Source organism: Poecile atricapillus, chromosome 2 (assembly GCF_030490865.1).
Source record: "Poecile atricapillus isolate bPoeAtr1 chromosome 2, bPoeAtr1.hap1, whole genome shotgun sequence".
NCBI classification, from domain to species: domain Eukaryota; kingdom Metazoa; phylum Chordata; class Aves; order Passeriformes; family Paridae; genus Poecile; species Poecile atricapillus.
The window spans coordinates 108190948-108262630 of NC_081250.1; the positions used below are offsets into that span (position 1 = coordinate 108190948).

General features: G+C 38.4%; 1 protein-coding gene across 3 annotated transcripts; it reads right to left on the reverse strand.

The window, feature by feature from the left end:
- Window positions 1-9711: 9711 nt before the first annotated feature.
- Window positions 9712-52678, reverse strand: SS18 (SS18 subunit of BAF chromatin remodeling complex). 3 transcript variants are annotated; one of them, XM_058832615.1, is made up of 11 exons: window positions 52482-52678; window positions 48962-49038; window positions 47597-47681; window positions 36036-36189; window positions 29476-29697; window positions 20301-20468; window positions 19479-19583; window positions 17208-17300; window positions 16350-16472; window positions 13588-13721; window positions 9712-11455 (listed from the first exon to the last, which is right to left on the reverse strand). In XM_058832615.1, the coding sequence occupies exons 1-11, from the start codon at window positions 52548-52550 to the stop codon at window positions 11429-11431; spliced, it is 1257 nt and encodes a 418-aa protein (XP_058688598.1). In that variant the 5' UTR covers window positions 52551-52678; the 3' UTR covers window positions 9712-11428. The 3 variants fall into 3 exon arrangements, with proteins under 3 accessions (XP_058688598.1, XP_058688599.1, XP_058688601.1); XM_058832616.1 differs by lacking the exon at window positions 17208-17300 and having other exon boundaries at window positions 52482-52673; XM_058832618.1 differs by lacking the exons at window positions 17208-17300; window positions 19479-19583 and having other exon boundaries at window positions 52482-52674.
- Between the last annotated feature and the right edge of the window lie 19005 nt (window positions 52679-71683).

Below are 71683 nucleotides of genomic sequence, written 5' to 3' on the forward strand. Positions count from 1 at the left end.
CAATTTTCCCTTTTTTATCTACAAATGTTAGTGTTGTCATCTTAGCCCAAAAGTCAGCATTGCAGTCCTGCCCCATTGATCCTCAGCTATCTGCTGAAAGACACAACACAAAGCACACAACTGCAGAAAGGAACTTCATTCTAAGGCAAAGACTCAGATTTCATTGATCTACAACTTGACATTCAGTTCCTGCAACTGAATAGAAAAAAGGCATTTATAACCTATTAGAAACCCAATGATGATTTTAGTCTTGTTTTTTTTGGTTTTTTTTCCTTGTTGGAGAAATCAAGAAGTCTTTCAGAATAGCCTGGGAGTTGCAAATAAAAAAGAACTTTGCTATGTTTATTTAGAGAACCTAACCCCTTGGAGCCAGCATTTTCACTAATGCATTTTACATTAGCGGGCTGCATCAGGAAATCCTGACTTTTGGTGCCAGGGGGGTAATTAATATCAGATCATGTTTGCAAAATGGTTGTGTTTATGTGGGAATGATGGCTGAACTCTAACTGGCAGGGTTTGAAGTACTCAACTTTTGCTACGAAGCTTCCATAACTGGCTAGGATGGGGTGTTGAAATTAAAGGACTAGGTCTTGGTGACTTGGTAGAGCTATGGCTGCTGAGGAGAGCTGCAGCCTTTAGGATCCTGTTCAGAAACCTTTGAGGGGAGTCTGAAGACTCATGTGAGGAGGTAACATACAAGTATTTGTTTTGCTCCTGTGATCTCAGATGTCCCAGGAAGTGCCAAAATATGCATATTAAGATTGTCGTTTCCCAGTGTATCCCACCTCCATTGCTCCCAAATCCCTGTGCTCACTAGATAAGGAGTATCTGTAGCTGGTACAAATGCATTTTATCAGCACACCTCAGAAGTGGTTCTTGCTTTGGTGCACACATCAGCCAGCATGGTCCAAAACAGGTGTGGGTCAATCAAGTAACTTTGAAGCCCAGTTTCTCCTGAGCTCTGTGTCTCGCAGGGCATCTGTGGTGCCACTCCAATGCTCCCCACTCTAGGAAGTGCATTTCCTCCTGCACTTGGCTCCCAGCTGTTCTGCGCACTTGCTTCTTCCTGATGAGAAGGAGAAAGCATGCAAGATCTTTACCTCCTCTTCCTCCCAACTCAAAGCCAGGGTTGGGAATGGGAATGGGAATTCTACTCATGATGGTGATTCAGCTTCCTTCCCTAGCACAGGCACTTTCTGCAGCTCCAGCTGGGACATCTCCAGCTCAGCAGAAGAGGATGATGGAAGGATATCCTGAGCAGCATTACGTTCTTAGTGTGAAAAAAAGAAAACACTTCAGCAGATGGTTTGTGCAACCTGATCTAGTGGAAGGTGTGCCTGCCCGTGGCAGGGGGGTGGAACTATATGACCTTTAAGATTCCTTCCAACCCAAGCTATTATTTGATTCTAAGATGGTGCCTAAAAACAGCTTATTTAGTAAAGACCTTGGGTTCTTGCCTCCCCAAAATTCACAGTTTTTTAGCACCAGTTAGGAAACTTGGAATAAAGTTTAGTAAGGTTGAAAATCACTCAGGAGTACAGGGCCCACTGAATCATAACATTACGAATTGGCATAGGCAACATTTAAAATTAAAGGATGTTTTCTGAAGTTGTAAAGAGGAAGAGTGCAACTGAATAACAGCCGCAACCGATGTTCAAAATGGGTTTTATCTGCTGGTTTCCCAGCACCCATTTCCATGGGATGTGGCAGCTGGCAGGTTCTCTGCAAGACCATTTATTTACTCTCTCCCTGTCAGATCCTTTGCTGGAAGTTCATGACTCCCTCAGGGCTGGTGGGGATTAAAAGTAAAGGTGTAATCTATGTTAGAGCTAATATATGTTTTGTACTATAATGAGCCAATATACTATTACGGATCTTGTGGTCAGCTCACTGTGTTTGATAAATATGATCAATAGATGTTATTCCCCTCTGAGATGCCCCCACCATCATCTTTCCATACTCACCTCTTGCCAGTAGTCATTTGGGGATAATTATCCCCACCAAGATCCTACCTCTAATGTGCCCACTGTCTTTCCTTCTGTCATAAATTGGTCTGATAACAAATCTGAACTCTATTGCTATTATTGCTGTTATTTTACTAGTTCCTTGATCTTAGAATAGGGCTAGCAATCTTCATGGCAACAATAGTAAAATTCTATGCCCCTAATGAATTTCTCCTCATCTGGTATTTGTGTAACTGATTATTCCTACCTAAGTCTAAACAATGTCCTAAACTTGAATACTCTTCAGCAACACTGTCTACAGCTTTTGTTCTCTGAGAAGTAATGGACCACCTTTTTTTTTACCAGTATCTCTCAATAATTATAGTTCATTTTGTTGCTTGCCTTGATTTTATTTCAATGTGTTCTACTGTTATTTTAAGCCTATTCCTAACAATGAGAGTCTTCGGTGCACTTTCTCCTTTTTCTGAAGGCACTGATGAGCTCTTCATCCTCCATATTGGGATAGTTTGTACACCTACCATAATGTAATTTTCTTCAAGGATGAATTCCTTTTTTTAGACTTTTTTTTCTCCCTATTAAAGTTTCGTATGGTAAAATCTCACCACAATCACTGCATTTGGTCTCTTCCAACTTGATGTTGTCATGCATTCTCAATTGGTCAATCTTCCGTGCCTCAGAGAAAATGTACTGCCTTATTCACTGACAAAGTGCCTTAGTCACTGACAAAACATCTCCTCCCTTCTATTTGAAAAAAAGGTGTGTGTATGCTAATGTTCAAAACCAGTAAATAAATAGATAGAACCGTGTTTCTGTTATGCTTGTGCAGCTATAGCTTCAGTCATACACTTATGGATATTCCTATATATTCCTGCACTTACTGCATTTATACACAACATCTGGAGTTTAAGCTTATCAATTCAATATCCTCATTCTTGTTCATTCTCTGATTTTATAATAAAAAACACCTCATTCTACAAAATCTTTGGTTCCTGACACTTTGTTTCTGGGCACTGACATCTTTGAGTGCTGGGGACTGACTGTGCATGAGGACCTATGGTGCTGAGTCCAGGCTTGTCCCACCCTCAGCAAAGGAATTGATGAAGTGGAGTAAATTCAGTGGAGGACCCCCAGGCTGGAGCACCTGCCGTTTGAGAGGAGGTACTGGGCCGGATCTGAACCAGCCTTTGAGCAGGAGGTTGAACTAGAGACCTCCTTAGGTCCCTTCCAACATGTATTAGCTTATTACCTGACTTATTGGCTTCTGAGAATGCTACCAGCCATCAAAGTTGTTGTAAACTATCAATTCTCCCCTTTTTCCATCTGTATTGGCACTGGTGCTACAGACCCTCCCTCGTCCTTGCAAGTCTCCTGGGTTATATTAAGAAAGCCTTTATGCTTATTGATGTTTCTAAGTTTCACCATGTATTCCTCCTCCTAAGCTTTCTATACCCTCCTTTTACTCCTTTTAATATGGTATTTTTTGCTTTAAGAGGCCACATAGCTCTCAGATTCATCAGTGTGCAGTATTGTGGATAAATGGAATCTTTTCATGACCCTATGCCACAACTGTGGCACAACTTCCCAGAGTGCACTTGGGGAGCCACTCTCCTTGGATATTTATTTATCTGGAGAAAACAGGAGCACTGGTCCCTCCCGCTGTCAAGATCTACTTGTGCAGAAGATGGTGGAAAGGAGGGTGTCCCAGTTTGGGCCAGTGAGGTCAGTCAGTACGTCTGTGAAAATCTAGGAATCATCATATAAAAGGAGTAGCAAACTCTTCTTGTTGATGGAGTCATGGTTGCTCACAGCACTAGAAATTGAGGTCTCAGTGCTGGGCTACGTTACCCACAACCTTACAGATTCTGCCAGGAAAAAATTGCCAAGGAAGATTTTATTTGTCCATCTTCCTTGCAGTAGACTTTCCCATTCCTAAGTCATCAGTCAGTGAGCAACAGAATCAAACCTCTTGGGCACCCAGTCCCTCACATGCACTGGTGCTTGGAAGATGCTGTGATCTTTTAGAAACTCAGGGAGCAGTTCTCCATAGAGATCTTCACCCAAAGGCCCTGCTTCCAAACATAAGTTCACTAGTTCATAGCTATCTCTTGGGCTCAGAGCCTACTCACAACAACGGAGAAAGGTCTCAAGACACACACCACACCACAGATATCTCCCAGTATCTCCAGCAGCAATTCTGCCTTTGCATTTTTGTCAGGTGTCCAGGAGAGTCTTGCCTGTTACCCTTCTAGAAGATGAGCATGGACAAAAGGTAAGCTACAGCTTACAACATGCCATGGCTTACAACAACAAACAGATGGCTAACGTGGTCCCACTATGAGAAGCAGCCACAAAGGAGAGAGCTTCTTAATATTCATCTATATATACAAACTGCACTACTGATGCCACAACACGGGGTAGCCTACAAGCTACTGGTGATCAACCTTTTGCAAAGACACAACCACACACTCACCAGCACCACAGCACCCTGCAGCATCCTCTTGCAACAACTCTCAATGAAAAGCAGGCAGCCCAAAAGGGGCTTTGACCCACAAGCTCACTCTTCCCAAAGAGCTGATACAAGCAGGATGTGCAGCCAAGTGCCAAGTGACCAGCTGCTGTCAGTGGTCACTTATGCAATAAAAATGGGGCATAGTATCAAGAAATCCTGGACAGCCAGTCACCTCTATCGTGCCTGGCCTGCAGATCTCAGGTCTGCCTCATTTTAAACTCCAGATTTCTAAACAGTCAAAAGAGCTACTGAAGCAGTCAAATCAATTAGTCTCAAGCTCCTTGTCAGCAGAGTGAGTCTCACATAAGACTCCTGCTTTTCTGCCTTCCTTTTCTTGCAGCCAGAGAGCCAGAAAACATGAAGCAATGTGAAACTGATGGGCAAATAACATGGGCAACTTCGAACTAAGATGAGGCAAGAGTGTGTCAGTGCTGTCTTTAGAGCAGGACCACAGCAACAGCTGAACACCAATGAACACAGGCTCCATTAGACATGTTAGCACGCACACAAGGTGCTTGCAGCCGTGACAGATATCCTTGTAATCACCACGCATCTATTGTGGTCCTAAAATCAACCTCTTGCCATCGACCAAAAATTCTGGGGGATACAACAGAAACCTTCATGCTGCTTCAGGTTTGCCACATGCATACCTTTCCCGAGCCTACATGGACACTGAAGCAGGCAATAAATCCTAAACCAGTCTCACTCTAGCAAATATTTTGTCATACTCAGATGGGCAGGATCTCTGTGCTTATGAAATCAGAAACTCTGGTCTTTATAGACAGAAGCCTTTTAATGCACCAGTAAGCTTCTAAAGAAGGCATTCCATGATAGAAGACAAACATTTTTGCCAAGCTGGAAACAGTTTTGTGAGCAGATAGATACACTTATTTAGGTGCTCTAAGAAGAGCTAGCTGGCTCTTAAATAATCTGCATCCTTGCTGGGTTTAAAAAAGAGAGAGAGAGAGAGAGAGAGAGAGAGAGAGAGAGAGACTGAGTGAGAGAGATTCTGATCATTAACCTTTGAGACTGACACTGCATCAACTTGCCCAAAAACTATCTTAACAAGTAAGGCCATAATTAGCATTTAGAAAGAAACTCTAAGAACTGTGGAGCTTGTTTACATTGTAGCCCTGTGGAAAGAAAGTCTAAAGGCTCTGGGCTGAGAAAAGCCACATGTGGAAAAATGTCAATGTGGCAGCTTAATACAGGAGCTCAAAAATGGTTGACTTGAAATTTGCTAAAAGCATCAAGAAGTACAATTGATAGAACTTAATTTTATAAAAACAAAATGTGTGTTTCTATCAAGCCTGCCCTCACAAATGGCATTTTTCTGTAAAAGTATTTGTAATGAACCTGTGTCAAGATGCCAGCGCACTTCTGGCAACACCAACTGCAGTAGGTGATTAGAATTTATGCTGTGTAAAATTAACTTTGAGATTAAATGAAAATTATAAACTAAAATGCAAAAGCATTTATATGGCAATTCACCCACACCATTTGTTTAAAAAGTGCCAAGGCAAGTGAAAATAACGCAGTGCTCTGAAGAGTTCGCAGACTATTCCAGCAGCTTTCTTTCCAGCCCCACAGCAATTCCCACCAAAAACCTGAGGTGTACCTATCATATGTAAAGCCACTGGCATACTGAACTACCTTCATTTCCTAAGACCAACAGGTGAATAGTTAAGAGAAAATTAGAGAACTTTATCTATAGAAAACAGAAAAATCTCTTGTAAAATTGTTAGATCTCAAGCAGGGGAAAACGGACATTATGCTGGATTAGTCAGAATTGTTCCTGAAAAATTATGTCATGGGAAGCTTAAGAGAGTTGAGTGAAAGTACCCAGCCAGCATCTTGCAAGACTGAAGTGTAAGTATTTTGCTATTCACATTATTTTCGAGATGTATTTCACCATGGCAAAAAAATAGCCTTCTGAATAGAACGTTGCTACCCAGTTCAGCCTCAGTTTGATTCTGGAATATACACCAACAGTCTTCTGCTAGTGATGCCCACTTCCAGGTTCTGCAGAGTGACATTCTAAATGTGACAATTATAAAAAAAAATCAAAATATACTCCCAACATTTATTGTCAAGGCACCAACAGAAAAAATATATTCTACACTCTAGAATGCTGCTAATTGCATAAAGCTGTAAAGCATGAGGTTTTAACATTCTTTCAAATTCAGCTTTTCATCTGCCCTAATTTAATTGTTCACGTGAAATGAGGTTGCAGCGAAGTGAGGGTCAGGCTTTACTCCCAAATCACAGGAGACAGGACAAATTGCACATGGGGAGGTTTACATCTGATATTTGGAAAAAGTTTCTTTTCCAAAAGGGTTATCAAACATTGGAACAGGCTGCCCAGTGAAGTGGTGGAGTTGGCATCCCTGGATGTATTTAATAGACATGGCACCTGGGGACATGGGCTACTGGTAGACTTGGCTGTGCTTGCCTAATGTTTGCACTTGCTGGTCTTAAAGATCTTTTCCAACCTAACCAATTTTACATTATTGTACATCTATCCAATTCATTTTTTAATCCTACTAAACCCATGGGATTGAGTCTGCAGTTCTGCGTGCCATAAGAAGCATTTTATCAATTTCAAAAGTGTTGTTTTTAATTTTGGTCATGTTGTCTGTACTCTTACAAAAATTAAACTGCTATTTACTGCTGGTTTACATACTGACATTTGAAATAATCCCAAACATACTGTATTTGTCCTCGGCCATTTGTTACTCACCTTTTACATGAGCTATCTTTTTGATGTGGGACAAGGTTGAACACAGTAATTCTGAACTGAAAAAATGGTATTTTGTTAAGCATTCCATAGCACAGCTTTTTGAGTATTTTGGTAGCACTGTGAGTCCTGACACCCATTGAACAGAACTTTTCCTGTGCTAGCTGCTGGAATACTCCTGACAGCTGAATAGCTGGGCATGGGTAAAAAGGAATTATCTCACCCAGTACTGTATTTGTAAACATCAGTAATTTCTAAAGTTCTGCTATGTATGTTACATTTCCAGTTTTAAGTCCTGCATAATCTCACCACTTCCACCTCATGTTGTTATCAAAATACCCTTTTCTCCAATTTAAGTGTTAATCAGTGATCAACAGAGCGCCAGCAAAACTTACTACCAATCTCCTTCACTTACGATATTTAGCATTTATTCTATTCTCCTTTGCTGCCTTATCCCATTCCTAGTGCTTCACAGTCAACCTTACTCCATGCTTTATTTTTATGATAGCAGCTTCTCAGAGAACTTCATGCTTTGTGAACTTAAAGATCAATTCCATCAGACTGTGCTATGGGTTATTACTATAACAGACTGAGGGTCAGCTTTATCTTTTTTCTTTTTTAATGAGTATGTAATTTAGCTTAGGATGTCGTTTGTTTCCTTTAACTTACTACTTTATCCAGGTATCTATTCATGTCAGAAGGTTTGTTTGGCTTAATTTCACCCTTATGCTTCTGTTTTATGATACACCAATTGTTCATGTAGGGAAAGCCTGCTACTTTCTTTCTGAACTTCTTCAGGGCTTCTGGCAGAACTCTACTTAGACTTGCTGAAGTAACAGCTTCTCTTAATTTTGTAAATTTAAGTTGGTTTTTTTTTATTCTATAATCTGCTATTTTTTTATCACATTGTAGTCTTTCAGCATCCTCTGTGGTGAAAACGGTAGAAATACAACAATATTTTTGCACTGAAGTCCTTGCCCCTCTTTAATCAGGTACATTTTCTAAAAAAATAAAATCTATTACTTTACACATTTTAGAGTAATTTAGGTATGAAAATGGAAGCATGTCTTTTGCAAAATGATACATTTACCCTGCCTATAAAGCAGCACATTTGCTTCCTTATGGCCAACATTGTGAAGTTAATTTCAATTGAAACAGGGAGCCAGCTTCTCCCTTCTGCGAGTTATTCACAGAGCAGAAAAGGAAATAAAACAGCCTTAAGAGAGAAAAATACAACGACAAAAATCATAACCCTATGATAACTAAAAGTCACTGAATGCATTAACCCCTTCTCTTTACTCTTAACATTTTTATCATTTCTGCTCATATATTTGACTTGCTGTGTCAGTCCCCCTATTATTTTCTATATTCTGAATGTAAAATGCCACTTGCAACACCTTTTTTACTAGTTTCCTGTTGGCTGGATTTTATTTAATAAGGAAGACAGTAAAATGCACCTTGTATCTTGCCATTTCCTCCTGGTCCTGTCATGCACTCCTGCTTCTTTAGTTTAGGGAACACAAGTTCCTTTTTAATATATAGTTTTAGTAGAAATATTTCTGCATGGAGCTATCTCCTTTCAAGTTGTTCTTTTGGCATAGTATCAGAGGAATAAGGTAATTTTTGTCACCACCAATTAAAAAGTTTTACGAAACAGGACTGTTATAAAACAATTAAACCTTGCAAATGCAGTAGTCTCTAGGAGGGAAACCCTGGAGGAAATTCTGCTTATTAAAACTGCAATTTTAGTTTCCATTAAAAAGGAGAATAAGACAACAGAAGATGGGTTGGCAAGACAAATTATTTCTTAATGTCAGTTGAGCCTATTTCAAATGAGATAACGTATCTACACCAGGTTGGGTTCAACACATTTTTGCCTCGTCAACTCATTTATCTAATTCAGTCATCTTGATTATAGCCTCATGGACCTTCATTTTCAGAGGAAGAATTTCTTAACAAACAACCTACACAACACGCTGATTACTGAACAGTTAATTCTAATTAACTTGGCTATGGCAAGAGAATTTTGATAAAGTCCTAGACTGCAAATAAGGTTTGGTTATTCTGGCCAAACGTCTTTAAAATCAAAACCCACAGCAGAGTCTCCAGATGAGACATCAGAGTGATAGGGATCTAATTTAAAGAAACAAATGAGAAAATTAAAATCACAAATAATTTATTCTTCCGTTAGAATTGATGGAGTACAGTTTTAAATAGCAATGAAGTACACAGTGGTGGAAAATTGGCACAGAACCTACAAGCTTTTAATTCATAATAATGTTCCTCATGCCGTATCTGTTCAAACCTTGATGTGTATTTTCTATCGACTTCAAGAAAACTGTTTTCCCTTTAAAAAGGATGCACAAATTGAAAATCTTGTTTTCCAGATATAATGTCACACTAGGAACACCAGGTTTTTGGTTTTTTTCCCCCTGAACATTGATTGCAAACTGAAAAAAACAAAATATTATTTTACTCCTGGGTTAATCTTAAGTTTTATAAATTATAAAGAGTTGCCAGGGATTCTTGAATGCATATATTTCTGCAGAACAGAATATCCATTTATTTATCTGATACATAGTTGAAGGGCAATTTCAAAACCAATTTTTTTGTGTACTATTGTTATTGATCAAGGTGCTGCCTCTCTCTCACATGCAACACTGTAAGTATTAATGCAGTTCAAAACAAAATTTGGCATTTGCCTCAAGGTTTTATACTTGATGTTATAAAACATCCCCTTGGTCTCATGTTAACCAATATGAAAAATGGGCAAACAAAAATGCCCCTTTTTCTAAAGTTATTAACTCCCAGTTAGGAAAGCTGTCCTGGTTCCGGCCAGGACGGGGTTAACTTTTGCAGCAGCCAGGAGGGGACACCTCGTTTTCTGGGGACCCTTCCAGGCTGGCTAGTGTGGGGTGGAACGGGCTCTGGTGGTGAGCACTCAACCGCTGTGAAGCCTTCACCTCCTTCTTGCCCCCTCCTGGCACTGGTATTGTTGCCGTTACTTTTGTTTCCTTATTTCTTTGCTGTTTCCAGTAAATTGTTCTCCCAAGCCGTGATCTTTACCTTTTGTGCCTCCAAATCTCCTCTCCAGCCTGCCACAAGGGAGGGGACGGAGAGCGGGCAGCAAGCGAGCGGCGGTGCGTGGTTTGGAGCGTGTCAGTGGGAACACTAAAACTGGGGAATACTGTTCCTAAACCACAACAAAAGTTTAGATAGGTTTTACAAAGTCCTCTAGGCTATATTGATACATACAAATTATTCAACTAAAGGTTAAAATACACTTATACAATACAGTCCTGTTCTCCATATTCTTTTTCAAGTTCTTTGCATATTCAAGCCAAGTAAAATTAACACTTGTCATTTTCTTTGTTATTGCAATTATTAAGAAGGATTACAGCTTGCTTATGCAAAGCTCTGACAAAACCCTTGAGAAATAAAACCCAAACGTTTATCTTGTTACCCAAAAAATGTTGCAGAAAATTGTCAAACTATGTTAAAAACAATTTTTACAAAACCGTTTCACTCAGAAAAATTGAAAAGCTTAAAAAATTCATCTTTGCACAAGACTATATTACACTGTCCTTAATAATGTTCCCATTTAGATAACTGGGATTCTCAATCTTTGTACGTGAACCCATCAGTGACATAGAATGCTCTCCATCTTTTCACTGTTATCTTTATTGTACACAATTTCAAGACTAATACAATCAAGCATTTACCATGCCCCTACCCATTTTTAACAGTAGGTTTGTTATCCTGCCCAGCCAGTAGTGTACTGTCTTGCATATTCGACACATGAAAAACATAATATACAAAATATTGCTGCTGTAAAAAGTGTGCATTTCCCCTTTCCCCCTACAAAAAAAATCTGTGGAAAAAATATTAAATTCCCATAACCTTCATAAACATACAAAGCTGTTCGCACCTCTCAGTCTGTAACAGTATATTTGACATACAGCTCTCAACTCACTGAAAATTGTTATATCACAGATTTTCTGTCCAATATTGCCATCTAGAGTAGAGTTGTGAAACTAGTTTCTGAGAATCTACAGTCTTTAACAATTAACCCATAACGACTGTGTACCATAAAACAGCCACAAGATTTTTCCAAAATCTAGATGGAATGGGAAGTTCTCATCTTGGGAAGATGTCCACAGTGCTGAGGAGACAATATGGCTGCTAATAGATTTTGCCTACCGGAATGCGAGTACTTTTTCACTGTTGATAATTTCCATATTGACCCTAAATAAAAAGCAAAATACATAATTAGACCACAAGGTGTATTTTTCTGAATTTAAAGCTGTAATTGGAAGACCATCCAAATAAACTGTGATAATAAAAAGAAACAAAAGTAAACAATGAGTAACTAGTGTAGTTTCATCTCACTACAGTTACTTTGTGCTTTAATGTAGAAGTAAAGACATAAATTTAAGGCCAGGAACCTGATTTGATTAAAAGACTATACCTTTACATTCAATAGGCTGCTGTGAAATTAGCAGAACATTATCAAAAAACCAAAGATGGGGATTAATTTTGGAAATTATTTCAAAAAAGTCATTTAAACTTTGGAAATTATTTCAAAAAGTCAAGGTCACCTAAATTCAAAGTAATTTAGGAACTAACCATGACACAGAGGTACCTGAAATCATTGATATATCAAGCATTAGAGAAAAATGGTACATTTATTTCAAAACCAAGGCACATCCTGGGGAACATGAAGAACTGGTCCACATATCCTGCGGGAGACAATTAATCCATAGATCTAATACACAGAATTACCACCCTTATTGATATTCTCTATTTCTTTTGACAGAATGTCATGTACTGCAGAGGTGGACAGAGGTGAAAGCATCAGCACTATAAGCTTACCATGATCCTTCACCCCAGGGTTCAAGGATTGCAGAAAGAAGTACTGTGTTAGGAAGTGAACACACTCCAAACTGATCCTGCCACAATTCCATGTAAAGTACTACCACAACAAGGCAGTATTTTACATTTTAGTTTCATGTTGCAATGTCAGTTATGTTCCATTATAATATAACAATCAGTCATGAAGAAGTGTTTCACAACAGCTGCCAGATGAGAATTTAAGCAGCACAACTCCTATGGGAATGGCCAGTATGAAAGAGAGGTCTTCTATAATTGAGTTTCCCAGTGGAACTTAAGATTGCACAAACTGGAGGAGCACAGCCTATCAGCAGAAAGGGTTATCCACTTCTACTACAAGGAAAGCTGGAAAAAACTCAGTAAATTGTGATTAAGTTTCCTTGATCCTATACTGGCCACAAGCAAAGTATTCTCCTGTAGCTTATTGTTTTCAGAGGAAGCTACTGGTTCAGTGCATAAACATTTTATCTGTTAAATAATTAAAACTAACTGCATCTCTAAACTACCACACTGAGACTTTGTTCCTTCTTCCTTGTCTTTTCTAATTTCTGTAGAAGGAAAGACAACTGTCCTTTAAAATCATGGGCAATTTTCACTTCCTCAGAGAAGTTTTTCTTGAAAGTTCAACTGATCTTCTACTGACATAGTAGGATTTTATTTTAAAGAACCTCAACTTTATCATTTAGTTAATCTTAACATTATTTATACCAAGGAAAGTAACAGTGTACATTTTAATGACATTTCTGAATTATACACAGCAAAAAGTTTGGATTTTTACAAGTTAGTACCTTTTACAGGAACAAAACCTGCTTCATCCTTGAATTCTAAGACAGCTTTTTTATGTGAGCCCTTCACTACAAGTCCAGCCTAAAGTTTTGGTAGTAATTGTTTGTTTTAATCTTGTCTTAGCAGTGATAGGAGTAAAGCAGTTGATTTTCAGGTCTCTTCTTTCCCATGTTCACTGCTCCCTTATACTGCTCAGAGAAAATCTGTGCAAAACCAGGTTTCATGTCTCCCCATAAGCTCTGCAGCTGAAGAACCTCAGCTGCATGCCTGAGGTGCTTTTGCAACTGAAGAGGAAGATTATGATTATGATTTGTGTTTGTGGAAAATAAATTCAACCATTTCTATTGCAAAGAAGTAATGAAAAATGGTCCACCATGAGATTTAGAAACCTCATTTTTCATATAAGTCATTCACCATAAGACTATGAAACACATCACCTTAATTTTTAACATCCAAAAATACTGCTGGGAAGGCCTCAATTAGCCAAATTGCATTAAAACTTAGCAAACACAAGAGAGAATGACTAATCACAATTCCATACAAATGATTCTTGGTAACTTGCCAAGAAATAAACTCCATGAGAATTGTACACACATACTTGGAAGACCATGTCCTAAAATTCATTAGTTTAAATGTCCAAAATCTGAGATTATCAAATGAGAGTGTAAGTATCACAACTTTCTCATCAAACAAAAGAATACCTGGTCATATCCATAAGGCCTCTGCTGTGGTGGTTGTGGTGGCCCAGGCTGTGTGGGTCTGTATCCCCCATACTGCTGTCCTTGTCCTTGTGGATAATTGGGATATTGAGGCCCTGGACCACTCTGGGAAGGGCCTGGGGATCATTAAATGAAGCAGAAAAAAAAAAAAAGAAGAAATAAAAAAAGAGTGCTTAAGATGTTGGAAAGAAGAGAATAGGAAAAACTGAATTTTACAAGTAACCAGGACTAAGAAATGTCACCACTGTGCAATTAAGTCTTTTCAGTGGCCCACCCCCCTCCCCCTGGAAAGTACCTTTGCTGCCAGGGCCTGTGCTCCAACCACAGAAACATTTACTTTTATTTATATATTCATTATTTAATATCAATGCATGTAGTTCTACATACAAGGTCACAGGACAGAGAAAAACAAAGCAAGAAATGATAAACATGAGCTCTTTCCAGGATTTAGGAAGACAGTCTCCTGATACACGCTGCTTTAATTCCAGAATTTTCTAATGCCAAGAGCAGCCAGATAACCAGCAATGTTTAACATTTGGACCTTTTTTTGAGGAGACCCGCAGTACTGTGCTGCTACAAAGTGGAGTCTCACACCACAGCAGGCAATCATGGATGGGGTGTCAGGCAAACAAGTTATATATGTATAAAATGTGAGATGTGACTAGCAGTAAAAGCTATTGTGAAATGGAAAAAAGCACCCTCTACTCCATACTCCTTTGGTAATATTAACTTTCCAGAAAAAGGCTAGGAAAACAACCCAAAACTTGGACTCCATTCTTTTTTTGTCTGTAACAGAAGTAGTTCTTTTGCAATAGTATTAGCAGTTCTTTTGAACAGTAACTTTGTTACTATTCATAGGGATTTGGCCTGTCCACCACTGGAAGCTGCATGTTACCACCATCAGGAAGCCATGTTCCAAACAAAATTATCCCCATCTCCTCCAGCACTGGAAGAGATGGCATACTCTGTATTCCAGTGTCACTCTCTACGAATCCTTTGCAGTGGATCTACTAGCTTTTTCAATACCACCCCTTGAAAATTGGGTCTCTGTTTTTCAGAGCTGAAGATTTGTAGCTCTTCAGAAATGCTTTCTTTTAAACAAACCAAGGCTTTTTTTCCCCTCCCCTCAGAAGGAACAGATGCATTTTAGCAACTGTGATTCAGTGCTAGAGAGGGGTAGTTTTAGCTACAGACATTGGACATTAAGATGACATCAGCTGGTAACTCCTTCAGTAATTCTGGATCTGTAAGAGTGGAAAGACAACCTGGAGAAGAAAAGCTCCACAGGCTATTACCATTCTCCTCAGGCCTCAAATCCCCTTGAACTATGCAGTTTCAGCTTTCCACCGAACCTTAAAGATTGATATTGACTGAGATATTGATTTCTTTTTGAAAATTAGAAAGCAATTAAATATTAAATTGAGCAAGAATACGACATCCTAGAAGTGCTGTGTTCATCTGACAAATGAACGTGGGTTTATTTATTCATGGTAATTCTTTACAGCTGAATTCTAAATATTCATTGAGACATTTCACAGAAAAAAAAAAGGAACTTCAGTAACAATTTCTACTAAAAACCAGAAACTGAAAAATGTTATTCTGTTTTATGAATTATGTTGGGTAAGTAGCTCCAAAAGATTTCCTAATCCCTTTTCTTCTAGTATTTCCTAACCTAAACTTTCAGAATAAATCAATTTTATTTCTTTACTTACAAAGTTCAAAGCAGTGATCTACATAGATCGCCACACTGATCTTCAGTCTGTTCCTATATTATATTTAGTAGAATGTAGGTACAAGTATTACTTTAGAACTATCAATTTATCCATAACCTCCAGAAGTAGAACACTTGGTAAATCTCAGTGGATCCTCTTAAAACTTAACTTTGTCTCAACATAACTGGATTTCATGTGAATCTGGAATTTATCTACATGGCAAACAAACTACTCGTGCATTTCCTCACATACACACAATGCTGAAAGGTTTAAGCCTGCAAAAGAGCTGAAAGCTAAAATACATGGAATTTATGGAATTTCAGAGATTCATTCTTCTGTGATAAATATATATGACTTTACAGTATGCAAGCAAGTAAAACTTGCTCTCCTGACACAAAGATTTTTAGAATTAATGCACCAAAATTACATTCTACTGCTTTAAGTTTCCTTTTTGGGAGGTTTTCCTTGAATCCAGGGACTTGTGGCAGAGGATTTCTCATTCCTGCCATGTATCACGAGGTTTGGACTACTAGTGCGAATTTATAAGGCACAGTGTCTTTAAAGTTACACTGTCAATGCTTACAGTCCTTTCTCTACTGATCAGTCCAAGAATTTGAAAAGAATGATTCATGTATGTTGAATGAAGTTTTAAACCAGTTTTTAAAAGACTGTTTTAACTGGCAAATCCACAGATGAAAGGGATTCTTTGTCATCTTTCTGAGTGCATTCACCCACTGAGGACAGAAAAGAGAAATCTTTCTGGGTCCTTCTAAATTACAGACACCCATTACAATGCTGTTTAGTCACCTTCAGTTTTCTGTGCTACCACATTCTCCTAGACTGTCAATAGATCTAATTCCCAAAAGACGCTGCCTTCTACGTTTTCTTGTCTCAGCCCAGTGAAACTGGAGGCACAGAGCTGTTCTGTGCTAGCCTGGCCTCACAACCTGGTCAAACAGGGATGCAGCAACACAAAACAAGAGTCTCTCTTAGTCCTTTCTGTGACAGCTGTCTGTACCCTCAGGTTCTTACCATAACCCTGCTGTTGTCCTGGGTAGCCTTGTTGGCCGGGATATTGCTGCTGTTGTGGTGGATAACCCTGCTGCTGGGGTGGTCCTTGATATGCATCTTGCTGCTGACCGTATTGCGAGTTTCCTGTAAGATCATTGCAAGAAAGCAAAAACTCATAAAGATACCTATTTTACTATTTTTTTCCTTCTAAGATGCACAGCCAACAACACAAGAACAAAATGAAAATGCAATATTGATTTCAAAAACTGAACAAAACAAAGAAAACTCAAACCAAACAGAAGGAACTCGGCCAAACAAACTGCAGTTAAAGCCAATTTTGCAAAGTTGAACTGCAGCATTTTCAGCATCTCTGCCAAACGAGCATTACATTTACTGGAACATCACAGTCATAAGATCATGACTATGCTAAATAAAATAAAAAAAAAAAAAAAAAAAAAAAAAGACAAAATTAAGGACAGCTACAAGAGCACAGACTAGCTACACAAGATCAGCAAGCTGTTTCCTAATGGCACTATAATTATACAAAATATATACACACACAAAAAGATATACAACTGAACCAACAAATTTATGTTAAAATAAAAATTTCCATTGAGGTAAAAAAAAAAAAAATCTCTAGAGTGTTTTAGTCATTTTACTGTTGTTAGAATGGCAAATTGTGGTTATATATTTTAGGTGTTTGCAAGAAATTATTCTGAAGGCTTCAAGTTCCCTGCCATTTCCAAGACAGCCAGCAACTAGTATTCTACAAGAGCTTTGCATGGGTATAAGTTGTGTTGTGCAAGAATTTCTGTTCCCGTTGAGGGTGGGGGAGGAAAGGGAATGTATGTGTGTATGTGTGTGAAGGTATATAGATACCTCCTTCGTAGTAATGTTGTGAGGAATCCTCATAAGGCCTATCGTAGCCTTGTTCAGGATACGACGGTTGCTGATAACCGTAATCATTATGACCTACATCAATTCGACAAGAGACAGGAAGAAACGTTAATGGCCTCTGAGTGAAAACCCTAAAAATATTTCATTTCTCAGAAAAATGAAAAAAAAAAATTTCAACTGGATATACATGAAAAAGAATTTTAAATTGTATTAGCCAAAGACTTATTAATATGATTTCCTTTCATATTGAATTAACATGTGACAGGGGAAAAAAAAGGCTTAATGCAGTAGTTCTAGAAACATCACAGCAAGGGATGGTCTTAACCTTCCGATAATCCTTGTTGGGGGAGTGGGGGGGGGAAGTACTTCATCTTTCACTCAAAAAAAAAATGAAAGCATTTAGGCCTTTCACATGTAAATAACCTGAATTAAATTAGAATGAACAAAGAAAGCAATTATCATACTTTGTCTAACACCTGTTCTGCTGATCTCCAATTCAAAAGCATATGCTAAAAGCAGTGTGAAATATAACAAATAAAGCTCAATGAAGTTATGAACCATTATCTACATTAAATTCTGTTTTTAAATGACAGATATGTAACACTCTCAAGGTTTTCCCTACAAACAGAATTCCTTCTTAAGGTCTTAAGAAAACTTTTCCTCTTACATTCCAGTCCTGAGCAGATTCATTACAAACAAACCTTTCTATTCAGAGACTACAGGCATCTCTGATTAAAAACCCTATACATGCCGTAAGCATCCCACCTGTTGTTTGTTTTAGTACACATATATTTTATCTTACAGACGACAAAAATATATCTTATTTCTAACTTGGTCAAGAATATATGCCAAAATTTTGTTTACATTTGAAATTAAATAATAGAAATTTGGAATAAAAATTTTACATACAAGTAAGGAAAGGAGAAAACAGTTCTAATACTCAGTGGTTTTGTTATGAGGTCTGCAACTGTACAATACATCACTGACTGAATTTTACATGCATACATAATTGTTAGAACAAGTCTTAAAATAAGCTCCTTGTATTCTATGAAAGAGTAATAATGAGGTAATAATAAAGATGACTCTTTAGGAGGAACAGATCTTAGAAATAATCTATGCTGGTACAGAGCTGTTGATGGTAACATCTAACTGCCCTTACTAAATTGCCTGTAACAATTTAGTGTTCATGCGTGAACATAAATGCTCCAAAATGAAACCTGAATAATTAGTAGTTAATGCAAATTGTAAAATAACTCTGCACATACATCTCCAGAAATTAACACATATAAGCTTATACAGATATGGCTTGATGTATCTTAAAATCAATCTGATGGAAATTAAATTCAAACAACTGTCTTGCATCCCTTTATTTGTTATGAATAGTTGCTTTGGCAATTACACAACTTTGCTTCTGATACATTTTTTAAACATTAAGATCTACCACATTTCTTGAACTTCATAAGATACCATTAAGTTGCACACATGGTTATCACAGTAGTCAGGAGTCAGCATCTTTGTTATCCCAGCCTCTGCTCAGCCTGAAAACAAGTTAATTTCAGCTTTTCTAACTTATAACACAATCCAATAGTCTTCAGCACTCCATATTCCAAGAGGTAGGAGGACAGATTTATGAAATTCAAGGTTTTAGTCTTGTCTTGAAAGCACTGAGGGGACACCTAAAGAGGATTCACATTTCCAATATCCTCAGGGCAAGGACCATTTTATTCCTATATAAATGTTAAACTGAAGGCCCATACCATGTCAGCAATAACACATTTGTGCGACTTATATGACAACTAAACACTAAGTTTAAAAAAGTATTTACAGAAAAAACTCACATCTTTTTAGCAAGTTTTTTCAGTTCAGTAAAATTTTTAATAAAAGGATATCGCCCCCTCTCTTATTGATAATAAAGTTATGACTGTTTAAATTCATCTCAATTATATTAGATATGCTAAGGAACTCTCCATTCTTTGAGAAAAACCAATTATTTCCATTCTTTTGAAATACTAAAACTGTTGTTAAGAGTTTCAAATTACATGCTTTAAGTTGCAAATTTAACTAGTCATAGTAACTTAAACTAGTAACAATTGTAAAAAATTGTAGTAACAATTCTGAATTTCAAAGGTTTTGTAAATGTGAGGTATGATATCCAATTACTATTCTTGCCTCATCCCCTAATTTTGGGCATATGACTACATTAGTATTGGGCAGGTATAGAAAATGGGAAAGTTAACATTTATGAGAGATTACCATCAGGGTAATATTGCTGGTTCATGCCTTCTGGAGGACCTTGTCCACCATGACTGTATTGGTCCCCATAATAGTCTTCCTGGCCTGAGTACTGCTGTGGTGGGCCTGAAAAACCACAACCAGTCAATACGTAAATAACTTGTTTTCTCTGTTATAAAGCCTGCTAATTTCTGATTTTAGTATGAGAAATATTTCTCAAATGTATTCCCCACCCATATTGTTGCATTACAGATAACATATGTAATCTGGTTTAGTTAAAAAAATAAGTAAATGTATCTATGTACATATACAAACACACAGTTGTTTGGCTGCACTAGACTGAGACTATATATATCAAACTTCAGTTTTGAGCTCATTTTAGGAATATGTGTATAACAAACTAAGGTGTTAAAAATAAAATTATTCTTTATTGAAAAGGACTAAAAAGAAAAAAGAAAACCAAGATCATGGAACATTGTTCCTTTTTTTGTAATTGAATGAATTCAGAACCAAGTAGGTATTCTGTTCCTTTTTTGTACCTATCATTTACATTTCAAAACAGAATTCTGCATCAGCATATCTGAGACGCATAATTTCAGGATGCATAATCTCAGAAAGAACCAAAAGAAAAAGCAAACAAACTTGTCTTCACATTTCATGGTGATAGCAGTAATCTCTTGCTGCAAGAACCACCCTTAAAAAGGGTGACAAAAAGAGTGTGCAAACAAAGTCTGTCACAAGAAATGACTTGACAGAAATTTGGTGTAAGCAAGAAAGTGATATAAAATGGTTTTAAACATGGTTATTTAAAATCAGTGTAAAAACACTGAGGTGAATTCCTACCTTGCTGTGGTGGCCTGTATGGAGGAATCTGTCTCTGCCCCATCATGTGATTTCCTTGGTTAACCTGGCCCATCATTCCCATTGGTGGCTGCTGCCCCTGGTAATGCTGGCCACCTGCCTGTGGCATGTTGTATTGCTGGGAGGGAGGCTGCTGGTGCATCATTGGACCTGCAAAAGGAGAAGCAGCAAAAATGTCAAATATGCAAAAAATTATTTATATTAAACTTTTCCAAAAGAACATGGAAACCTCAACCTTTAAAAATGGACCAAAAAAGGCTTTGCATATCCAGTGTTCTGATAAGGGTTTGTTGTTTCTGGACCTATGAAAATGTAGGTGAACAATTCAGTAATCAACTATGAAACTGAAGTCAGCCTGAATAAGGTTGCTTTTTAGATTATTTTTCTTCAAAACCACAGATTATTTTATACACACACAAATATAACTGAAACACTTTTACGACTTTTTGTTTTAAAAACTATCTTCAAAAAAAGTGTAGGTGAAAACCTGATGGTGAAACCTCGGCAAGTCATAGAAAAATTATTTAACATTTGTGATCTCCTAAGAGCATAGTTTCAATACACACATAGCTGCTGTTATATTCCATCAACAAACCACTAAGCTGTTATCACAAAATCAACAATTTTATTTAGCCTGTAAAGACAAACCACGGGAACCTGACAGGCAATAAGCTGGCATAAGCAGAAAGCCCACAGAACACAGGCTCTGCCTGACTCTGAACAGTCCCAAACAGTCTGTAACAAAAAAATCTTTCATACCAAATTGCACCAAGTTTCTACAAACCACAGGAAGAGACCAGGAAAGGTCAAGTATTGTCCATATTTTATCAACTGACAAAATCTGATTAAGGCTGTACTTGGAGAAATGCAAATTTCAGTAATGAAAACAGACAGTTAAAGAGCACCCTACTGACACCGCACAGCAATGAAAACGATGATTACACCATTTCATTATATGAGACTGCAGGTTAGACTGATATTTAACAAAGAACAGCCTCTGTGCCTCCTCTGTAGTACCACTTCAAAAAAGAGCTATTCCAGTATCAAAAACATGAGGAGGAAAAAGTTGTGACAGGGAGCTGAACTTTTTTAAGTACCAGATTTTTGTAACATATTAATTCAAACCACTTCACACATACTGCCTAGTCCATAATGGTGAAACCCTAAACTTTTTTTGCCTTTTTAAAAAATAACTTATTTTATAAACTACAAAGACAACAAGACACTGGCAGCCTCACTAAAAATTAAAACAAACTATGACATCAAACTAGCAGAGCCACTCCTAAGTGCCATCCAAGGAGAAAAAGGAAGATATCACCTTCTTTCTGTATGCTTAGATTTTTCCATTCCATTTAGTATTTTTAAATAACTAGGTGCTGAAGCACAAGCAGAAAGTCCTGAATGAAACTACAGTACTGGAAAAATACCTAGATACAGTAAAGTGACAATGGATTTATACAGGAAAGGGAATATGTAGTCACATAGATCTGTCTATGCAGAGTTATGAGGGAAAGTTAAGACAAATTAATTAATGGTATGAATTCAAATTTAGCTGAATGAATGAATGAATTTAGCTCTAATGCTAAATCCCATAAAACCCCTGTGTGATATCTCTCACTGAGAAGTAAAGTGACCTAAGCTTCATTTTCCTCGAAAGATAAATATTGGCCACTCTTAAGAAGATCCAGTTATGCTTCTGTCTTTCAGTATGGGAAGTTTCTGTGTCCTGACTTCAAAGTTTAAAAAAAAAAAAAAGGGTTAAATTCAGATGTACTTATTTTAGCTATTGGCAAAATACATTTCCCTTTCTGATCTTCTAAACAAGTAGATAATTTAGATTATTCTATTTCACTACTCCTCTCTTTGGAGGTACTGAGAAACATTAAGCAGTCTCGAAAAAAAATAGAAACTTGTTGCCATAATATTCCTAGATCTCAAGAAAGCTTGTTAATTAACAATATTAATATTAGTCACAATACAATGTGATAAAATGTGTTGGATCCCTATGGTGCAATGTAGAGATTTTCTGTTTGCTTTTTAAATTAGAACTTCATTAACGCTTTGTAGAGCCACAATGAGAATTCACTACCCTGTATCAGGCTGTGTGTTGTGCTCATAACAGACGGCCTGGCTTCCTTCCAATTTGGTTCTTATTAAGAACACACCTATAAGAACCACCACGGTCTCTACTGCCTCATGGAACATAACCATTTTATGCAGCAGTTCTGATGGATGAGGGAGCTTTGAATTTGTTCTTCCATTTGAAAAATCTAGCCTAGGAGAAAGCTACATTTATTCATCATGTAATACTTAATATGACATAAAATCCCAAAACTTAATAAAAACCTTAAGACTATTAATTCAGTATCTATTTGGATATGGAGAAACTTGAGAAGTGGGTCTGAGAAAACGTCATGAAGTTCAAGAAGTCCAAATGAAAAGTGCACCACCCGGGTTGGGGCAAACCCAGACATGAGTACGGAGTGGAGAACTCACTGAGAGCAGCCCTGAGAAGAACTTGAGGGTTTGCATTGATAAAAAGCTGGGTCTGAACTAGCAATGTGGGCCTACAACCCTGTATCCTGGGCTGCATGAAAACACATGGCCAAGAGGTCAAGTGAGGTAATTCTGCCCTTCTACTCTGCTCTAGTGTCATCTCACCCAGAGTGCTATATCCAGCTCTAGGGTGTCCAGCACAGGAAAGACACAGACCTGTTGGAGCAAGTCTAGAGGAAGGCCACAAGGATTATCAGAGGGATAGAGCACCTCTCCTGTAAGGAAATGCTGAGAGAGCAAGGAGAAGAGAAAGCTCCAGGGAGACCTCATTGTGGCCTTCCAGTATTTTAAGGGGGCTTTATAAAAGGGAGGGAGATGGATTTTTTATACAGACAGATAGTGACAGGGCAAGGGGCAATGGTTTTAAATTGAAAGTAGGTATAGATTGGATAATTGGAGGAAATTCTTCACTGTGAGGGTGGTGAGGCACTGGAACAGGTTGCCGAAAGAAGTTGTGAATGCCCCATCCCTGGATGTGTTCAAGACCAGGATGGATGGGGCTCTGAGAAACTTGGGCTAGTTGTAGCACAGGCAGGGAGCTTTCAGGTCCCTTCTAATCCAAACCATTCAATGATTCTATAATGTTTTATAATATTTGTGGCACATATTTTTATAATCAACCTAAAATACAGCTCTTGAATTTGCAACAGCCAACTACATTTGGTGAAAATCATGATCTCTTCCTGACCTGGAGATAAGACTTCCTTATACAAAGTTCACATAACTGAGCTGTAAGAGAATGAACAGTGCTTTCAAAAACTCTCCATAGAAACCCTTTTCTTTGTGAATTTCTAGAACTATTTAATCCAGAGAGGACAAAGTATCTTATCTGTACACTGTTCAAAATGCATTCAAAGAAATATTGTGTTAAGATTATCTCCATAAAATATGCAGGTACAGAATTTAACTGGTCTATATTATCAATACACATTTTTGTTTAGTAGGTGTAGGTAATTTTGAGCAGTTGAGAGAAAAAAATAACTTCTGCTCCAGCTAGTATCTCATAGGAGGCCTCATGTACAGGGAAGAACAAATTAGAGCAAAATCGGAATACTACCTAATCTTCTTGTAAATAGTGACACAATGGCAGTCTCCTGACAAGGACTTTTGAAAACTGACAACCTAGTCTTCACACAGATATGACAAACAAAGAAACAGAAATACAAACTGAAAGTGGGTCCCAGACTAAGTTAACAAATCTGAGACCGGAAGTGCAGAGGATGAAAGAGCTGCAGAAAAGTTTAGTGGTTTAAAGATGTCTCCTTAGCATTGTCCTTTATGCTGAAACTCAGATACTGGTGATAAAACGCTGTAAGAGGACAAGAATAACCACTGACATGGTTGAACCTTTTGAAGCAGAGAAGTTAGGAACACACTCACAAATGAACTGGTCACTGCTGTTCTGACTAAAAAGCTATGGGAATAGGTGGGTATGACTAAAAAGCAGCAGTACAAGGTACTGGTTCTTCAGCCTTCAAAATTACACTGGTTGTGTTGATCAGGGGTCTATTCTTTAGGCATTTCACAGTGTACACCTACATAGATGTACATTGCAACAGGTTATCCATATCTAGAGGATCAGCAAAGCCCATCATGCCAGACTTACTACAGTCAATCTCATCACTGTGTCTACTGTTACAAAAATAACAAAATATATATCACTGCAGCAGCCCTCAGCAAAACTTTTTCGCTGTTTTTCCACATGTCTAAAAAAAATGCTTGTTTTTAAGACTATGGTTTTAAGCTTTGTGAGAGCTATCTTAGAAACTATAATGTAGGGTCAATTTAACTTGACAAACACTATAGTTCAGATGTGCTTAGTCAAATGAACCACCATCCTAAAGATGTTTTAACACCAGAAGCATTTTAAGCATTATCTCAAAAGACTTTGAGGATACAAAACTTTTTTCTACTGCTAATGTATGATTCAGGCTACAAATTAAAGACAGACGACAATTCTCCACACTTGCACACTCCACAAACTTCTCATCTCAAACTGAAACATAATTTCAGGTATCATTTGGAAAAAAAATAGTATATAAAATGTCATAGAAAAAAAAATTCCTTAGATACCAACACTGCCTTTCATGTTTTACCCTAGGGAAAGAAGATGAAAGCGCAAGTTCTGTGGCAGCTGTTTATATCTTTTGTTTTTTCATGACTAAACTACAGTGTCTTCTGCAGCTAGACATCCTACACAATGCAGCTATAGCATGATGTAGTTTCAGAATGTGGAGGTAATTTTATTTCCCTTTAAAAGGATAGATTTTAAAAAAAATTTAGACTGCCCTGCTTTTTCCATAACATCTTGACTACTGTAAGTAATCAAGGTACTGAAACATAACAGTCTCAGCTTACATGGAAGTGAACAGATGGCAAGACATTCACAAAAGGTAGTCAAACATAGAAATCATTTTATCCTGATCTGCCATACCCTGAATATGTTTATATTTTAGCTAACATTGGATGCTCCTATCTGTATGTTTCTTTCTTTATGTGCACAACAAAAGAACCTGAATCTGCGCCTGCTTCATCTCTACTTTTCTCCTATCATCATGTTTGCTGGTAAGTGAAAGAGCTCTGAAATTTTAATGGAGTTTTTCCAAGGTTATATAAATGAAACTATCATTAAGGTTATATAAAAGAAACTATCATTAAAAATTTCAACACCAGATTTGACAACTGGTTTGCAAATGACTGAGGCAACATGATACTGTCCTGTAAAAGTCACCTGTAAACTAGTTCCCCTTTCCCTTACCACAGGCAACATAAAATGCTCATTCTTTAGAGACTGGGAGTTTGGCAACTTTGTGTCAAGTTCTTCTAGCAAGGAATGGAATCCCAGCAAAAGGATCTGAGAAAAGAGAAACAGTCTATTGGACCGCCATGCATAGCAAACAGAGTTTCTGAGATGCCCAGTCAACAATTTCTTGGTTCTTACTTGTAGAATGTATTAATTCTACTACTAAATATGATTCCCTGAGTGTGAAAGATTTGGTCAACATGAAAAATGAGGAATTTCCATGGAAATTTCAGGTTTCAGAAGTATTATGCCTACATCTCCCCTCTCAAAAGTCAAAAACTGGCAACACTTGAAATTTTTTTTCAACCTAAGTAGTTTACCATATTTAAGAAGAAAGGCACCCATATGAACATAGTTCCTTCCATATTAATTCAATTCCTTCTGCTTCCTATCTTTTCCAAAAAGGTAACCAATATTCCTTGCAGATGTCCCAGGCTGCTATATTAACTTTTCAATGAATAGTCATCTACAGAAACTTCCACTTAAAATATTCTGCTTTTTAAGTCCAAAATTACTAGAATTCCTCTTTTAAACTGGACTGACTATGTAAAATTCATATCATGAAAACTTTTCTTCTCATTTAAGGTATTCCTCTTGATAGCATTTTATAACTAGTGTAAATCAATGAGTACAGAGTGGATACAGGAAGTAAATCCAGCAAACTGTTCTGTTACTATGCAGATTATTTCTTAATTAGCACTTTTTCTTTTTTTCTGGCTAACACCATCTGCCTCACAAGGTGTATATACAGCAAGGTGTTTTGGTAGCAAGTGCACATAAAGAGGTTATGCTGAAGCATAATCCAAGTGTTAGAGCAAGCCTTTCTGACTGTTATGGTGGTTTTATCTATTACATAATAGAAGTATGCTTTTCCTTCCCCTAGAAGTACTGGCTTCATTCAGTACACAGTAGGTATTACTCCCTGAAGAACTTTCCATATTTTGTTTCTTCCTAATATATGTGAGATGTGATGCCTAGTCAAATACTGAAGACAGAACTATTAATTCATTCATAGGTTTTCTTATGACACCCATAAGTAATTTGTCCAAATCTTCATAATGAATACACTTTGACAACTCTATTGTAAAATCAGATGGTGCTGTAATCTTAACATCAGATTCATTCCTCTACAGATGAGGAATCCACACAGGGAAAGATTAAGGTCAAAAACATCTACTAATTTTTAACAGCCAGCTTGAGATGCTAAGACCTCATCTTGTAGAATATTTAGCATTATATTTAGCCAGTGCTGTTATTACTGACAGATGTAGTAGGATCTCTCATTTTCAGTATGGATCATTCCTGTAAGACAAAGAAAGAAAGCATACTTAGGAGTTCACAAACATCTCCTGACAAGAACACCGAGAAATTTTGGTTCACTTGTGTTTCTGAATTGTTGCACATCTGACCAGCTAGGAAATATCTGAGTCACAATCCTCTTAATCCCGATTTGTTAAACTGCACTGAGTGCATTTCATAGCAGCTCATTCTTGTTTCTTCACTTAGGTGAGAAGCCTGAAGTGGTCAAGCTTGGCTGAGACCTCTGCCCAGCCAGACTGGGGCTTGGCTACCTACCTCTAAATTTCTCATAGATTACTCTTCGTTCTCTGCCCAGCTGTCTTGGAGTCACAAGAGTGAAGTTACAAAAATACTTCCTCTAATTTGTCATCAAACTTCAATACACATCTAACAACTAAGAGTAGAAAACTGAAGTGTACTAAGCAGACCTGACTGGGAATCATCTTAGATCAAAAAAACAAACATGCCCATCTTCAGACTTAAGACTTCCTCTCTCACAGATATTTGGAACAGTATTTTTCATTTAACAGCAAATACACTTTGCTTGCATAACAGACAAGTTTCAAAGCCTTGCTCCAAAGAAAGGGGCACCTGCACTCCTACATTTATACATGACGTGCTCTGTTTACTAATCTTTTTGTGAGACATTGAAACATTTTAAATATAATTTTTAACCTGACTGCCCTCTACTTCTGTGAAACCTCTGCAAAGAACAGAACCAGCCCTGAAGCAGGCAACTTGGAATGGAAAAAGTCTCAGCCTACAGGGTCAAAACTTGGCAGAATTAAGAGTTACACAATGCAAAAGCTTGCTGTGGCTCTAATGGCTATGGAAACATTGTTCTAACCAAAGATTTTGCTCTTGTTCTTTAACCTGTAATTTGGTTATAAAAGAATATAAAATACTGTTTTATTCTTTATTCCCCGAAGTCACTTAAGTACCATTATTTGTTCAGAACAGAAACCTTTTAAGTTTATTTCTGCTTATTTTCTGATGATCAATTTTCAAGTTTGACAGACTACTGAAAACGCATGAGAAAAATATTGTGAGGAAGAGTGAAGAATGCTACTTTGAGATGGAATCATTTTAGGCCACTCACAAGAAACTGTTTTCTGTAGAGTGACTTAATAGGTGGCGCCCTCATAACTGCTCCATAATTATTGCTAACTTTGCAACCAAAAAATCTGCACTTAAATGGCACAGGGCTTTTTCAAAGCATCTTACAACATTAACCAGATTACTACGCTATGTATTGCCCAGAATACAGACATAACTTGCCAGCTCAGAGAGACAGCCAAAAATATTCCCACTTAAGATTTTCTCTGCTATGTGCCTATCTTTTGTTTCTTTCACTGCTATACTTTAAGAAAAATGCTATTAACATTGTGGATGTCAAAGACCTCAGACCTCACACTTTCCCTACTGGTAAGGAAAGTGCAGAAAGAACTTCTCTCATCATGACTTAATTTTAGCCTCTCATTTAAGTTGAGCCTTTTGTCTGTTTTACACCTTTCTGTAACCTAATAATCAAACCAAACAGTATGACCTGGTCTGTCTGTACACCTCAGGAACAGGTGGTATCTAAATATAAAAAAGTGGAGCTCTTGTTTGTCTTATGTCTTCTAGCAGGTGCTATGTACAGAACCAGTGCAGTAATAGACTTAGCAGGTAAGTTGAAAATACTGATTGCTGACTTGTAAAGCACCTCTATAACAATATGCAGTACATATACAACTTAATAGTTTGTTGTGCTGTGACTCTAATGCAGTATTTTAATTCCACAATGTCCTTGCACTTCCACAAGGACATCAGAACATCATCAGTTTATGCAATGGAAATATCTTAGATACAAAATTAGTTTTGACTTTTACTATATACACAAGGACATCTCATGAAAGCAGTAGGGAGTACCAGATTTATTCCTGGAACTGAGCTTTGCTTCTCTAAGACTAACAGACATTCCAAGCTAAAACAGCATGGAGTAAACAAAGACTAACTAGGTATAACAATCTGAGGGCTGACTTTAATTTTTCAATTTAACCAAGAGATATAAAAGCAGAGATTTCTTTTATCAATCTGAATGACAATAACACATTGCTAGAAGTGTAAAGTCTGAAAAAGACAAACAGTAGTTCCAGCTTATAACTGATGAAAGCAGATCCATTCCTAGGTTTTCACATAATACTGGAAAATAGTTCAATGTCTGCAAATAAACAAAAAAGTCAAAGATACATATGAGAAAAGAGATGTAGAATCTTCCAAACATTCACAGAGTACTCTGAGGTGATCCTTCCATAAAGATCATTGAGACCACATCTTAGGTGGCCCATAGGGTGATTGAAGTCACAACCTTCATGTTCTTAGCACATTGCCCTAATCAACTGAGCCAACCTCAGGGTACAAACACACTTAAAGAAGGAAATCTACAAGGTAAAACCTTAAAAAAATCTGCACTGAAGATGTTCTCCTTTTACAGAAGCTAACAAACACTTCACTTACCTTGGTTTGGTTGCATATTCATGTTTGGTCTGGGCCCATAGTTGCCCATCGGCTGTCCCTGGCTCATTGTCATCTGATTCTGCACTGGCATGCTCTGTGACGATGGCACTGAGTGATTATAGCCACCCATGGACCCATGGCTACTTGAAGGCATATTCATGGAACTGTTTGTCATATTGAGTTGGTTAGGTCCAGGTCCTTGCATAGGCATATGGTTGGGTCCTTCAGAAAGAAAAACAGGGAAAAAAATTGTACATTAAGCATTGTAAAAGCAGGTGAAAACAGTCATACTGAATCACAAAACTAAACAGAAGTCATTAAATACAATTACATGAAAATAAATTTAAATACAGTTTGCATGTGATGCCCTCACTTCAAAAAGAAAGCAACAGCTCATATCTACTACATTTTCTTTTGTTGAGTAGCTAAAGCTACAGAAACAAATGTGAATTATCACATAGCTCATCTACCTGTATCATACACAAAACCAGTCTTTTTAGTACTTGCCTAACACAGCCTGAATTTTTTTCTGAATGGCACAAGACCGGTGTAACAGACATCTTGACAACTCCATCAGAGCTGTAATTGTTACAATGGCTGCAACATTTCTGTGTATTCAAACAACCCATGTTAGACAATTTTTTGAAACTAACAATTAGTATTATTTTCAAATGCAGGCAGTATTAATATTGTCATGGTGAAATTACAGAGAATCATAAAAACATTTTGGTTGGAAAAGACCACTAAGATTGCCAAGTCAAACAACAAATTTAATAGTGCCAAGTCCACCACTAAATGCTAACTTAGGCAAACTTTCATTCAAATGATTATACAGCTACCCATAGAAGAAAGAGAAGGAGACAAACACTCCATGGATCACTGATACAACAGCAAAGGCATTTATGGAAAACCTGTGAGTCAGACTAATTTTTCTACAGAGCTGTTTTAATGCCCCTGCAGATAAAAATCTAACCAAAACTTGGTCATAACAAGAAGATGACTCTTGAGTTTATCTCCTGAGATGGGAATGAGTAGAAATCTTCATGGTAAGGCATCAAGACTTTTTTTTTTTGATACTTCAATCATGACTTTTTTATAAGAATGACATGTAAATGGAAAGCATTTAGTGACCTATGTTGGTAAACACATCACCTTTGCTGTGCATATGTAAAAGAACAACATTGGAAATCAGAGAAAGGTGTGATAAAAGCAACAAAGAGAAAATGTTACAGACAATGTGCTGCATCTTTTCTATTTGTAAATAAGGTGGAAAATTTCAACACAATAGAAAATCAATGCTTTTGATTTCTAATGGACCTAGCATTGCAGTGATTCAGATAGTATGAAACCATGTAGGATTAAAATGACTGAAAAGCTACTTCACATTTCTGATCATATACTATATAGCCAATATTCTGCAACTGTATTTGCAGATTACTAGAGTGAGGGATGATGAGTGGAAGGACAGTCTCCAAATTACCAGTTCAATTTGTGAAGATGTAAAGGAAAAGAAACTTGTTCATACACCCATTAGCCAACAGCATCTTTTCACCTTCTATTTCCCTTCTTCCTGACAACAAAGGTTGAATTTGGATTATTCCCTGAATTCAATCTACTCTCAATAGGTATTTTAACAAGTACAACATTACAATAGCATCTGATCATTTTACTCATTACTTTAGGAATGGGTAAACAGCTACTAGAACTAAAATTAGTAAGAGGTGGGACTGGATATAACTGCGACAAGTGAAAAAAGATTAAATGTATGGATTCTATCCATGACAAGGACCACATGACAAGACCTCATGAAAATTTGTACAACCAGAGGACATAACAGACCAGGCCAACTGTAAACAAGGCAAATGCTGATATGTACAGATTTCACCAAGATGCTGCTGCTGTTGCTAAACATGCCACAGGTTTATTTGTTAAGCTAGAGAAGTCTAGGAAGAGGAATCTAAAAAAAACTACACTAGTAGAGCTGTAGGAAGGTACTGATTAGTTTACATATTTCCCAATGAAAATTTTTTTTAAAAAAAGAAACACACACACCCCCCCCTCTGCCTTCAGATGTAAACAGTTCCTAAGTCCTTGGCTAATGAAAAAACTGCACTAATCTAGGGTAGAATGAAGGTAGAAATAAGGACACAAAGAGATGCACACAAGGTCACAGAGACAATACTAACTGAAACAAAAAGATGCAAAAGAAAAAGATAACAATGACAAATGAACATGGCTACTAAAGCCAAAGTGAAGAAACAAAGAATAAGTTTTTGCCTCTTGCCCTTTTTAAGACACCTTGCTGAAATAAACACAAACTTATTTCATCAAGGAAAGTGTAAAAGATGAAAAAGATATCATACATGCAGTTCACTGCTCTGGCAAAGTAAGGTGAGCAGAGATTGCTGAAATGTACAAAGGCAGGTCCACCACAAATACAGAAAAAGCAATTCAGTGAAGAGGATTATGCCCACAAGAGTACTACAGATGCCTATACTGCCCCTCTTCAATTCAACACTGCCTAATTCTGCAATAATGAGAACATGGAGACAGTTTAATTATGAAAAAGTGAGCTTCACTCTAACTATGAATTCAATCATGAATGTGCTCTTAGGTAAAGCTACAGTGAAGAAAAGCTTCCCACTTTACTTCCTCCTATAGTGCCAAGCAACTATGGCGGAGCTGCTAGAAGACTACTTTCCTAATTAAAGGAAGGAATACACAGGCTTAGTGCCAGAAAGTTAGAGCCTGGGAGTGGTTTTACTTCTTTCTGATTAAAGGAAGACATTGTCAATGATAGATTTCAGAGTTAGGCAAGCACACAGGGGAACAAGTTTTTAAAAACTGGTAATGCAAGAAGCAGAATGAGGAAGGCAAGAATCATTGCAAGAGATAACTTGAAAAAATAAAACACCTTCTTTAAAGGCTAGTTTACACTTCATGTCTCAAGTAGCATTAAAACAGGATAAAGCACTCATAAGAAAAAGCTGTCAAATGAAATGCGAGGTATGTGTATTTTCTGTGGTCAAAATCTGGGGGTTTGTTAGGGTGAAGCTAGAAAATAAGGTCAAAGAAAAAGCTGAGACCACAGGATCAAAAACCTTGGAAATGAAAAATAATAGAAACACACTTTACATATAATTTTTTATTATAGTTTGTCAAAACACTTCATGGACTTCTCTTGCATCTAATGACAAAAGGATTGATTTTCTTTTTTATAGGGATAAATTAAACAACGAGAATATGGATGAACTGTGAGTGAATTAATGAGGCATGAAGTATGTATCTCCACTTTAAAGTAACTGCTTTAAATGCTACAGTTAAAATACATATACTTATAATTAGATTTGTGTTACAATGAAGTCAGCAGAGTAACTAGCTATCCTGAGTATAAACAGAAGTCCTTTTTCTACCAATTACCTATACACAGCACCTTATCTCCAAGAAGCTGTAATCCAAACTAAATACATTTGAGACTACATTTGCAGGAAGGAAAGAAGATTTTGAGAGAACTTGTTGGGAACACACAAACACCTGTGTTGTGGTTTTGAAATGCTATTCCCCAATTTACTGTTTCCACTAAAACACTCCAAACCACACACCACTTTGCTTGCTCCCCTGTATCCCCTTTCCTGTGCTGGGCTGGAGAAGAGAACTGGAGGCACAAAAAGTAAAGATTACAAGTTGAGATAAGAACAATTTACTGGAAATAGCAATGAAATAAGAAAAAGAACAGTAACAGCAACAGTATTAGTAACAGTATACAAGATGTAAAGGATTCACAGGTAATTGCTCACCACAAAGAACCCCTGATAATACCCTGCAGGTCAGAATAACCTCCAGTTCCTGGCCATGCCTCCTCCTGGCTACTGCAAAAACTAACCCTGAACCAGAAAAACCTGTTATACAGGACAGTCACCTTACCAGTGCCACGACTAAGGTCAGAAACCCCTACAGCTAGTCTTACCTTTCAACATTTTACATGTGAGAAAACAACATCAAGAAATCAGGAAGACAACTTGCCTGCAGCATATATAAGTTCATCATCTCCTTCCAAATCCAGATCATCCTTACTCTGCATCACATAAACTCAGTCAAAGTAACTCCTAAGACAGCATTTTTTTCAAAAAACTACAATCTGACACAGGTACACTCAAGATGGAGATAACACTCAAGTGTATCACCAGCTGAAAAAGGTTTGTCATGACTGTCTTCCCTGGCAAGAGGATACAGACACACATTTGTCAGGGGATGCAATTAAGAGCACCAGCAGCAGTTCAGGTTCTGTATTAACCAGGACACAGGTACAATAAAAATCATCCACTGCCCTTCAGGCAATGGGACAGGTCTACAGCAAAACTTTGAAATTACTCATGCCCTGATGATCACTAGGTGTTTCTTCTAATCCTCTCATCAACCCTTCTGCCCATACTCAGGTTTATGAAAGCCCCTGCTCAGGTAATGCCTGAAATCCATTTTCAAGAGCCTGCATTTTATTTTTTCCAGGCTGGTCAACTGAAGTCAGTCCTGGATTCTTTCTGTTTAAGATTAGTGACTTTGCTCCTTTTATACAGGTAATCTCTATAAATATTCAAGATTTTGTATCTGGTTTTTAGTACAAATGTTTATGTAAGCTCAGAATAAGTGCCCTAAAACCAGAAAGCAAATGCATACGCTGCAGAAATTATTAGAAATACATGTCTGTGAAATACAGAAAAGCTCACAAGCAGACAAACTAAGACACACTTAAAAAGATACGTGTGATTCAGACAGTTAATCCACTTAACAAGAGGATTCTGTTTCCCTTTTTCCAATGTCTACCTATGAAATGATTCTAGCATGCCTTTCCAATATTAGAGATGCCCTCATCCTAAGCTGTTTATCTTCACATCCTCAGAGAAAACCTCAAACTGAGAAGGAAAGAACAGACATTCAAGAAAGGGAGTATGTTGGAGGGAAGGCTAAATTAAAGCTTAGTTGGAAACTGTATTTAGGTATCTGTCTAGGTGAATACCAAAACAAAGCTATTTACCTTTCACGTATTTTCCTAAGCGCTCTTTTCTTATTCTATCTAATTACAAAATATGTATGTTTAAGGAGTGACTTTTCTCCCTTGTGGCTCTGCAGGGAAGTCATTATGCTCACATTGTGACTTAGTAATCCTTCTCCTTGGAAAAGATCACTATAATAACAATAATATGATTACACTTGAGGGTCAAAGAGACTGATTTTTGAGAGGCAATGCTATTCTCCATGGGAACTGATGGATCTTAGATGGATAAAGGACACCATAATCAGAATATCTCTGCCCTACTTAGGGAGCAGCATATATTGCTCTTTACACTTCCAAATGCAGACCATGACCAACATGTATGATAAAACTAACTTCTCTAGATCTTTGATTGCACTTCTTACACATGGCCTCTAGAGGTTATTCAAACTACTCTTTCAGAAAAGACACCAATATTAAGTCCGTTTTATTAAGATTTGCACAGAAATTAGAGACTACAGCAATTGTCATATTTTTTTACTTTGTATTAAGTTTTGCATAGTTATTACTGTGTTTGCTGTCAGGAAGGTTATCCTTGACACCAGTGAGAGATGAATTTTCAAAGATCCTTTGACAATAGTTTCCTTTCTCAAAAGTATCAATACCTTCAGGAGCTTTTGTATGAAAAGTTCCTCCATAACAAAAAAAAAAAAAAAAAGGGATCCTGAACAAAAGCAATCCTGGGAATGCAATTTTAAGCTGAAAGCCATTTCACATGAAATAGGCAGTATGATTTTACAAGTGGAAATTCAGGAAAATAGTCTCTATATAAAGAAGCATGCTCTTCCATTGCCTACTGCACTCTGATCTGACTGCTAAAGGGAATAGTTACCCCAAAGCCAGCATTGGTAGGTACAATGTGGAATTTTATCATCCTCTTTCTCTGATTTTTTTCTGTCCTCCCAAGTACTTTTCTTTTTATTACAAAACAGGATGGCATAGAAACTGACTTAAAATTTACACCTAGAACAATAATCTGGAGGCCATTTCTTTACAAATCCCTTACGATTCAACACATCTTCAATAATAAAGAACACAGGAGATCAGTGGAAGCTGTATAAAAGCAATCTTTTTTTTCTTTTAAACATTTACCCAAATCAGAAACAGCCTCTTTCAGATGTATCTATTTTATTATTATCTAATTATTTAGCTACAATGATTTCACATTATCTTTTTATGGAAGGATTTGTGTTCGCTCAGCCACGGGCCAATACCTTTCCCCAGTAAGCCCTCTAAAGCCAGCTGTACTGCATGGTTTCAAACAGACTAAATTTAGCCAGTTCTGTTCATCAGAGGAATGCTGTGTGTCAGCTACATCAAAGCCCAAGGGCAGCCTGATAAACACTGAATACAGGTCACGTAGCTCTGTAGCTAACAAACTCTAAGAGAGCTTGTACTCGGGGGCATTCAAAGCAGTTTTGTCATCAACAATCTAGTATCCCTTGAGCCCCCATGTCGTTTCAGTTGCCAGGCAACGCTGGTGTTAATGTCTTAGAGGAGAAAAACTTACCAGGCATCTGGCCGTTCATCTGGTTCTGCATGTGTGGTGCAGGAGGGCCCCCACCTACCATACCATCTGAAGACATGTTGTGCGAGCGCGGGGGTGGGGGAGGGCCGCTCTGACTCATCCCACCCGGACCCATAGGCATATTCTGTGTGGGTGGCTGAAAGGAGACAGTTTAGTCAAACACGAGAAGCAGTTAGTCTGACAAATATATTATATGTACATATGGTACAGCACTTGCCTATATTGTTCAACAGCGTATGAAAGAAAGCGCTGAAACGCATTTCTTTCTCTATCTGATATGTTTAACTCCTCCCAACATTAATTCTGGCTAAACATTTAACATTTTAATCAATTTTACGTGAAGTATTATATGCAGGCAACACCACAGCACCTTTGAACACCACTTTAAAATAAAAAAAAACACAAATCAATGCCTCATTAAAAAATTACATCTGAACAGTTTAAGATCGCTGGAGTCACTCCCTCACACACACACAAAAAAGCTTTCATTCAACAGAGAAATAAGTCTTCACTGTAATTCTCTCACATTAACAATTTGTTGCTGTTAACAGACCTTGCACTGGGACAAAACAGGTACAACATGAGATGAAAGCCTCTGAATGCTCATAGACCAGCAAAAAATTTGCACCTGGGTGTGGTAAAATGCTAGCGATCTCTTCCCTGCTCTCCCCCAAAGCGATGAAGGCCTAGTTCATAATTCTGTGCCAAACACCCCCTACAGACTGGAAGCACATTAGTGCTGGCCTCCAAAGGTCCAGAGACAGCTGCCTAGAAAGGATGTTTTTGGCAAATTTCCTAATGAAATTGTGAGGAAAATAACTGAATAACCTTGAGAGTTCAAAGAGGGAGAGCAAGAAAAACAATAAATACAAGGGGGAATTTACTGGTAGGTTCTACTAATGGCAATGTAAGGAGACACAAAAACTGCTAGTAGCCAGCTTTGTTTTCCTACTAAAAACACCTGTGAGACTCTACCATCCTCCTCACATACCTTAGGCAAGCACTTTCAGGGGAGTAAAAATCATCTCAGTGGGAACAAATTCTTGGCTCTCTGGCTTTTGAGGACTCTGTCTACAGGTTACAACCATTCATGAAAAACCCCCATGAGACAACCATGTGTGCATTTTTCTCCTGACAGACAGAACCAAGGGGGTGAACCCTAAGTTCCTGTCTAGCCCAGTCCCTGCTTATGCCTACACCATTCAACAGGTTCATAAAGAAAAAACATAGTACAGTAGTAAAGAGCAAGTCTTTCCCAGTGAGTGTATGTTGGAGATTGTAACATCAGGGTAACATAGACACACACATACAAATATTCACTTGCCAGGGGAGGGGAGTGAACAGTAGTAATTTATTGTCTCAACATTTCTTCAAATACCTCAAGCAGGTATTATTTTCTCTGCAGTACTTTAAGAAATTCCTCAGGAAATTAGTGAAGGCTTTTTTTTTTCAACAAGAAGAAAGAAAGGATATGAAGAAAAGTATAAGCAAGTAGGAAACTTTCTCTTTCTAAATTCCATTCATTGCTCCATGATGAAGAGAATGACATTTCATAAGCAAAGTTCCTTCCTCGGCCTGTAGCAGAAGTGGCAGGAGGTCCAGTGAAATACTAAAGAAGATTAGCTCATACCTAGTTTTTAGCTATCCCGCATATGATACTGTACAAACATGGGCATGCCCCTATCTGTGGAAAGACAGAAGAAAAAAGCTCCAAGGATTATTTAGACAAAACTATATATATTCCAACTCTATTGAGTCTGAAGATTTCAGAACAACTATCCTTCAAGAAAAACACTGCAGTTATCAAAAAGATAGCATGAGAATGTAGACATGCAAGGACAGGGAAAAAAAAGTGTTAAGGACTTCAGATACAAAAACCTGCAAGAGACTTCACAAACCACAGAGAATTAAGACAACTGAGGGAGCAACTAAAAACACTCAAAAAGATACTACCAGAAAGTAATTCATCAAGAGGAGCTTCTGTATATAGAAACAGCCCAAAGACCTGTGTGAATCCACATAAGATTCTTGAAAATAATGCAAGAAAAAAGTCCAAAATGCTAAAAAAAAATCAGTCCGCCATTAAAAGAAACTACCCTATCAGATGAATAAAAGGTAGACATACACTGTACCTCTATTTATAAAAAAAAGTAGTAGGACCAGTTATAGGAATTATGGACCTGTGAGCCTTGTTCTCTGAGCTACAGGTAAAATGATGAAAATAATTAAATATCATAAAATTCCAAGGATGATAAAGCTGAGTTAGTAAAGTGTCAATGTAGTAAAATCAAAACTTTCTAATTTACTAGAAATTTTTAAAAATATAAATTAAACCACCTAGCTGCATAATTAACAAAAACTTCTTAACACAAGGTTTTTGACAAAGCCTTTTGAAGCAACACATTGTCCAGTGGCACTGATCAGAAACTGCCGAAGGGAAGTTCATGAAGTTCAAAGAGTAAAGGAACATACACAGATCTCCTGAAAATATTTTAGTAAATGTCAACTGGTGAAGTTACTGCAACATTTCTGAAAATAGGAAGAAGGAATAAGCAGAAGGTGCCAAATGATGTGGATAAATATATGGCAATTACACTGAATGTGAACCACTTTCTTCAGAAAGAGGAAGCTCCTGTTACCATTAGTACAGAAAAAAACTAACAAACAAAAAGAATTGACCACAATCCAGACAGTTTGGTGGGGAAAAAACCCCAAATCAAAACAAAAAACCCAACAAAATGAACAAAAAACTCAAAACCCCATAAAATCTATTCATAAGACCTGTGGTCACTTTCTGATTATCTTCAGTAATAAGCAAAGTCAGGTAGAATATTAAAGAAAAGAAATGCCAATGTATTTGATACCATAGTACACATTCAATTTGGGCAAAGTAATCTTAAAAAGATACTGTAAAAATAAAAGGATTCTAAAGAGAGGCAATCAGTGATTAAAAACTTAGAATGTTTAAACCTGAAACAGCAAAAAGGACAGATTCATTTTTTTTTGCATATAAAGGAATGTAACATGAGAGGGTATGACAGAAATACAATTTAATGTATGATACATACAAAAAGTATATCATCCAATTAATGGTTTAACAAGAAAGAAAATCTCAGGAGAATAGTCAGTAAATTGAGGAATAACATTAAACATACAAGACACCCCATAAATCACATAAACCTGAGGTATTCATTAACACAGTATGCTAGAACCATGTTTAAGTAAGATTAAAAGATAATTACACATACATATATGCAATAGCAACAGTTATATAGGATATTATATAGAAATCTTAAAAGAACATTATAAGCCTTTTTGTCAGATCATAAACCAATCACTACCTGATAGTAATTAAAATGAAATGTCTCCTGCAGACATAATTATTCCCCAGTGAAATTCCTCCAGAGTATTTTTCTAGTGGATGCAGACAGAAGAAAACAAGAAAAAAATGTTTTTAAATGGCAACTTCCCGACTTCTATTGGACTTGATCCAGACTTTTACAGATAATAAACTTCTTTAAATTAACTTTAATTTAAAAACCCCACAACAACAGCAACAACAAAAAAATCCATCCAGCTACATGAACTAGATTATTTAGCCTTTCTTGTTCTTTATAGAAGTTAAGAAAATTTACTATCCCCAGGAACGTGCACTACATATAGCAAAGACTTTTTAAAATGCAAAATGATTACACAGCATTCAAAAGAAACAACCCAGCCTTTGTGGAAGAAAAGCTACCCAAAATGAACCGTAGCCACTGAGCCTAGATATGAAGGGTGAAATGACATCCAGACATAGTTAACAGAACCAAAGGAAAGGCTACCTTCCTTCTTTTGCTGGATGTGCGACAAAAAAGAATGAAAATTAAAATCATTGCTTATTTTATTCCAATTATGTAGTAGAAGGTGTTAAATATTTTACTATTGGTAAAAAGTATATTAAAGACTTGAAAATGTTAGATATAGCTTCACTTGCTGAACACTAACTTTTGGCTCATTTCCCCAAACACACAGAATACACTTATAGCCGCTATAAGCATTTAAAATTTATCAGAGCATGAAAAAAAATAATTATAAGCTATTTAGTGAAACTCTGGAAATCTGAACTGGAAAAAGACTGAAACTGACTCAACAGTTGTAATAAAAAAAGAGACAAGAAAAAAAAAATTAGATTTTAACTGACAACTTCCAGCAAATAAAATCCTACTAAATCTAAAAGTTATTTGAAAGCATGCATTAAAAACAAGTTACACTGTATTTTTTTAGAGGATTTTATTTTAAATAATAAAATAGATCAAATGCAAGATGCAACAATAAAATGTCCTAGGGTAAAATGTGCACCTGAAGGTGGTAAGATTTTTACCACCAACAGCAGGTTCAAAGATTTGTTTGTGGAACATCTATTATTATAAAAAGTAAGGTGGAATACCACCTTAGTCACCAAAAAAAAAGCAAAAACCAGGAAACACTGTTAAGCACATTAAAACATGGTATTTTTAATCAAAACAATTAGCAATAGATACTTAAACTACACTATCAAAACCACAATTTTCTAGAAATTTTCTCAGAATTACAATTAAAAGCTACAGGAAATGCAAACATAAATAGCCTTCTTTTCTTTCCAAGAGAAGCCCTCACTCAGGATTTAATCAATCATCTTTGTTTTCTATTCTCAAGTACCATTTTCTGCACAGCAAAACACCTCTTCCCAGGGGTACTCTGCCCTGCTCATATCACATTGCTAATATCACAGGACCTGTCCCAGTCTGAGAGAGCAGTACTCTGTTGATAGGTGGTGATGGCACCTGTGGAGTACTTACTGAGGTGTCAGACTGGGAAATAAGATTGTAAAGGAATATGGTTTTGAGATTTGAAAGAGCGGAGATTTAATTGGGTTACAACTTTTCTTCTACAAGGTACAAGGTACTCTTGTACTGAGTGTCTTACATGAAAAAAATGAAGACCCTGTATCAATTCTCAGCAAGTGCAATATTTGGGGGTAGGGAGGACTTCTACAGGAAAAGCATTTACAATCACGTCTGAATAGTGAATTATAAATGTAATTTTTGCTCTCACTGTTGGATTACCAGATGTGACGCTCAGAGTAAGGAATTCGAAATTTAGAACAATCAGTTTATACATCTTGATTTACATCAGTATCTTCAACAATCAGAGAGATTCTGACTTAATACTTGAACAAATGGTAAAATACTGCATAATGTAACACTTAAACATTCTGTTTAAAGAGGAAATTGGAATCTTTGTTTCAAATTACATATATCACTGCATAAAAACATTTCACTGTCCCAATATCCTTTAACAACATTTCAACAAACAAATTGTAACCCTAAATATCTGATGTCCTCTTAACAATAGTTACTCTGATACTTTAAAAATGATCCCCCAAAAATTCTTTTGGGGATTTAGTAGAACTAAAAATTATTAAAATCAGAAATTTTAAAAACTGTATGAATTCATATGGGTTTACGGTAAGTGACCATGAATAAGTTAACTGTGGATCTTAACTCAGGGATCACTGAATTATAGACACTAGACAATTTCTGAGGTGCTCTATAAATACCCCATAAAATGCAGTTTCTATCTGTCCTCAGAAGCTTTGTGTTCCACAGTTCTCGCCTCATTTTCTTTTAAGACGGTTTAATGTTTGGTCTGATATTTACAGTTTTTGCTTGCATTTAGTAGCCCAAGAGAAAAAAAATCCACCTCTGTTCTAGCTAAAAGGCTTTATGTAAACTCAGCTAAAGAAGAAAGAATCCTGCAGAACCCTCACAGCAAGGCATTTGGGAAAGAGCAAAACCACACAGACTCTGCACCTACATTACCAGACTGCCTGCCTACAGTTGAACAAGTATTTATTGTGCAGATATTGCACTACAGAGAGGCAAATCACATCTTTGAGTATGAAAGAATTACACTTCAGAGCATACTCCTCATTCAAACTGCCAGTGATTTTTACTGATTTCTAAATCAGCCACAGAAGTTCATAGGCAATAGAAGTAGTTTTTTGTGTACAGTGCTCTAGCTCCCCATGTGGACACACCTGATTAACAATACATGCAAAGTAGCTTACAGAATTTAGAGTGATCCTCTGGTTTAAAGTGGCAGCTAGTGGGCTCTGAATTCACTCCCAACATCCTAACAACTTAAATTCCTGTATTTATTTTATTCCTAGTGTAGTTGCTGGGTTAAGAAGCTCCCTCCAGTGACTCTTCATTTCCAACAGCACCCTTTCAGTTGTGCCAGCACAGCCACCTTTTTCTTTTTTATAACATCAGAAGAAATTACTATGTTTTTTTTCAAAACTATTGAACATTTAGTCAGAGCAATTATTCTTCAAAATCCAAGCTCCAGTAATGACTAATAGCTCCTTTGCCTCCTGACAGGAAACATTCGACCTTCCTTTTGCTCTGTTCTCTATTAATTCAGTTTACAAATAGCTGAACTTGAACTGGGCATGGACTTGCGTTCTGAAAGGCTAATACAGAATTATGCACCATACTGCACATACCAGAAACAGATTTTCTGCTATTCTAGCTGTCCTGATTTCTGCTGGGATAGAGTTGATTTTCTTCCCAGTAGTTGGCGCAGTGCTGGGTTTTGGATTCAGCAGAATAATGCTAATAACACACTGATGCTTAGTTGCTGGTAAGCAGGGCTTACTCTTAAGTCAAAGATTTTTCAGTTTTCCAGGCTCTGCCAGCAAGGTGTGCAGGAAGCCAGGAGGGAGCATGGCTGGGACAGTGGACCCAAACTGGCTAATCCACATCACAGAGCATCACTCAGGCTGGGCACTGGTTTGTGGTTTTACTGTCTCATTGTTAATTACAACTATGATCTTATTGCAGTATTTTATTTCAATTATCAAACTGTTCTTACCTCAACCAATAGGTTTCACTTTTTTTTTCTGGTTCTCCTGCCCAGCCCACTGCAAGGGGAAGGAAGGAGTGTGGGGTGACCAAGCAGCTGCATGGTACATAGTTGCCAGCTGGGGTTAAACCACAACACCACTATAGCTATCAAACTGTCCCAGGTATTTGGTACAGAACTGGACAAGAATCTCATTAATCTAATATTCCTCTCATCATCAGTAACAAAAGTTTTATTTCAAAATTTAATTTTAAGTGTGAAAACTGTGACATATTTTTATTCTCAGGATGCCATCTTGCTTTTTTCTCAAGAAAAGCCAAGTCAAGGTAATTCAATTAACATGTATTTTAAACCATTTTTATGTTCAAACTAAAGGCTACTAAAAAAACAGAGTGCACAGCTTAATTCATAAGACTCCAATTTTTTCCTACAACCACATCACAAGTTCATTAAAACTACAGATTGAACATTACCTCTTTGAAAAACAAAGTGTTTAGAATTATATGAGAGTTTTGTTTGAGTGAAACCATGCTTATACTGAAGATTCCTATTTAGCCTGCAGAGCTTCACAACTTAGAATCATTAAACATCATTACTAACGCTTCACAAAAGCTTGTCTTCAAGTTAATTTTTGCAAGTATTTTATTATTTTGTGTATGGGCAGTGGATGTCTTTGGTTTTGCTTTGGGAGGTTTCTTTGTATTAGTTTGGTTTGTTGTGGTTTGGGTTTTTCCCTATCTCTCGAAGAAGATGCTTTGGAAACACCCAGCATTTCAGTGCTTGTTGATATCAGGTGTTCATAAAAAGTAATCATCTTATAGAGAAGTATTTTATAACTAAAGTGGCATGGACTCCTCCTTAATCTGTGTGACAAGTTTGGGACCAGCACAAAATAAGGGATTTTGCAAGTCTTACAAAAAGCTTTATGTTTGAAAGAAATAGCTCAAGAAAAAAGGACTTTTTTTTCTAATTATAAAGTTTATTAATAACCTTTCCAATATTATGAAATTTAGAAAAACTATTTAATGCAATTTCCAGGTTCTTCTATGACTTGGACACAGTAAGTTTTCTTGAAAGTCATTACATATAGAGACTGTAACTTAGTACTGGAAGAAACTGGCACTTTCAACATAAAAGAAAGCTCTGTTACACAAGTGAGTAATAATCAGAAGCATTTATTTTCAACACCTTCTTGAAATACACACTGAAATCTCATGCTCTGCATACTTACAGAACGTAAGAAAAACTGGAAAAAAAATCACTTCCTATACTAAAAAAAAGCCAAAAAAACCCAAACCAAACCAAACCACTAAAAACCAAACAAAAACCCCCACACAAATGTCGCCAAATAATTCCTGCAGACCTCAGTATCTGCTTATTATAAAATGGGAGGTTTCCCACTAAAGGCTAAATAAAGATATGGTCATGAGTTGTTTCCTTAAAAATATTTGGCAAAATGAAGACATAAGAGAGGGAAGATGTCCAAGTAGGAAAGCTGGGCGTTTTTTATTCACTAGTATTCAATGGCTTTTTAAGGGCACTAAAACACTTCAGAAAACAACAAAAAAATACAAGTCAAAGGGGATAAGATGCTTGTTCTGCAGTTTGAAATTTCATGTGTTTAGAAACACACACAATACTTCACCACCACTTTAATTGCATCTTTGCTCTGTACAGTTCAAGAACATCAGTATCTTGCTGTAGCCTCCCTCAAAAGTAGCACTAGTGAAAAATCACAAGAAAGTAAGTGCTCCTCATGGTGCAAAAGCCCATTTTGGGAAGCTAGTTTATCTCATAAGGTGATGGTAAAGAGACTCTTGACTTCAACCCAAGAAAGAGAGTATGTGCCACAACTCAAGAAGAGACAGCAAAAAGTTGTATCAGCTTCACATGTGAACTTAGCCACTGCTTTTATCCAGCTGGGAAGACGGCACGTAACAGCCCTGCTTTTAATAATACTGCTATTCACACAGTTGAAAAAAGACTGGTTGACTCAAGAATCTCACATTTTGTCTTTTAACGTGAAAGAAGGTGTCTTACCCCATATGTAGTAATTTAATACTCTAGCACACATACAGGACCACAGGAGCTTTGTAGTGACATTGGATGTTCAAAGTTTTCCTAGCTCACTTCACCCAGACTCTGCAGTGCTTGCTTCACCTGTTTCACCTCTCCACACTTCCAGTCCCTGTTCAATAAACATTTCTCTGCACAGCACTGTTGGGTCACTACACTTTTTATTCTCTAAGGCAATACCAGAGTTTTAGAAACTACATCAGTCATTTCATTAGAACGGTGAATTCTGAAAGACAAGAGAAAAGGCTTAACAGCCAACAAGCCTTTTTCCTAACAATATAAAGAATTAAGTGTAAGGAATATTGCTAGAGTGATATGAGAACCAACGAAGTTCTCATAAGGTTAGAGTAATTTTTGCTCGTATTAAAAATTTCAATGAACCTGGTCATTTATGTCTTGTTCAGTGTGAATGATATCTGAAGAGAAGCATTCTCTTTCCAACCTGACTTTAACCCATAACTATCACTTTTATGAAATGCTTTAAAAGTTGTGAAATTTCTTGAGAGCTTATTTACCTGATTGAAACAACAGGATAAAATTTAAACAAAAAAGAAAATACAATTTACTAGGGGGGAATAGTCTTCCAGAAACAAATAGATGAGACACAACCCAACTTCAGAAGCTATCCAAACTCAAAGTCTCCTAACTTCTATGGAAAGAAACTGCAAGTTTCATATGCAGTATCACAAAATTGATGCATTTTAGTATTAAAAATAGTAGGTGTCTACACTCACATGATCTTTCTCTGTATTTAAGTGTTACCATCCACACCTAGAATTTAGTAAGACTGATCAACTGTTGATACACAACCATAGTGAAGAGAATCATACTACTTCCAAGTAAGCATGAGCCTCATCAGCTCCTACATGCCAGTGGAGGAAAAGACTCTGAAGTAGTTCATCTTGCATTGAAAAAAAAAGAAAGATAACATGATAGCTCAAGTGTTCCCAAATTCTGTTAGCTAAAATTTACTTTGAAGAGAGAAACAATTTAAAGAATATTCTCCTATAAATCCCAACAAAAATCATCTTGTCTGATTATTCTACATTTTGGGATAATCTTCAAAGATTGTAGGTCAGAGCATGTACATTTAGGTAAGACTGAAGATCTAAATTTCATTTAGTATTTTTGAAAAAAAACCCCAAGAAGCTACCTTTATTCCCTTCCTCACCTGTCCAAAAGAGACTTTCTCTACCCATCCAAACACACACTATGCTATTTTTCTCAGTATCATGGAATATTCCTGATACTGAAGATCAGAACTACACTTCTGTCCAGATCTGCAAAAGCCTTTCCCAGCCCTATCTTCATTTTCTTTTAAGAAGAGAATGCCATCACATTCAACTTTAACAATGGGGCTGTCCACCAGGGACTAGGATAAGGTCAAATTCATTTCCCGTTGTCATCAGAACCAGGACATGAATTAAGCCTCCAAAAACATATTAGTTGAGGAACACACACAGCCCTCTTAAAGGTTTCTCTCCCTCCCCCTCAGCTACAAGCATGGATTTATAAAAAGAGAAACCTCTACAGGCACAACAGGTTGGACATAATGAAGCACTGTTTCTATAGTCCTCTAGGTACCAACTTGAAAGGATGCTTCACTAGTAGCAATGATTGGAGAACACTTCTCCAGAGACCAAAGAAAAAGTAATTCAATTTCAGTTGGTGAAAACTAGTATCTAGGAATGGCTGTTTTATAGACATTCTTTTTAGCTTCATATTACAGAAATGAATCAAGACTATATTAATTCAAGAAAAGTCTTATTACCAAAAAACAAAGAACTTCCTTGTGTTACTCACAATGAACTCCCCAAGCTTTCTGATTAGCAAAAAAAGCAAGCAGATAGCAAGCTATTTTAACACTGCTGTTTCCTTTCTTACTGCTGCATAAACAATGGAAAAGGGGAAAAATTGGAGGCATCTTATACAAATTTCAGGAATACAGACTCAGAAAAAATTATTTTGCTAAAAAAAGATAGCAAGCAATATCCAAGACATGTAAAGAATTTGAGACTCACCTAGAAGGTGGAAAAGAAGAAAAAAATTTACCCAGCCTCGTTCCACTGGGGCAAGAGAATGGATGATATTCCAGCAAAAAATAAAAAGATTTTTTTATTAAAAATCCCATTCCCCCACCTTTCCCTAATCTAAGAAGAAAATGAATACTGCTGTAGGAGTTGACTAAGAACCACACCACTACAGTTCTCAGCTGAGAGGGAAAAAAAAAGGAAAAAAAACATTCTGTCTTTGAGGCAGACTAGATAGTTGAGCATTGCATATCTAATTCACAGTCAGAGTCTACAGTTAAACAAGTCAGATTTCAAGCAAGACTTAAGCAGTGAAACTACTCCAAATACAGCACAAAGAGATGGCATCATGTATTTACTGGATAGTAATAATAAGTAGTAATAATATAGTAATAATATATAATGAATAGTAAATCAGAAGCCAAGTATTTGATCATTGTCTCAAACATTTGGTTGGTTGGGCTTTGGTTTGGTTTTTTGCTTTGTTTTTTTTCTCTTCAGGAACCCAAATTAAATATATTCCCTGCTTTTACATTATTTGGTACTTACTGCTGGTAGTAGAGACTGCATGTTCTGGTTGGAGTCAGCTATAGTGGCTAAGTAAACCAAGTTTGTATGCAGCATCTGCTGGTATCTATCGAAATAAACAAAGCAAAACAAATCTTAATTCATAAATACAGTAAAGTCAGAATTTACTCTAATTCCACAAATGTAAAGAAAGCTACTTATGTAAAACAATACTCAAGAGACTTACAAGAGTGCCATTACTATGAATTTTACGCCTTTTCCCCCACATTTATCTATTATCCAATCTTTCCCAATGTCTCCATCATATCTGTGTCTATCTGTACTACTGTCTTGCTATGAAAAAATTCTAAAGCTGGGTGACACTGTTCTCACCTATTTCACTTCCTGGCTTAAACTAAATCACCATAAGACATACAGGGAGTGTGCTTGTGTCTGGTGTAATTTCTAACACAAACACTAGAGAAAGGGAGCTGTTTATTATGTTCCCATAGTCAAGATATCGTAGATTTACGAGAATTGTGACCACATTTCATTAGGATTCCGAGCTCTGGAAGTTTGCTATGGAATAATTTTTCTGCTAGAGAACCACAGTCCTGATTCTCAGTATCTAGCCCACAGTCACAAAAATAACCTTGAAAGCCAGAGCAGATTACAAGTACATAACTACAGGCTTGCTACTACTAGTATTAACTACTAAAAGTAGTCCCTTAAACCAAAAGCACCTATTATTATGATCTCCCTGCTATTCCCTGACTAACAGCTCTCTTGGCAAGGGACTAAGATGTCCTATCTGTCCATATCTGTCTGATTACATGGATGCCATCATCACCTCATGCCAGAAAAGCATAATGGGAAAATAACACTCCTTAACTAATCACTCCTTCTGTAATTCTCTCAGACCCTCTCCAAAGGTCCCACTAGACAGCAAGTCCATGATGGGTATTTTGGCAAGCCAAGCTTCTAAGACAAGCCTGTTTGTTCTTGGGCAAGTGAAAAGCAGGTAGTTTTCAAACATGCCATAAGGAAGCAGAAAGGTCCATTTTCCTGCATGACTCTGAGAATTTTTCAAACAAAACTACCTCTTTCCAACAATGTAATTACAATACAGAGGAAAAAGATCTTTGTTATACAGTCCTTATTTTTATGAGCATCATCATCATCATGACATCAACTTGCAGGAGGCAAGTTGCAACGTTTCAGTGACACAAGTGATACTCATAGAGCAAATAAAACCCATCCACCCTCCACAGAAATTTCAAGCGTAGTATCTGTAGCAGTACTTTTCTTCACAGCACAGTTCTCCAGTAAGGTAAGCTGAACAAATCAAGAATGATGATTGAGATGGAAATTCACCCAGTCCAGAGTAGATATGGTTTAAGGTCTTACTGAGAGCATTCAGAAGTCTTTCCCTTGTTCTGATAGTCCATTATGCACTGGATAAGATGGTTGTTTTCATCCAACATCTGAAACAATAAAGAAATTCAGAGTAAATTTCATGTTCTTTGTGCAAAGAAATTGAAGGTAAGTTTCAGTCTTGTGCAATGCTCTTTTTCTTAGTTTTAAAAAACAACAAAAAAAGTTTTTACCCAGAAAGTTCTACTTCACCAATTATTTACAGAACACTGTTTTTGCTCCCATTTCTCCCCTCTGATTAATTTTACAGGTTTCATAGCACTACCATCAGCAGCTACCTTTGTGAAGCATCTTGTTCAAATACCTATGCTGATTCTGCACTATGTTCTGGGAAAGTTTTAAAAGTTTTCTACATCCCTTCATTTGATTGCTAACAAGAAATTCACTTAAAAGTCTATGCCCTAAGTTTCCCTTCTCCTTCTAAAGCCTGCAGCTGCTTATACATTTAATTTTAAAAGGCACTGAAATTGTTATTGATGAAAACTGAGCTGACCAGATTTGTTCAAAGCAAATGCATTGAAAAGCTAGGTAATACTTACATGAAGACTCTCTAATTAAGCTGCGTTTCACAAATATTTGGTATAATGGCACATTATGGTTTAGGAATGGTATTGCCCAATTTAGTGTTCACACTGAAACACTCCAAACCGTGCATCCCTCTCCCCTCTGGTGGGGTGGAGGGGAGAGATGGAGGTACAAAAAGTTAAGATCACCAGTTGAGATGGCAAAAATTTACTGGAAACAGCACTAAGAAGCAAACAATAACAGCAAAAATAATAATAATGGAGGATACAAGAGGACAAATAATTCACATACAAGTGCTCACCATATAGAGCCCCCGACAATATCTGACCACACCACACTACGTGAGCCCTTTCCCCACCCCCAGAAAATGAAGCGAGGTGCTACAGAATAACCTCCGGGTCCATGCCATGACCCCTCCTGGCTACTGCAAGAATTAATCCTGTGGTGACCAGAACCAGGACAAACGGACACAATAAATCTATTATACTTCAGAAGTGTCCATGAAAATCAACACCTATTAAATTACAGTACTCAGAAAAGAGCAGTTCCAAAACTCATGGGAAAAGGCCAATGTCACAACTTTCTACAGAAAGTTCACAAAGTCAGACTGTTCCAAGCTCTGTAAACAGGACAAAAACCCACAACTTGGTCTCCTAGAGTGCATGTGCCCACACATCTTTCTAGCATATGCTCTGCACTCTGATTAGGTGAGATTCAGCAGAACCATGGCTAACCTGAGCCACCAGCCAAGTTATCCAAGTCACCTTACGGAAATGGAAAATTTACAGCCAAATGAGAAATTTTACATCAATTTACTCCTTTGCTTTCTCTCACTGGAAAGCTAGTTTAGATTCCTTTCCCCAGCTGCTGAATTTCACAAAACTAGCAGAACCTTAAAACATCCCACATATTCAGTCCTTCTTCCAAACACAGTTGAAACTAGCCATGACTAGACTCATCCTTCCACACGGAAAGATCATTCCACATCCTTTATTTCCCTAACAAATTCTACAGGGAGGGGGGAAAAAAAAAAAAAAAAAAAGTAGCAACACTTTTTTTCCTACCTAATCCATCTCTGCTATGAAAAGAGTATGGAGTCAGAAACCTTATGCTGTTCACTCAGGACTTCTATTCACATAAGAAGGAGCCAGCCAGCCAAGTTTTCTTAAACTCTAAACAGTAATTCACCAGAATGGACTAGAATGATCCCAGTGCAAGTATTTTGCCTGAAACTGCTGGATCTGGAAACACATTCATTAAGCACTAAACACAGACATAACTGCAGTATTTTCTACTGTAAGCCTCAGAAAATAGACAAAGCTACAACTGCACTCTCTGAAGAGGATCACAGACCCACTGCTACACTAGCACGCAACACATGTACTAATTTTAAGTTTTATAAGAAACACAGCGGCCATTTTCACCAGAAAAAAAAAAATAAAAGGAAAAAAGGAGATAATACCTTTGGTACCAAAGTCTAATAGAGCACTTGCAAATGAAGCTGTGAATCAAGGCTCTCCTTAGACTATCTCCTACAGCCCTGATGGAAGCAGCAGATTCTTAATGCTTAGCAGACAAGTAGATCTTGAGACTGCACATTAGGTGGTTGCATTCTTCACTACAGCCATGTAAGCGAGACCTCTTGGGGAAGAAAGGACCAGAGAGGGGCAGGAATGCTAGGGCTAAGAGGAAACGCAACAAGATAGAATAGAACTATCCTAGGTGGGGCTGCAGACAACTGTCACATATGAGTTTAACCGAGTGTTTGCTGATGGAAAATTGAAATAAACATCTACTATCAAACGAGAATTTGGTTTCCAGCTGGATGAAGAGACCTTTAGGGCTTTTGACAACTCTACAGATATTCTTAAACTTTAAGAGTAGGATTCTGCCAGCACACCACCATTGAACTAATGGTTAGACTGCATTCTGTATTCTCCATGCGTACCTCAGCATCCTGAAGTTTCTACTGACTACCTTTGTGCAACTTTCCACCCAATGGATATGTATTTTTGATCTACAAACATTGACTTCTTCTACAGTACCCTGGAGGTTCCCATTACAACTCTAGGGTCTTCTTTGAGGTCCATATCGCTGCAACACCTACTTTGCAGAGGTTCTAAGTTTTTACTAAATCGGAGGCTAGCTCCATCTATCCAAAGGACTCCTCTACATAAGGAGCTGGTAGCAATCTGAAATCTGTTTGATCCACTGCCATCTACACCAACGATGGTACGAGTCTTAAGTAAAATTTCCAAATACCACACAGCTACCAGAGAACTTGAACATGCTCCTTTGTTGCTGCTGATATAAAACACTGTGGATTATCATAAATCCTGTATGTGCTTTTCTTTGATTGCCTTAGCGAGTTAACTTTGTCCCCTCCCACAACAGTTTAGGTGGAGTCGTCCGGAGCCGCTGTCATTGGCTCCGACCGCAATAATCTTCTTCAATCACACCTAAGGTTTAGTGCGAGCCAGCCTTAACTATCAGGTCGACCAAGTTTGGGAACTGGAGGCGCCTCCTACTCCGCAGCGCCCGGACTCAGGCACAGGGTCTGGAACAAGCCGGCTGCGGTCCCACTGTCAGGGCCCCCCGCAGGAAGGACTTACTCGACTCCTCCACTTTCAGCCCAAGTCTTCTCGGATTAATTCAGGCCCGCGGGGGCGATCGGGGCAGCCCAAGTGGAGAAAGAAAAATGAGGACTGGAAAGGCCCAGGGACATCGCCCGCTTCCTCCCGCTGGCCCCGGGACCCTCCAACAAGTGTCCAAGCGCAGAGAGAGGGCAGCCCCCGCCGGGGCCGAGCCCCGGGCACAGCGAGCGCGGCCCGGCCGCCTCCCTTCCCTGCCGGGGCCTCGGCGCTCCGGGCCTGAGCCGCCGCCGCCCCCGTTCCCCGCGCGGCAGGAAGCAGCAGCTGCAGCCCCCGGGGCCGCCCGGGCTGGGCCCTCCTCCTCGCGCTCCCCTCACCTTCTGGATGGCGGCCGGCGTGATCTCGCCCTTGCCCCGCTGCCTCGGGGCCGCGAACGCCACCGACATGTCTGGCAGGTGCCGGGAGGCTCCGCGTCCGCTCCCGCTCCCGCCCGTTCGCGCGCGCGCCCCGCGGACCCAGCAGCGGCGGTGCGTGGGGGGGGCGGGGGCGCGCGCCCGGTGGGACGGCCCATCCCCATCTCGCCAGGGTTAAGGAGGACCGGCGGCTCGTCCCTGCTTTTCTCCCTGGCCAAGGGGCGCCTCGATGAGACCGTGGCCGCCCCGCACGGCCCGGCCAGAAAAACTGGACCGAGAGCCGACACTGAGCAGCTTCGAAAGTGATCCCCCCCACCAGCCTTGTTACGCGCCTTTCTTGGCTACCCCCTTTCCCTCCGCCGTGTTGGTACGTTCCTGTCCGACGCGCTTCATGGCAGGGAAGTGGTACGGCCGGCTGGGGGGGTGACAGCGCTGTGGCGCGCACGTTGCAGGGGACAGGTTCGGGCTGTGCCGGGAGGCAGTCTCTACTCCCCCTGCTGCCCAGCGCCGCAGTTGGTTGCACCCGAGCGGCCCGATCCGGCGGCAGCGCGGGGCGGGGCCGAGCGGGACGGGACTGGAGACGCTGAAGGGAGACGCTGGGAGGTGGAGGGGACTTGGTTTGGGGTCTGGAGCATCTCTCGGAAGAGACTGCTGGAACTGACCCTGTTAGTCTAGAGAAGAGACGATTCGTTAATGCATGTAAACATCTCAAAGGAGGGTGCCGATATAGTGGTGCCCAGCGACAGGACAAGGAGCAATGGCCATAAAGTAAAACACAAAAAGTTTCCACTTCGCCATGAGGAAGGACTTTTTACATGGAGGGTGGCAGAGCACTGGAACAGGCCGCCCAAGGGCTTGGGGCGGCTTTCACCGGTGAGTTCACCGGCTGCAGGTTGCTGCCGTGAAGTGAAATAGAGCAAGAAGATGTTCGTCTGCAACACCAAACAAATTACAGAAGCTGGAAGTGCTGAAAGCAGACTTGATTTGTTTCAGTGCAGCCACTGGAGGGAATCTCGGTGTCGCCGAAGAGCCTCATGAACAAGTTTGCAAAGCCTAAGCTAGTTTTTGCAAGAATGAAGAGCTGCAAGGAGCAATTGGTACAGGGACATTGAAAGCCCCCAGCCAAAGCATTTTAAACCTGATTTTTCCTGGGCACACCCGTTGCTCAGCCTGTGTGCATTCCAGTGCCACACTACAGGCTGTGCGTACAGAATTCCTTGCCTTCAGCCAGCTTGCAGCTGGCCGAGGTGTGTGTGCTTCCGTGGCTGGCAGGACACTGGCTACCCGGTGACAGGATACCACAGCCACATCACAAGATGTGAATCTTGATCCTTACTCACTTGCTCTGTTTCTCAGCTGTTGCTGGTGGAAGGCCCTGGCTCTTCCCTCCAGCCCTAGCTGGCCCTTTTGGTCACAGCCCACATTTGTCATGGCCAACCCATGGCTGTGCGGCTGCTTCCCAACTGGCATGCTGTCTCCTCAGACTGGGTCTAGGCTGGCTCCTGTCCCCAGCCCCATGACGATTACTTTTGCTGGTTCTGCTGTCCGAGGATGTGCTGCGACTGCCCATCACCCCCTGATTTTTTCCCTTGACAACCTGTTCCCGGGCTGCTGGCTCCAAGCTATTGTTGCATTCCTACAGCATCCCGCTTCCCAAGGGCTCGCCACCTGGGTCTGATGCGTTCTGTTACCAGAATAACACTTCTTCTGCCCTGTCTCTTCAGATTATACAGGACCAGGAGTTGATGTGATGCTAATCTGGCTTGCTTTTCCCTGGGAAATATCTGTGGCTCAGTGCTTGCTCTGTAGGTTATGCTAAAATGGGACAATGCCAGCGTGTCCATTACTTTGTGTTTCTAACCATTTCACTCATCACTGTGGTCCATTTTTTGGACTCTTTTGGTCCATTTTTTTCTGTCTGCTACACACTTCATTATCATCATCATCATTATCATCATAGTCACCACTATAATACTTGTAGGAAACCAAAAATAGGAAGATTTGAAGAAACTGTTTTTCTAAAGTGGATATGTTTCATGGTGATATATGGTTATTATTACATGGTCTTGGAGTGACCTCAGAGAGTAACTGTCATAGCACCTGTGTGTTCAAATTGGTACTTTTTTAGTTACTACAAACAGCAGCAAAGAGCCCTACAAATGAAGAACGCATGATGGCCATGGACAAATCAGTATGTAGTCAGAGCCAACCATCTCCTACCCAATTAATAACAGAATTAGGCAAACTTTTTTTTTAGCATACACTTGTCCCTGGGGAACTGGTGAGGTGTCTGAAAGCATCCCAAGGCTGCAGGCACAGTACACATGTTCCCATCAAATACACTGAACACTGGGAATGCCACAAAATGTTTTTCCACACATGTGATGCCCAAATGTTATGTTCTGGTTACCCAACCCATGTGTATAAAGTATTTTGCACTGGGGTGTCTTGGTGATCACATTGTTTGAGACAAAGTGGTTTAGATGCCAGCCACATAAACACTCCTAGAATCTAAATGTTCCATTTTGTTCTTCCACGCTTTCAGATTGGCTTTTGAGTTGAGAAAAAAAAAAAAAATAGGCTTGCAGAATGCCACAGGTGAGGAAGCTTAAAATGAAAGGAGTAGTTTCCCATTTTATTTCCCCAAATGGTTCAAACTAAATACGTGATTTTTTTTAGTTCCTACATTCCTATTTCCATGCAAAATACAGGAGAACAGTGTTTGAAATTTAACTCTGTCAGTTTCTAGAGGGAAGATAAAAGATCATTCATTCATAGTTGTTGAAACTATCTCCACTTCATTTTGTCTGAGGATTAAATTAAATCCATTTTTTTGCCATTTGTGATACTTTTTCATTCATCTGTTTAACGTTTTGGACTTTCACAGATCTAAAGAAATATTGAAAAAGGCGAGTCTGAAGCTTTGGGTTTTTTACCATGCAAAGGGAAATTCACATTCAAAATCAACATTTAAATAATGGCACAGATGCATACAAGCAAGGAAATAGATAGCTACAATAGAAATGTGCCACATGTCTCAGAACACATAACCACAACAGGGTGTCTCTTTTATGACTTCCTTAATGCACTGCAATATGCCTAGATATCAAAGGACATATGGTATATTTTCCCTTTAATTGCACATTTCTTTGCTCTTGTGAGTTACTCACAACCTTAACATTATTTAATTGTAATTTAGATGCATAAATCTCTGCCATCATCAACAGTTTCAAATGCAAATATGTTTCAGTGAGATCTTGCTTCCACCTCTGTTCCTACTTTGGTCAGTATAGTCTTTCTTTTCTGTTAATGAGCATTTGAGTAAGTCATATTTTTTGGAGAGGGAAGAATTCAGACAGAGGAGTATCAGTCTTTTTCTGAAAGACTTTTTCCTAAGTTTCTGACTAATTTCTTAATAACAAGTTGTTTTCTGTGACTTGTATTATCTGAATTTCCACAGAGTCATGAACATTTCCATCCACGAGAAGGAAAATACAGCATGCTGATTCATTAACATTTTCAAATGTACAATTAAAATTAAAAAGAAAAAATTTAAATGTAGTATTTATGAAGCTATCTATGAAAGAAAGGGACAGCAAAGAATTTTATGGTAGAATTTGCTTAAAAACCTTCATGACTATAGGTCTTGGTATGAGAGTTAAGAATTCTTCCTATGAGCCAAGTGTTTCTAAGGCAAAGATTTTAATATCTTTTTTGGTGAGAGCACCTAATTTTGTGTACTCACTCCAACTGACAGCAACCCACCCTCCTTCTTTGCTACATTAAGGATGATAGCTCAGGATCTAGTGCTAATAGATAGGACAACAGTGAATTTAAGCCTCTTTTTCAGGACAGACTACTTTTTCATCTTGAAATTAAAAAAAACTAAGAGGGTATTTATGCTGGTAACATCAACAATACTATCAGGTAGCAGAGGAGATCCCAAGGAAGAAGCGCCTTTCAGTAGATGAAAAAGGAAGATGGAGAAAGGAAAAAATGCCATTTTTAGTGTAGTATTTCTTACCAACTGAACTTGGTAATCTCATAACTTTTTTGGGATTTTCTAATGCCCAGTCTCTGTGTTAATTCATCTTGTGGCAAAATGAAGCTTGCACCTGAAGGTCTGCCTGTGTAAATGGTTGATGTTCAAATTCTGTTTATTTAAAATTCAACAACTTATCAAAATACACAACAATATCAGAGTGTTTTTTAGAGTAAATGGTGCTTTTTGCTTCTCAGAAGAGATAAATTTGTCTTGAATTTATTCTGCCAGCTACTTGCCTGTTTTTTGGGGTTTTTTTAGCAGAATTTTGTTATTTCTATTCTGCATTGGCTATTGTATGGAATAGTAATAAAAAGTAGCACCTAAAATGCAAACCTGTATGTTCCAGTATAAAATGAAATACTCAAAACAGCTCTGCACACTACAAGAATATTGGTGGCTCTGCCATATTCCAGAGGGGCAATGTTGTGGTTTTAAAGCAGTAACTAAAAAAATTACTAGAAAACTTACTTATTTCTTGCTGTGAGATATGGATTAGAACAAGAGCAAAACAGGCTTAAAACTTAAAAGGAATAAAGAAAGTTTATTAACAAAACTACAAGAATAAGAACACCAGACTAAACCTCCAGAAAACCCCTTTATTCCCCACTACCCACCATTCCCTTGTTCACATGACAACATAGAGACAAACAACTTTGGAACTTTGGTGTTTACAACGGTCCCAATTCCTGCTAGAGTGTTTTCATCAGTCTTTGTAGAGAAACAGAAGTCTTCTTCTGCTAATCTCTGGAGTTTCTCACGAGAAAACTATTTCTGTTATAGCTTTCTATTTCTCTGATGCCAGCTGCCCGGAAATCCTGTCATCAGTTCACTCCTCCCATTTCACATCACTCTGAGGTGTGTATGGGTCAATGAGTCTAGGGATGTCATTTTTCAAGGATGAGTTATTCAAAGGCAAAAGTTCTTCTCATCTGTCTCTGTGAGCTTCCCTGGAAAACAGAAGTTTTCTCTTTGCTTCAAGCGGCCCCAAATCTTCAACTATTACTTCTCTCCTTCTGTTCCAGCACCTCACTGTATCGTAATTACTCTACATTTTGCTCAAAATCCAAACTTTGAACACTCCATTCCTCCCAATATACTCTGTCATGAATTAAAGGAGTTTTTTCAGAACATTATTGTCCATCTTCATAGCTTTAACAGAAAAAAAAATCAGCTTAATTAAAGCATCTCTTTATTCTCTACCTCTTCTGAAGCTTAATTCTTTTCTTTACTGTCTCTGATAGTTTATAAAGTCTCTTTACACATTGATTACTCTCTTTTTCTTTCTCTGGAAAAAAGGATTAATCTGCAAGTTTCATCTGGGTAGTGAAAGGGTTAAAATCTTGCCCAGGCTTTGTAGATGGTTCTGTGATTTCTGCCAGAGCAGCAGCTGGAGTTGTCTGCGATGGAAGATTCTTCATGGCTGCTCTGGAGAGTGTGGTCACTGTCTCAGCCCACCACAGGTCAAGAGCTTTTTCCTTTCCTTACTCGACAGTCTCTGGTGAATTCAGTCACGGCAAAAACAAAACTGCAGCCGAGCCAGGGACCGGCCTGGCCCGGCCAGAGCCCGGGGCAAGCCCCGCAGGCCCCATCTCCCGGCCTGGAGCCACGGCAGGCCCAGCCCAGCCCCTGCCCAGACGGGAAGCCAGCTAAAGCTCAGTTACCTTTCACAGCCAGGAAACAAAAAGACAAAGAAATTCCCAGGCTTAGGTCTTAACGTGGTGTTCACAGGTTGATCTCACTTTTCAATGGTTAAAACTGCTGTCAATTCTTAGAAATGGCCAGTTGTTGGCTAGGAGACAAACTCCCATCAGCCTCCAGCAATTTTAACTTCCTTAGGTGTTTTTCTTTGTTTTCTTAAATGCCAATCTATCACAGGCAGTAACAAATAAAAAAAAAATCATTGGGATGCTAAATTTTTATTCTACTACCTGTCATTTTAGTCTGCAAATATAAATATTTAGAATAAAGAAGCTCACAGCAGGTTCACCAGTTTGCATTTATGGGAGGGAATAAGTGGAATATCTGTGGTGGGAAAATCTTTCCATGTCCTGATTTTATTCTTCAAAAGGGAATCTCCAGCTACTAGGAACATATGCTATAAATAAAAAATAGCAGAACATCTAATCTAAGCCTCCTTAGAGCTGAACATTCCTCAAGTATTCTTTGAGGTTAATATTTTATTTTAGGGCACAGAAGCAAAGTGCTGCAGTTCACTAACTTCTTCAGTTTTTGAATGTTGAAAGCAAAGCAGGAAAGGCAAACATGAGAAGCCCAGCCATACTGAAGAAAAGGCAGCCATGATCTTGACAATCACTGAACTTTCATATCTGGTAAAACACAACTCATTTGCAGTGGAGAGTCATACTGTTCTTCTGGGGACTCTCACTTCTGCATCATCTGTATCACCTCCAGCATCTGCCTACTGAAGACCGATGACCATGAAGGACAGAGGAGATGATTGAAAAACTAGAGGGCAGTACTTCCACCTCGTCACAATTCCAATAAACTTCCTGAGGGAAAATAGAAAGTGCAAATTATGTCATGTGTGATTTTCTTTTTGCGAGTCTGATCCCATGAGGTAAAGAAGACCCTGCTCATTCTGCTGGCAGTGCTCTTTCCAGTCCTGTCCAAATGCTTTTGCCCTTTATGCCAAGGGCACATTGCTGGCTTACAACCACCTTGTCCACCAGGACTCCCAGGTACTTTCTGCCAAGTCATCCCTCAGCACGAGCTGGTGCATGGGGTTGGTTCTCCCCAGGTACAGGACTTGGCTCTCCCCTTTGTTGAACTTCATACGGTTCAGGCCTGACTGAGGTCATCCAAGAGTGATGGTGTATCAACAACTCTAACTCTTGGAACATCTGTGAACTTGCTGAGGGTCCAATTCGCTCATTCAGGTCAGTAATGAAGAAGTTGAACAGCACTGGCTCCAGCAGTGACTCCTGAGATGTACCGCTGTTGACTGGCCCACAGCTGGACTCCATGCTGCTGATCCCAGCTCTGTGAGACTGACAGTTCAGCTAATGCTTAGTACACCTTGCTGTACACTTGTTTAGTCTATACTCCATCAGCTTGCCTATGACACTGTTGTGGGAGGTAGTGTCTAAAGACTTAACTAAAGCTGAGACTATTAGAATACCCCTCTTTGTTCAGACAATATTTCTATATTATTCCTCTACATTGCCTGTCCTTGCTTCCACCTCTGCTACACTACATTTTTATGTTTGGGTTTTGTCAGGAGCCCCTTGTTCATGTTCATCCATACAGACTCCTTGAATCCATGCATGTGTGCTTCTTTTCAAGAAGGAGCGAAAAAAAAGAAGGAAGATGCTTTATGTGAGTACAATCTGTAAGAAGAGGGTCCCAATGCAGAGAAGATCCACTGTGAAAAACAGGAGAAAACATAGAAAAAATAGTAACTATGTTGATTTTTAGCATTTATCTTATGGATGTAGCAATGCTTTTTACCACCCTCTTTTCCTTTTATTCAGCATGAAATTTTAAAGCATGCTTCTCATACAAAAAGATACTTCAAAAAAGTGTTATCCTGTAACTGCAATATATTCTTTTCCAAGCCAAATAGCAATATATCTTACTATTAAGTCAGTCTGAAAATCAAGATGAGTTTGCTCTTGGTATCAGTAAGAAAAATTCTAAGTTAAAACACTAATTAGAAGCCTTGCTGATGGGAATATGGGCCATAATAATACTTATGCTTCTTATGTTGATTCTATAAGATTAGAGTCTATAAGAATCTATAAGAATAGAATTTTTCCTAACTATAACCTTCATTATTAAATACTACTTGTCTTCGAGTAATGACAAAACGCAGTTTTGTGTAATTTTCTAAATATATTCACAGACTAGCTATTAGTGTGTATATATTTCTTGAAGGAATAAGGTACTATTGCTCAAATCAATTCATTAGGCCGTTTTCTAAATGCTCTATTCTTTCTTAGTCATTCCAAGTGGGCCTTTGATTCTGCCATCTATGATGCATCATTTTACCCTGCTGATTCAGCTAGTGAGAATAATTCAGTTTGGAATAATTATCTTTTGTGTTTTTTACTTATGTATCTACTGAAAATGCTAAGCATGGATTTCATTCTTCTTTGTCTTTTCATAATTCCTCATAGTATTTGGTCAGCATCAGCTTGGAAAGTTGATTTGATACAGTCAAGGAAAATAAATTATAACCCATGAATGAAGAATTGAAGTAACTTTTCTCTGTGGAGAAAGGAAACAAACCCTAAATTCACCTGAAATTATGATAAGGAGAGCCAAGTGGAAGAGAAAGTGGTCAAATCTGGGAAAGAGAAGCAGATTAAACCTTCTGTGTTTACTAATATTTATTGGTTCAGACCAAATTTTTGTAAGCAAAGTAATGAATTATAAGACTAGAACAGAGGACAGAATTTTAATGGATTGACAATGTAACATGAAATTTTCTATGAAAACTTTCATTTGCGTAATTTAACATGGAAGTTTTATGAGCTCTGGAACAAGTAGAATTGATACCTAGATTGTATGTACCTATTGGTTTGCACTTCTGAAAATAGCGAACATTTTATATTAGAAGTATGAAATCATAGCCTGTTATTCTTCTTAAGTGACCAAAATATCAGCATATGTCTTTTAAAAAAATAAACTGTTTTCTAGATTTATGCATGTAATATTTTACCCTGTGTGTACTTCATATAAGTAGTCACAGAAAATGTGAAGTGTGATGTTGGTTGTGATATACCAAAGCTCTGGTCTTAGGTAAGCAATAAGGAGAATATTTATCATAAGAAAGTTGGGTAAAAAAGGGATGAGTTTTGTATGTAGTGTACTAAAACTATACTTTTCTTTCTTGAGTATTGGATAAGAAGATACATTTCTGCAAGGAAAGTGTATCTGTGTTTCTATAAGCTCCCTTTAACATCAATTTGTTAGTAAAAGAGAATCTTTAAGGAAGACTTACTAAGCGCAGGAGGGGGTTGCTTACGTTGTGTTTCAATCATGCTTAACCATCATAATCATGTTCAGCTCAAAATCCTTTTTATTTATCACTGATCCTATCATTCATTTAATTTCTTCAGTCCATTGTCAGATCTTACACAGTGCTGGTCAGTTTTCTTTTTTCATTTATTTTCATCTTTGAAGAAAAAGGTTTTATGAGGGCAAGTCTGAATTTCAAACAACTGAGTAAACCACAAAGTTCTTATCTGCTCTTGAGATATTGACTAATATTCATTCCAATAGTCTCTCTCAGAAATTTTCAAAGCAATGGTTGTCTTCCTTCCTTCCTTCCTTCCTTCCTTCCTTCCTTCCTTCCTTCCTTCCTTCCTTCCTTCCTTCCTCCCTCCCTCCCTCCCTCCCTCCCTCCCTCAAAGGACCTTCTCATAAATCACTGTAGTGTATATGCCTTCAATATTCATCCCCACCAAAATAGTCATGAAACCAGTGAGTGTTAAAGTTGCAGTCTGGTATTACCTTTCAAATAAGTAAACCTCACAGCAAGCTGTTAACCAAAATTCACGTTTTTCCTTCAGTCCCCTCTACACTCGTCTTCCTACTCTGTCTCCTGCACCATCACTTTTACTTGTCTGATCATGTAGTGAGATGTTTACGGAAGCTAAATTGGCAGAAAACAAACTGCCTTTCTTTAAAAGCGCTTTTCTGCCTGATCAGTTTTAGAGACTGGGACCAGATGAGTTTCAGTATCAAAGCAAGGGAAGATGATTCACAAGGCAGAAGAGTGGAGTAGCTTTACCCTTTGTCAATAGTTAACTTTTAGAAGATCATAGCCATGACTGCTATGGACAAAAGGTAATTAGGAGTCCTAGCTCCTTCTTTTCTCATTTCTTAAGTACTGTATGTTTGTTTGTGTGTTTTTTTAATTTTCCCAAGGTGAGCATAGAGTAGCAGAGTTACTTACCAAGTGGTGGTGTTTAACTTTGCAGTCTTCTACTGTTCTATCCTCTGATGTGCTCATCACACCTTCTTGGCTTCTGCTGGGACCTGCCTGTACTTGTCTCTTATTCCCTAGTTTATGCCTCAAGAGTGTAGTTAATTGGATTACTCTTTGAGTTCTCAGCTTGATTCCCAAAAGAGAGAAAGCAGGGAAGCCCTTACCCCCATCTGTTTTTCCAGTCCTCTGAATATACTTCTTTGTTTTCACTGTAAACACTGCAGAACACCTTTCTTACCATTCTCATTTTAATTTCAAGAAATGCTCCTGGATGATCCTTGTCTTCAGGACTGGTGAATATGTGTTGGCAGTCGGAGCACCAGGGATACCATTTATTGACAGTCATGGCACAGGTGAAAATGGTCATAATCAGCTCTTCAGTTAACCCAGGTGAAGCTTCTGCCCACTTTCTGTATCTCTTCCGAATGAACAAATGCTACTGGGGTTTTTTAGTGGTATTATATTAGAATAATTTTTTTATGATTAAACTTCAAGGAGGGAAAGCTAATCATCGAACCACTACAAATATTTATTCCCTAGATAATACAAGGAAAGAAAACAACAGCACTATAAGCTAGTCTTGCACATGAGACCATGTGGACAATCTTCAATTCACTTAAGAAGTTGATAGTGATTTAGATGCCAATGAAACTGGAAAAAGTTTGGAATTCCATTTGAGAGAAACCCTGTGCATGCCTTTTTTTTTCTTCTCTGATGTAAAGTAGTATATACTAAACTTTGGCAGTTCTTTCAAACAGAGCTTCTTGGCTGTTTTTACAAAAAACCCTGACTAACTCAGCTACTAAATGCATTCCTAAATGATGAATATAGATTTACATGAGTTAGAATAGAAATAGTTAGAATAGACTATAGAAATAGTCTACATTCCAGCTTACTCAGAATGCTTCTACCATGGACAGAAATTGAGTTGCTTCAACTGTTGCTCACAGGAGTGTCTTAAAGGATTGAAGTTTTTGTGCTTTCCATAGTTGTTGATCAGAAGGGGTTTTGGCAAACAAGAGTTGCCAGAGGATAAAGAAAAAGATATGTGGCATAAAAAATAGTTGAGAACTGCTGCTTTCATGTATTTATGTTCCTAGATATCCTAAGATGAAGTACAGGAACATTAGCAGAGTAACTATGAGCTGCAAGGGGAAATGGTTGACCTGGCAGACAGGAAAGTTGTGCACTGCATGTTGCACAGTGACTGTGAGGGAGTCTCTTTGCAAAATGTATGTGAGCCTTTGTAAGATCAACTTAAGCAGGTAAGTTCACGTGTGTTGTGGTGAGATTTGCAACTTCCTTTCTGTCATCTGCAATTGGTGGCAATGCTAAAACTGGCTAAGAGTTTTTGGAAGAGAAATACCCCAAAGTTGCTCCAAGAGCTCAAAGGACACCATCAAATTAGCTAAGAAGTCATCCAGTACTAAGTGTATGCTAAAAGCTTCTAGAAAAGCCTGGGCCTCTTTCCTTCATGAAAATGTAAAATACTTGGTAAATATACTTGTTTTAATGATTTCATTGTATGCTACACTGTGAAATCTGGTGGAAAAAACATCGAACTTGCTATCATAAGGAGAAACCAGCCACCCCAGGTATGTATTAATGACTCTGTAGGAAACAATTATATAAATGGTATGCAAAATCTTCTCACAAAAATTATTCCAGGTGACACCTGTGCATTCAACTTGATGTATGAAATCTCCCCTAACATCTGGTGGTACAATGTTAGGTGACTTTTGTAGTGTCTCTGTAGATTGATAGTGCTGGGAGCTATAATGGTTGCTGCTGATTTATAATAGCATAAGACACTGTTGGGAACATTTCATGCAGGAAGCAGTGTAGGAAGGTGTATGGCAACATGCTACTTGTGTGGGTTGTATAAGACATTATCATTGTCTTTAAAAATGATGAAAATTATAGCAGTGTTTTATCCTGTAGTGATTCTTATCACAGTGTTTCTGACATGTTGTTGTCCCTTTCTAGCTTAATAGCTTCTGTTTCCATCACAAGTGGAAGATACAGGCTTTATAGTATATAAAAAACTTGCATTAAAATATTATCAGAATGCAGTATTCTCATTTTTTTTTGGTAACAGTTACTGTAACACTACCTCTATAAAGTCCTGCTAGCACACTAAAGGAAGATTAACTTTGCTCAGCACTGCTGAGGCCACACTTGGAGTGCTGTATTCCCTTCTGGGCTCCCCAGTATGAGAGAGACATGGATGTACTGGAGAGGGTCCAGCAAAGGGCCCCAAGGATGATGAAAGGAGTGGAGCATCTCACCTATGAGGAAAGGCTGAGAGTGTTTGGACTGCTGAGCCTGGAGAAGGCTCAGGGAGATAAAGTCAATGTCTATAAATACCTGATAGGAAGGTGCAAAGAGGACAGCACCAGTGGTGTTCAGTGACAAGACTGGAGGTAACAGGCTCAAACTGAAATACAGGAAGTTGTGTTGAACATCAGGATTCTTTTTCTATTATTTGTTTTTGTTTTTTTTTTACAATGAGGGTGATGGAGCATCAGAGGGTATTGCCTGTCTCTAGGTATTCAGCTTGAATAACAAATTTTAATGAGTGTACTTTGAAATTCAGTATGCATTTCCTCTCTCCCAGTATGATTGTACATTATATGGCTATGACTTGGATGTTTCGGAAACAGCACAGAAAAAATATGGGAGGGAACAATACGTAAATGCATTTTCCCAAGTGTTTAAATAGGGCAAACAATTTGCTTTGCATTAATGCTTTTGAAATTAGACTAATTTTTCCATTTTAACATTTGTTCAAAATTTAAAATACCCCTCTTTACCCCTTCAAATATGAGAACAGTGTGAAGGAAGGAAGTGGAAGGGAAAAAATTCTTAATCTTTTTCTTAATGACCAAAAGAAAAAAAAGATAAATCTTTTCCATTCTTTGCAGGCACTTTTTGATCAAGTAAACCATTTTCTTTGAATTATCCATGGAACAAAAATAAGGAAACAAGATTGCCATTCCAGGTTAAGAAATCATTAGCTTCCTATGCTTTTATGCTCTTTGTGTATTAAGGGTGAATCAAATTATGAATTCCCAGTGGAAGACCAGCAGTTCAGCTAAAAAAGATGCACCTATTTAATCTTAAGAGATATGCAAGCATAGGGAGGTGGAAATTTAATACACCAGTCCAGCAATAGTTTACTACAATGTGATACTTGCGAGGATAAAGGAAAAATAGATTACAGCATCACAATTGGAAATCCGTGGCATTAGTAATTTTGTTTTACTCAGATTTTTAATGCAAAAGACACTGAAATGCAAGTTACAGAAGCAGAGAAGGGAAAAAGATCTGTGTCACAGGACAATTATGACAGCGTAACGTTTTTGAAGCTCTTAGAAGCAGTAATTATCCACAGTGCACAGTTGCTGAATGAACTTGTTTCAATCTAAGCTGAGTTTTGTGGTTTTCCTGAAACATGATGGAGGTAGAGTTGTGCTACTTCTGATATGCTTGAGCTGTGTTAAATGAGGCTTTTTTTTCCTCCTCACACATATATTTGCCCCAAAAAATTGCTGATGTGTTTTCTAGAAGCTGATGATTGGCCTGGGTTAGTGGTGGTACAGGATATGTAAAGTCTGTCAGAACCTCTTTTTTCCTCCTTTTTTATTGTAATTTTTGCAAATAGGCTAATTACTGCTCAGTGGTACTGTGAGTCCAAGAAATATCTTATTTGTGTTCTGTTTCAAGTGCTAAATATTGCTCATTATTCATGAGCAATATAAAATTAATAAATAAATAAATAAGATAGCAGTGTCACTTTACATAATGCTGTATTATTATAGACCACTGCAGCTTCAGTGATAAAACTTTTATTTTAATGCGTTTTACTGGATAGCAAGTGGCATCCAGTATAACTTTACAGTATAGTTCTGTAATTCTTAACATATTAAGTCTGAGATCAATTTGTTTTGTTCTCTGTGCTCTGTTGAGAATATATTTGTGGCCAATGGCTAAGCTTTAATACTGTGGATCTCTTTTGTAGAGGCATTTTTACCATACCTGTTTCCTGTTACTGTATATTTTCAGCTACTCATGCCTATTGCTCGTGCCCATTCCTCCCTTCCTTCTTCCTTTGTTCACTTAGTTTTCTGATCTTTCTCACTTAGAGCCATGCTTGTGAGGTGCCTGTGCTTTCCAGACCTTCCCACCTCACCAGGTCATTTCCAGCTGAACATGAACCAGCTGTGCCCAGGTGGCCAAGAAAGCCAATGGCATCATGGCCTGTATCACCAATAATGTGGTCAGCAGGACCAGGGTAGTGATTGTCCCCCTGTACTTGGCACTGGTGAGGCTGCACCTCAAATCCTTTGTTCAGTTCTGGGCTCCTCATGACAAGAAGGACATGGAGGTGCTGAATCGTGTCCAGAGAAGGGCAACAGAGCTAGGGAAGGGTCTGAAACACAAGTTGTTTGGGGAGTGGCTATGAGAGTTGGGGGTGTTTAGCTGGGAGAAGAGAAGGCTGAGGGATGCCCTTATCACTCTCTACAACTACCTGAAAGGATGCTGTAGCCAGGTAGGAGTTGGTCTCCTCTCTGAAGGAACAGTGATAGGACAAGAGGAAACTACCTCAGATTGTGCCAGGGGAAGTTTAGATTGGAGATTAGGAAAAATTCCTTCACTGAAAGAGCTGCTGAGCATTGGAACAGGCTGCTCATCGAAGTGGTTGTCACAATCCCTGGAGGTATTGAAACAATTGTGTGGTGGTGTGTTTTTATTGTTAATTGATGTTAATCATTTGTACCAATGGTTGACCCCAAATTCCTGTCCCCTGAAATGGAATGGTTTCTCCTAAATTCTCCCCACCCTTCTCTTGTGTCACTCATCCTGGTATCCTCCCCCTTGCTCCAGAATGGTCTTTGTCAGTCTTGCCAAACATCAATGATATTAAAGCTCCCCTTTGCCCATTATTGTAAATCCTGCCCTTTGTTCTAGACCCTTCCCTGTCAATCCCTAACCCTTGAGGCCCCGTTGGCCTATGTGACCAGTCCTCTCCAACCCCTCATCCCTGTTGGTCCCTGCATTGTAATCCCCTCCCCTTGCTCCTCCCTCCTGGATTTCCCATTGGCTGTTTGCTTGTACCCACCCATTGGGTTGCTGCTCTATAAAATCCCAAGCACAGACGTGCTTGGGGCTCTTTAGTCCCTGATCCCCTTGGGGGACAAAGGTCTCTGGGACGCACGCCAAAGGCTCCTCTCCATCCTGTACCCCTGTCCTGGGTGCTTTCACTGACACCAAAAGCCATAGAGCGTGCCACTCCGACCCACGAACTTGCCAGCCGTACCCCTGATTGCATGGCTTTCTGGGGACAGCCCACACATCTGCTGCCATACCAGGGGCTAGCCTGGCGTGGCGACACGATCTGTATGTGTGATACTGAGGGACAAGGTTTAGTGATGGACTTGGCAGTGCAGAATAATGGTTGGACCTGGTGATCTTGGTGATCTTTTCCAACATAAATGTTTCTATGACTCTCTGATGTAGCTTGGGGTTCCTCAAATCAGCTAGCACTGCAGATGCACAGCCAGACAGGAATTTCTCTGCTGGGACTTCATATGCCTCACTGTTAGTTCTCTTGCTATTAGTAGCTCAGTAGAGTCAAGCTTATATAGCAACTTGTCATATAACAGTTTAAAAGTATATGCCCAATTCTTTTATTATACCTTCCTGTTGTACTTTTAAATTTATAAAGTTTTAAAGCTGCAGGGTAGTGTACCTCATGGAATAAAGACTTTGACTTATGCAAATCTGTATATACATTGTGACCTGAATATCCAAAAGAAAGAGGCACCTCCATAAAAAGATCATCAGTCAAGACAGAAAAAGCAGGGCAGACTCTATCTCTGACTATAAACAAACTAAAAAATCTACTGAAATTGCAACTGTCTCAGGTTGCAATGCAAAATTTAACCAAAAGTATTTTCTATTATATTCTACTCCTAGTTTAGTCTAGTCTAGTCTAGTCTAGCTATATTCTATTCTATTCCTTGCCATCTGTTAAAACCAGCTGAGGCTGTTCTTTATCTCTTCCATGACCCATCTCTCATAACTGGGGGATATCTTCTGTTAATGGGCCATTTAGTCTCACTGCATGACTGATAAAATTACATCATCCCCTTGTGAGATGCTCCACCCAGGGGAGGAGCCAAGCATTCCTACTTGCCTGTAATCTAAGACTTGGAACACCACAGTCAGCCTTTCTCCACTGGCTTCCGAGAGGAAGACTGGACCCATCTACACTACCACTGGACCTTCAGAGTAAAACTACAGCCTTCTACAGGATCATTGCTTCAACAGAACCACATCTGTCACTCCAGGACAGCAGCCACCATTTAATCTGTTACCAATGCCCTGATGAACAGGGTGTCAGGTTGTATTCTGATTCTGTCAGGGCTTTTTTTGTACTGCTGCATTTTTATTTTAATTTTCCTAGTAAAGAACTGTTATTCCTATTCCCATATCTTTGCCTGAGAGCCCCTTGATTTCAAAATTATAATAATTTGGAGGCAGGAGGGGTTTACATTTTTTCCATTTCAAGCAAAGCTCCTGCCTTCCTTAGCAGACATCTGTCTTTTCAAACCAAGACAGCAACTAAAATGCAGATGTGTTTACTGCTGATATTAAATAGCTATCTGTGGTTTTACTTGGTTGTTTCCATTAGTAAATAAATACACATTTACAACTTTGGTTGCCATTACTTAGTCTTTTGCTCATGTATTCTATTCCTGCATTTCCAACTAAGAGAATATAAAACTCCTGTAAAAAGGATCATGGACAGATTAAAAACCCTTGAAGCATACTAGATAGATTTTATAGGACTATAGGAAGCTGAAACCATTGTTGTACGTAAAACTGGCTTAAGACCTAAGGACTTAAAAAGGTCCATCTTTGGAAGAGTTAAGGCTTGCTGTGTGTGGACAGAAATTTTGGAGGGCAAGTGGCTTTATGGAGGGTGGTTTGTGTTTCGAATATGCTATTTGAAAGCCTCCAGAAAGCTTAGAACAGCACAGACTGATTCAATGCACACTGTGATGGTCTCAGCTGTTGGAAACAGGTTATGCAGAGCAAACTACGGGCAGTATCTAATAGCTCCTGGAAAGGAAATCTGAGCTGCTGTTAGCTGTAATGCATTCCTATGCCTGGAAGGCAAAGAAGGGACTTAATTCTATATGAATGTCAGATGCGCCCATTCATGGGTTATTTGAAGTAGTAGGACAGGTCAGTTTGCCAAGGCTGGGTGTTCATGAAAGGAACATTTACATGGTTAGATGCATCTTCAGCTGACTTTGAAAAGCAATTATGATATTTAGCAGTATCCCCCAGACAAGATCTGAGTTCTTTGTGGGTTTTTTTTGATGGTGGCATTTACCCAAGAGAATAGAGATTTTTTTAAAAACCCAAAACTCTAGGTAATGACAAAAGTAACCTCCTTACATGTGCTGTAACCTCTTCAGTTATGAAAATAGCTTTCAAGTTCCAGTTTCTTTGTTCCTTTTTATTCTGAATGACATTTTGTATTTCCCTTAACATTGCTAATAAAGAGTGCGTACTGGGTGTCTATGATAACGCATTTTTCCAGTGTGGGAAAAGGACTCTTCCTTTTATTTCCTGTGCAGTTTCACACAATGATTTGTTTGGAGAAGACGTTATGCCACTTTTAACTTTTTAATTTTCTTAAAGATATGCATATTTCTAAATCTTCTGGGTATAGGGGTTTTTTTCTTCTTTACTGTAAATGTGCTATGCCTTTTCTTGTAATGCATTTCATATTGCTTTCTTCGTTTCTTGATTCGTGTATTTTCACTATGCTGTATTTTATACTCCCCATTTTCTCACACTGCTGGGATTTGCAGCTTTGGCACATACACTTCTGCCATCTTTAGCTGTTTCTTTTTGCCTCTTTCAGATACGTTTTCATTCCTAAGAATTTGCATGGGGGTCTCAGAAATTCCCTCTAAAGTTCAATGGCTGCAAGAAGATAAAAACTTGGCTTTAAGTAAGAAGCCAACTCCATTCTTCCTAAAGTCCAAGAATAATAAACATGATACCTTGCTTTGTATCCTCTTCCCTTCTGCTGTCAGTCATTGCTGGTCTTTGCTGAAACTGAAGCATCCCTCTCTCCTGGTCTCTGTGCATCCTTTAGCATGTAGGAGGTAACTCACTGTACCCTGGTTGTTACTTTACGTGTGTAACACAGCTTGGTATGCATAAGAAGTGATGTAACTTGGACAGACTTGGCAGAGCTGTAAAAGGTACAGAGGATGCTAACTCTTGCTTTACCACATCTTTCACCATCTTCTTACCTTGCTCTGACACTTGGAAACTGTGACCATTGCTGCTTCTGCCACCTCTTTGAGATTTTCAGCTGATTTGTTCTGGAATAGAATATGCATGGCAAGAGGTGCGCATTTTCTCTAACTGTTTCTGTTGCTGCTGACAGCAATATAAAGCACTAAAGCTGTGGAATCAAGCAAAGTTGTTACTCAAAATGGCCAAAAAGAGGAGCTTTTCTCTTTCTTGTCTACATTTCTATCTGAACAACATAGTTGCAGGGGAAGTTTAATACAAAAATATATTTTTTTTCTCCTAGTATTTTTTTGAGATTTTTGTTCCACTTTAATAAACCATACAACAGGCCCTGGATTTTGTAATTGTTTATGTTGTGCTCAATTTGGATAGTTATAAGCAGTACCCCTTAAATTTTATGCACAAAATAAAGCATGTGCATCAACATGCTTCAGAATGTATTGAAATTTAACCCAGACTTGGCTATGGTACACAACGACCTCAAAGCAGAATTACTGAAGGTCATGCTGAGTTCCCGTCACACGTGCAAAAACTTTCCACTATATCCTGAAATTTGTTTTTAGATCTGTGTTGTGTGTATTCTGTAAGGACCACACGTGCTTTACAAGGGGGACCGAGTTCCACATCCTCCCTCAGCCTTTCTTCAAGTCGAGCCCCGGGCATGAAGGTCAAACGGGACAACTTTGTCCCCTTCGTCCTTTCTGTCCGTAAGTCCGTGCTGCTTTCTCGGCCTGTCAGCAAGTTTCCATCACGACGAACTCCCACACTTGCCGGAGCTGCTTTTGTTTTGAATGGAAGCCCCAAGGACACCTGCAGCCCAGGTAC

Bases quoted from the DNA above. Each gene is read 5' to 3' on its own strand.
- SS18 (XM_058832615.1), bottom strand. From the start codon at position 52,550: ATGTCGGTGGCGTTCGCGGCCCCGAGGCAGCGGGGCAAGGGCGAGATC. The intron at 47,682-48,961 runs GTAAGACCTTAA...TTATTTCGATAG, and splicing joins AAGACTTCTGAATGCTCTCA to ATACCAGCAGATGCTGCATA. The intron at 20,469-29,475 runs GTAAGTGAAGTG...CTCCTTTTGCAG, and splicing joins GAATATGCAACCAAACCAAG to GTCCAATGATGCACCAGCAG.